The sequence below is a fragment of the Euleptes europaea genome, chromosome 1, assembly GCF_029931775.1.
Source record: "Euleptes europaea isolate rEulEur1 chromosome 1, rEulEur1.hap1, whole genome shotgun sequence".
NCBI lineage: Eukaryota > Metazoa > Chordata > Lepidosauria > Squamata > Sphaerodactylidae > Euleptes > Euleptes europaea.
The window spans coordinates 162,889,052-162,960,126 of record NC_079312.1 but is presented as its reverse complement, the minus strand read 5'-3'; the positions used below and the strand labels follow the sequence as shown (position 1 = coordinate 162,960,126).

The following is a 71,075-nucleotide window of genomic DNA, read 5'->3' as shown; positions in this document are numbered from 1 at the left end:
AATAACACACACACAATCCTAACCTGGGAGGGGGGAGAGGATAGGAGCCGGTGTGACCCCTGCAGCAGCGTTAGTGCCACTTGTGCATGCTAAACTGGAACTAATGCTGATGCAGGGCCAGTAACGCCAGCTCTGGAGAGCAGCACGAGCCGCGGGAGCTGGCACAGCCTCGCTGGCACTGTTTTCCGGCACAAGGGCTCGTGCTGGCATCAAAAGGGGTGTTCCCAGGGGCAGAGCCGACTTTAGTCAGCCCCCACAGTTCTTTCGGCTCGACAATCGCTGTCCTTAGTTTTTGGGATTCTTTCTTGGCAAGCGTAGTTTCCCTGTTTTTCTATGGGCAAGCGTGGTCTCCCTTATTCTCAATGGGCAAGCGTGTTTTGCCTGATTCTATACCAGTGGTTCCCAACCTTTTTTTGACCAGGGACCACAAGGACTTTTTTGTTCAGTGCAGGGACCCCAAGGTTCAAAATAAAAATTCTGAGAATTTGAAAATAAACTTTAATCATAACTGTTAGTTAAACATTAAGCTTAGAATAATATTTGAATATATATTTTTATAATAGAGAACTTTAAATTGAAAATATTAATTTATTATGGGTTTATAACTTTGTTTCGCGGACCTTAATTTAGTTCTCACGGACCCCTGGTTGGGAACCAGTGTTCTATACTGACAAGCATGGTTTGCCTTATTCCCAACGGGCAAGAGTGTTTCGCCTGATTCTCTATTGGCAAGTGTAGTTTCCCTGTCTGTCTATTGGCAATCATGCATTCCCTATGGGCAATCATGTATTGTCAATGGGCAATCACTGTCAGTTGAGATTCTCTATTGGCAAGTTTAGTTTCCCTATTTCTCTATTGGCAATCATGCATCCCCTATGGGCAATCGCTGTCCTTTGTTTTAGTATGTCCCAGCTTTGACTCTAGAAAGCCTATACCTCAAAAATCCTGTCTGTCTCTAAGGTGCTGTGTGTGTGTGTAAAGTGCCGTCAAGTCGCAGCCGACTTACGGCGACCCCTTTTTGGGGTTTTCATGACAAGAGACTAACAGAGGTGGTTTGCCAGTGCCTTCCTCTGCACAGCAACCCTGGCCTTCCTTGGTGGTCTCCCATCCAAACACTAACCAGGGCTGACCCTGCTTAGCTTCTGAGATCTGACGAGATCAGGCTAGCCTGGGCCATCCAGGACTCAAATCTAGCTATTTTATATACGGTGCCAAGACCACGACAGCCCCCCTGTGGTATAGTCCACTGACTGTACCACCTCCTCCTGCTGACTCCTGTCCTCAGTAAGGGATACAAGGCGAAGCAGGGGTTAAAGGCAGAGCCTTTCATCGGAGCGGACGAATCCAACCCCATTAGCAAGTGAAAGTACCGGAGCTGACAACGGACCCATTAATCAACCCGGCCGAAACCAGCAAGAATGCCCGTATAGGCTGTTTTTGCAATTATAGGACACAATGCTTGACTCTGGCGCAACGTGCGCACCATCATTAGCAAAGCATGCCTCTCTCTTCCGGAGAGAGAGAGCACCCCAATGAGCGCACACGCGGACGCACTAACCCAGAGCAAAACCGGTTTGAATTCAGCGGTCCCTCGTCGTTTTCAGTCTTTTTAAGCCCGCCTTTCCCCAGTGATTCAAGGCAGCTTATCAATTTTATGAGCATGCCTGCTGTAACAGCACAGGTTTTACTTCGGATTAATTAACCCGCTATTTAAGGCATGTTTTGGTAAAGGTCCCCTGTGCAAGCACCGGGTCATTCCTGACCCATGGGGTGACATCACATCCCGACGTTTCCTAGGCAGACTTTGTTTGCGGGGTGGTTTGCCAGCGCCTTCCCCAGTCGTCTTCCCTGTACCCCCAGCAAGCTGGGTACTCATTTGACCGACCTCGGAAGGATGGAAGGCTGAGTCAACCTGGAGCCGGCTACCTGAAACTGACTCCCATCAGGATCGAACTCAGGTCGTGAGCAGAGCTTGGACTGCAGTACTGCAGCTTACCCCTCTGCGCCACGGGGCTCCTGAAGGCATGTTTAGCCTGGGCCATTTACGCATAGGAGGTTTGGCCTTGGATTTGTCGCTCGAGAGATGCACGTTTTCCCCATCCAAATGTTCAAAACTCAACAATAACCCCCCCATGCAGTGTTTTGAGAACCCGGATGGGGGAAATGTCCATCTAAAGAGCGGCAAATCCAAGGCAGAACCTCCCCGGCACAAACGGATGGCTTTCTGCGACGAACCCCAAATCGGCTTTGCAACGATTGTTGACCTTTCTCTGCAATAAGGGCACAGCCGCACCGGATTATTGAACCGCTCCCACGTGCTTTTCAGAAAAGATGCAAAAGACAAACAAGCTGACTGCAGGGGGCAAGCTTGGGTTTTTTTTTTTTTTAATTGTACTTTATTTGTAAGCGTGGCTGCGAGAACTCGCGTGATATACGCGGATAGCCCCGCCGGGCGCAAGCCACCGCTGGGAACCGCTGGAGGCACACATCAGGCGCGAAAACACTTACTACGCATGCGCGATAGGGAACTCCAGCCCGGCAGGTGAAGGTGGGGCGTGCATCCGAAGGGGGCGTGGCTGAGTCTGGGCCACGCCCCCTCCCGTGGTCGACCCACGCGGTTATAGCGACGCCGAACCGCCTGCGGGAGAACTGGGGCGATAAATTAGGGGGTCGGTGTCGCTTTGGTTGTTGCAGGTGAGTTTAATCCGGTTTAATGGGGAGAGGGGCCCTTTGAAGCCTAGGGGTGAGTGTTTTGCTGGAAAAGTGGGGTGACCTCAACAGAAGAGTCAGACCATTGGTCTGTATTGTCCACTCTATACGGTCAGTTCTTAACTGGCAGTGTGGTCTTCCAGGATCTCAGGCAGAGGGCTTTTGCATCACCTGCTACTTGATCCTTTCTACTTGAGGACTAAGCTGGGATCTTCTGTGTCAAAGAAGGTGCTCTAGTCTTAAGTAGGGTTGCCAGGGCCCTCTTTGTAATGGGGGGGGGAGGTTTTGGGGCGGAGCCTGAGGAGGGTAGGGTTTGGGGAGAGGAGGGACTTCAATGCCATAGAGTCCAATTGCCAAAGTGGCTATTTTCTCCAGGTGAATTGATCTCTGTCGGCTGGAGATCAGTTGAAAGATATCCAACTAGTACCTGGTGGTTGGCAACTGTAACTATTGAGCCATGGCCTTGCCCTTCACAACAGCACTGTGAGGTTGGCTAGGCTGAAAGACTGGCTCAGAGTCAGGCAGCAAGCTTTGTAACTAGGTGGGGATTTGAGCCTGGGTATACCTGATCCAATACCTTAACTGTTATACCACCTGTGCTGTTTAATAAACACATGCTTTGTTGCCATGAATTAAATTGAAGCAGCTGTCCACAGAAGAATCTGTTATGTCTCTGCATGATTCCTTGCTCTGATCCACCTGTGCTGCTCAGGTGTGTGTATTGTTTTGATTTGATTTATTTGGGTTACTAGCAATTTTTCCCCACCCCCAGGACTATCAGAACCAAAATAAATTAAAAGAAATGGTACAGATTTGTACATAAGAGCCCTGTGGTGCAGAGTGGTAAGTTGCAGTACTGCAGTCCAAGCTCTGCTCACGACCTGAGTTTGATCCCGACGGAAGTCGGTTTCAGGTAGCTGGGCTCAAGGTTGACTCAGCCTTCCATCCTTCCGAGGTTGGTAAAATGAGTACCCAGCTTGCTGGGGGTCAAGGGAAGATGACTGGGGAAGGCACTGGCAAACCACCCCGTAAAACAAAGTCTGCCTAGGAAACGTTGGGATGTGATGTCACCCCATGGGTCAGGAATTACCCGGTGCTTGCACAGGGGACCTTTACCTTTACCTTTTACAGATTTGTACAAGCCTCAGAATTCTTTCTCTTGGAGGAGTACTCTTAAGTTTTTTTTAGCTTGATCTTCTGAAGTGGAGCTGGAACTAACTGGGGAGACGTTCTTACTTTTGGGTTTAATCTTGTTTTGCTTCCTCTGCAGTTGCAGATACGTGAGATCCTCTTTTTTCCTTGCTGTTTTCATGGGGTCTTGGCAGTCTCTGAGGTCTAGTTCCCCCTCCCCTAAGAGGCCGGCAGAAAATGGGGATGATTTTCTGGACAGCAAGGATCGGGAAGAAGACATTGCCAAATTCCCTTATGTGGAATTCACTGGGCGGGACGGCATCACCTGCCCCACCTGCCAGGGCATTGGCTACATCCCCCCAGGTAAAGCAGTCTCTGTAGCCTTTGTCTGTTCTCTTCATCTTGGTGGAGGTTTTTTTTTTTTTGGGGGGGGGGAGGAGGGAGTTAAGAGCCAGGCTACACATGATGCTTGAAGTCAATAATAGGAATTGGGGGTATAGAAAGTAGATTCCTTTGAAATGTGGTATTGGAGGAGAGTGTTATGGATACCCTGGACTGCCAAAAAAACAAATCAGTGGGTTACAGATCAAATCAAGCCTGAACTGACCCTAGAAGCTAAAATGACTAAACTAAGGCTAACGTACTTTGGTCACACTATGAGAAGACAAGAGTCACTGGAAAAGACAATCATGCTAGGAAAAGTTGAAGGCAGCAGGAAAAGAGAAAGACCCAACAAGAGATGGATTGACTCTATTAAGGAAGCCACGGCCCTCAATTTGCAAGACCTGAGCAAGGCTATGAAAGATAGGACATTGATTCATAGGGTCGCCATGAGTCGGAAGCGACTTGATGGCACTTAACACACAACACACATGTGTGTTGGAGAAGAGAGAGGGACAATATATGGATCAGGGCCTGGTGCTGGGTTTTTTAAACTCCCCCAACAATCACTACTTTAAATCCTAATGGGGTGGCGCTATCAATCAGGAAGAGTTAATCTCCACTTCTACTGTACAATAGCTGTACATCTTCCATCCCCCTCTACAGTTATGCATTCATTGCCACTGTAAATGTAGTGACATTTGCAATCGCACCAGCAGCGCCACACTGGGCAGGTGGAGGGAATTCTCCATGTTACGCCCTCAGGTCCAACATTTCCCTCTTCCACCACTAGAAAGCTTTCCTTTAAAAAAATATAGCGCTATAGCAATATACCGTCTGTGGATTTTTTGAAGCACGGGGGACGAGGGGAAATTGTGGCAGATGTGGGGTGGGCAGGTGCAGAGATTGGCACTTTCCCATCCCCACAGGTCCCAGACCCGTGCTTCAAGTGCCGTTTTCCTGGACGTTAGTATTAAAGCAAGTTCAGGAAAAATGCAATGAAGGAGGGGATTCCTGGAATGTGGGCATGGAGAAGACAAAAGAAAGGATAATCCCCATAATGCCACTGCAGTTTCGGGGTGGGGAACAGAGAGCAAAATCTTCACCATGGGAGCAACCAAAGTCTCATGCAATAGGAAGAAATGCCTGGTTGGCCTCTTGACAGGCCCTGGGTGGCTCTTTCTCACCGCCAGCAACTATCTTTAGGGAGCAATCCATAACAATCCGAGGGCAGAAAAAGGCTCTCTTGTTAATACTCTCTGCTGACTTTGAGAGCTTCCTGACTCCTTTGTATTTTTTTCTGGGTTTGTTCAGATTGAGTCTGTCTCTTGCCCTGCAGGAATCCCAGGGAAGGAATACACCATTTCCTTTTGCTTGTTGCATCCCCAAACCTGGTTGTTGATGAATCGGTTGGGGTTGTTGGACTCTAGAGAACTAGACCATGGAATTCTGGGACATGTGCCTCCTACTGGCTTCAGCCATTCTGGTTTCTTTCCTCAGTTTGCCCACATTAATCTTTCTCCATCCCTCCCTGGAGCTAGGAGCTATTCACTTTAAGATTTCTATAAACTTAGGTGAGAACTTAGCTACAGCCTGGTTATTCCACAGGTAGGGTCCTCAATGTACTGGATTCAACCCGGCAAACCTTATATTTTCTGTTTAGGTGTGGGGAAACAAACAGATCACCAAACTAGCGTCCATCACTCATGTGGAGGAGTGGGGAATCAAACCTCAGAGTCTATCACTCCAAACCACCGCTCTTAACCACTACACCAGGGTACTATGCTGGACTCTGATCCATGCTTATTGTTTCCCCGTACCAGTAGCTATACCTTTCTTTCATTTGGGTTGATGTCACCTAAGGTTAACAAGTTGGACAAGGAAAAACTATAACCATTCATTTGTTCAGTCCTCTGTCACTGTGATATCTTACTGGAAATTGCTGTAAATTATTGAGGAATCGTATGAAGATGTGAATTTCTCTGGTCTCAAGTTATTCTAGAAAAAAATCACTGCATTTCTACAGGTTAACTTGCAACATTGAGAGCATCTTGTTCTATATGACTTCATTTATACCCTGCCTTTCTCTCCAGGGAAAATACAAAGCTGTTTATATTATTCTCTCCTCAATTTTAGCCTCACAACAACCCTGTGAGGTTAGGCTGAAAGTGTGTGACTGGCCCAGGGTCACCAGTAAGCTTCTATGGCAGAGAAAGGATTCAAACTTGGGGTCTCTCAGATCTTATTTTGACACTCTAACCGCTATACTGCACTGGCTCTTAAAATAAGAAATAAAATTGATCTGCAACATTGAGAACATCAGATATTGGCAAACTTCTGATTTCCCCCCCCTCTCCCTAGAACAAGTTAATGAACTGGTGGCTCTAATACCCTATCATGACCAAAGGTTAAAACCTCGGAGGACGTAAGTACTGTTACTGAATGTGTCTACAGGTTTTACAGACACGTGAGCACTATTGGGGAGAAGCGGGGTAGAAGTGAAGTAAATAAAAAATAAATGAAGTAAATGAAGACCTTGCTGAAAAGAGACTTCCAGTCACCATCGTCTGTAGTCAACAGCAGGCATAAGTAATCTGAAATCCTTCCTAATTCTCTGAAGAAGCCTACCAAACCAATAAAAACACATGTTGGTTTGTTTCATAATACTTACTGCGGCCTTGCAACATTAGCAATTCTAGTGTAGAGTCTTAATCTTGCCCCTAGGTATATTCAGATATGTGTTACTGTGGGATGGATCCAGGTGGCTAGATCAGCTGGGTCAAGGTAAAGGGGCATCTTCCAGGCTTGACAAAGTGGGAAGAAAGCAGTTTTTTGCAGTTGCATTTACTTGCTTCTCTAGTAGGGTTGCCAGGTCCCTTTTCGCCACCAGCGGGAGGTTTTTGGGGCGTTTGTGTAACTAAAGGTCGGTAGACCTTGAGCCGTAGTTTAGGGTTTGCTGAGATAAGAAAATACCTTGATCATTACTACTGGACAACTCGGCAACTTTGCCATTTGGTCTATTGCTAAGAATCCATTAGCCAAATCCTATGTGTATATTTTTTCCACCTTGACAACATTTTCTTTGGGTAAACTAATCTTTGCTACTTTGTAAATAAAACACTACGTGCTGAGCACAGCTTCAGTTCCATATTATTCTGAGCCCTCGTGCTGTAGATTATCTGTTTCCACTGGTTTCAGCACAGGTATTTGCAGCACTACCTGGAGGTTGGCAACACTATTCTCTAGCAGTAATGCTGGATCCAGTATAAGGCCTAGATTCTTAACTGAGACAGCAAGGATCAGCTGGACTTAGGGTTGCCATCTTCAGGCTGGGAAATACCTGGAGATTTTGGGAGTGGAGCCTGATGAGGGCAGGGTTTGGGGAGGGGCGAGACTTGAATGGGTTATAATGGCATAGAGTTTAACTTTCAAAGCAGCCATTTTCTCCAGGTGAACTGATCTCTGTCGCCTGGAGTTCAGTTGTAATAGTAGGAGATCTCCAGCCACCACCTGGCAGTTGGCAACCCTAGCTGGACTCCATAAAAGTGGGAAGTACACTATGTCCTTCAAGGTTTCAGCCTTCCCCGCAAGCTTTACTTCCACCGTATCAAGATTCAGTTTGTTTTAGCTATTTAACCATAGCCATCGGGCCGTGGTTCAAGACCTCTATTGTGTTCCAGGATGTATGGAGAGGGAGCACTGGGTGTCATTGGTAATTGACGACCGGTTAGAATCATAGAGTTGGAAGGGACCACCAGGGTCATCAAGTCCAACCCCCTGCACAATGCAGGAAATTTACAACTACCTCCCCCCCAGACCTAGTGACCAGAAGATGGCCAAGATGCCCTCCCTCTCATCATCTGCCTAAAGTCACAGAATCAGCATTGCTGACAGATGGCCATCTAACCTCTTCTTAAAAACCTCCAGGGAAGGAGAGCTTACCACCTCCCGAGGAAGCCTCTTCCACTGAGGAACCGCTCTAACTGCTAGAAAATTCTTCCTAATGTCTAGACGGAAACTCTTTTGATTTAATTTCAACCCGTTGGTTCTGGTCTGACCTTCTTGGGCAACAGAAAAACAACTCGGCACCCTCCTCTATATGACAGCCCCTCAAGTACTTGAACATGGTGATCATATCCCCTCTGTCTTCTCCTCTTCAGGCTAAACATACCCAGCTCCTTCAACCTTTCCTCATAGGACTTGGTCTCCAGACCCCTCACCATCTTCGTTGCCCTCCTCTGGACATGTTCCAGCTTGTCTACTCTTTTTTAAATTGTGGTGCCCACAACTGAACACAGTACTGTAGTTGAGGTCTAACCAGAGCGGAGTAAAGCGATACCATCACTTCGCGTGATCTGGACACTATACTTCTGTTGATGCAGCCCAAGACTGCATTTGCCTTTTTAGCTACCGCATCACACTGCTGACTCATGTTCAGTGTTTGGTCTACTAAGACCCCAAGATCCTTTTCACACACACTACTGCTCAGACAAAGTTCCAAAGCTACAAGTAATTTCTCCTAAGGTCTTTACATAGAGCGTGAACAGTAAAGGGGGAGGGTACGACTGTGCCTGTGGAACCCCACAGGACAAGCCCCACTAGGGTTGCCAGGTCCCTCTTCACCACCGGTGGGAGGTTTTTGGGGCCGAGCCTGAGGAGGGCAGGGTTTGGGAAGGCGAGGGACTTCAATGCCATAGAGTCCAATTGCCAAAGCGGCCATTTTCTCCAGGTGAATTGATCTCTATCGTCTGGAGATCAGTTGTTATAGTGGGAGATCTCCAGCTAGTACCTGGAGGTTGGCAACCCTGAGTCCCACACTGGTGACAACTGGTCTCCCATAGCAACTCTTTGAGTCCCGTCTGTAAGGAATTATGTAAATAATTTCAAAGCACATCCCCTGATGCCTGCTTCAACCTCCAAATATCTCAATGAGATGGCATGATCTACTGTATTGGAGGCTACAGATAAATCTGGTAGCAGCAACAGAGACCCATGACCTTCATCTACATTCAGATGATGGTTATTAACTAAGCCTGAGTCTCTGTCCCTTAACCTGGCCTAAAACCAGGCTGAAAAGGACTGAGGTCCCTGTCCTCCCCAGGCTCCACCCCCAAATCTCCAGGGGTTTCCCAACCTGGAGCTGACGATCCTACCCCCCCATCCCGCACATGTGGCCAGGGGGGACCTGGCAACCCTACCCCAGCCAGAGTGCTGGCCGGCAATCAGGTTTGATGGCGGAAGGCCTTCCACTGTAGCAGGGGGCTTGGCAGCCCTAGGGTGGGGTGGGAAAAGCTTTCTTAGCATATCATCTGACTAGACCCTGAATATCAGTGGGAGGTCCTCACACAACAGCAAGTGTCTGAACTACTAATCTGTTCCCTTTTAGGAAATTCTACGTCTTGGTGTCGGTGCTGCTTTGCCTCCTGGCTTCTGGGCTGGTCGTCTTCTTTCTCTTTCCGCATTCGGTCCACGTGGAGGACAACGGTATCCAAGCGGTGAGGGTGTGGTTTGACCAAAAGAATTCCCTGGTTATCCTCTCCCTCACGGTAACTCGTGAATCTATGTATACTCAAATTCTGCCTTCTTGGTTAGTTGTAGAAGCCTCTCATTTCCTGTGGCGGTTTTTCTTTTGAAACAGGCCAACCTCCGAATTAGGAACTCCAATTTCTACTCAGTGGCAGTAACTAGCTTGACGACGCAGGTGCAATACATGAATTCTGTGGTTGGAACACACCAGATGAACAATGTCACCAGGATCCAACCACTGAGCAACAAGCTGGTACAGCCGTCTCTTACTTCATATGGATTGTCAGGTCCCTCTTCGCCATTGCTGGGAGGTTTTTGGGGCGGAGCCTGAGGAGGGCAGGGTCTTAAATGCCATAGAGTCCAATTGCCAAAGCGGCCATTTTCTCCAATACTGATCTCTGTCGACTGGAAATCAGTTGTAATAGCGGGAGATCTCCAGTCACCACCTGGAGGTTGGCAACCCTACCCCCTGCCACTGGGGGGGGATGGGGGGTAGGGGTGCCAGATCCAGGTTGGGAAACTCCTGGAGATTTGGGGATGGAGCCTAGGGAGGACAGGGATCTCAGGTGGGGTACGATGCCACAGAGTCCACCCTCCAAAGTTTCCATTTTCTCCATGGGAACTTCTTCAGATACAGCTAGAATGTGAATCCATCGGTCTTTAAGTAGAGGAACAGTATGTAAATGTGAATAGCAGGCTTGATTGGTTTAGGTGTGATATGCAAAAGAGTCTGTGATGTCCAGGGGAGAGATGGGTGTGGAGAAATCAGCATTGGTAATGGGCCATGAATGCAAGGTCTTTATTCAGCCCAGGTAAATGCATTGACTTTAGTTTGAATATCAACTGTAATTCAGCAGTTTCTCTTTCCAATCTCCCTTTAAAATTCCTTTGTAAGAGAACTTTTAAGAGTAGCAGTTCTCTTACAAAGGAATTTTAAAGGGAGATTGGAAAGAGAAACTGCTGAATTACAGTTGATATTCAAACTAAAGTCAATGCATTTACCTGGGCTGAATAAAGACCTTGCATTCATGGCCCATTAACAATGCTGATTTCTCCACACCCATCTCTCCCCTGGACATCACAGACTCTTTTGCATATCACACCTAAACCAATCAAGCCTGCTATTCACATTTACATACTGTTCCTCTACTTAAAGACCGATGGATTCCATTCTAGCTGTATCTGAAGAAGTGAGCTGTGGCTCACGAAAGCTCATACCCTACCAGAAAATATTTTTGTTAGTCTTTAAGGTGCTACTGGACTCTTGCCCTTTTTGACTACTGCAAACAGACTAACACGGCTACCCACTGTGAATTATCTCCATGGGAACGGAGCTCTGTAGTCTAGAGACGAGCTGTAATTCCGGGGGGTCCCTAGCTCCCACCTGGAGGCTGACATCCCTATATGGAGCTGGGGAGGGGCCATGGCTCAGTGGTAGAGCATCTGCTTGGCATGCAGACATTCCCAGGTTCAATCCCTGGCATCTCCAGTTAAGGCACTAGGCAAGTAGGTGATGTGAAAGACCTCTGCCTGAGACCCTGGAGAGCTGCTGCTGGTCTGAGTAGACAATACTGACTTTGATGGACCAAAAATCCATTCAGTAGAAGGCAGCTTCATGTGTGTTCATGTGATCTTGCTAGGGGAAGGGTATCATATGGTTTGCTAGAAGTCTGCTTACACCTTGTCCTCCATTTTTATTTCCTCCCTAGGTGAATTTCACAGTGAAGTCCAAAATGGGCGTACCTTCTTATTATGCATAGTAAGCAATCATTGATGCTTAAGTTTGCATGCATTGTAGCTGAGCTCTGCAATCTTTACCCAGGAAAGCTGCCGTCTCCCCCTCTGCTAAACAGACATCAGTTAAAAATATTGTCGAAGGCTTTCACGGTCAGAGTTCATTGGTTCTTGTAGGTTATTCGGGCTGTGTAACCGTGGTCTTGGAATTTTCTTTCCTGACGTTTCGCCAGCAACTGTGGCAGGCATCTTCAGAGTAGTAACACTGAAGGACAGTGTCTCTCAGTGTCAAGGGTGTAGAAAGAGTAATATATAGTCAGAAAGGGGTTGGGTTTGAGCTGAGTATTGTCCTGCAAAAGTATTGTCCTGTAAGTATCAAGATAATGTGCTAATGAGGGTATGGTATGTTAATATGGAACCATTGTATCCTGAAGTGATCTGTTAATGTGTGTAATCCAAAACTAATCTGTATGGCTATTGTTGAATGTTGTCTTTGTCTGGAGGCCATTGAACCAAACAAAAATCAGAAAACTCAAGAAAAACAGTCTCCCATAGGAAAGGTATTCTTGCCATTTATTAAAGGAGTCACTGATAGGATGGAGAAACTTTTGAAAAAAACATAACCTACAAACAGTGTTTAAACCCACCAAGAAAATACAACAAATGCTACGATCAGCAAAAGACAAAAGAGACCCCCTCACCTCTGCAGGAGTATATCGTATACCTTGCAGCTGTGGAGAAGTTTACATCGGGACCACAAAACGCAGCATACAAACAAGGATAAAAGAACATGAAAGATACTGCAGACTTGGCCAACCTGAGAAATCAGCAGTGGCTGAACATGGACTGACACAAACAGGACACAGGGTCTTATTCCAAGACACTGAAAGACTGGACAATTCTACCAACTATTTTGTCAGATTGCACAGAGAAGCCATTGAAATTCACAAACATCAGCACAACTTTAACAGAAAAGAGGAGAGTTTAAGAATGAATAAGGCTTGGCTTCCTGCCCTGAAACACCTCCAGACAAAGACAACATTCAACAATAGCCATACAGATTAGTTTTGGATTACACACATTAACAGATCACTTCAGGATACAATGGTTCCATATTAACATACCATACCCTCATTAGCACATTATCTTGATACTTACAGGACAATACTTTTGCAGGACAATACTCAGCTCAAACCCAACCCCTTTCTGACTATATATTACTCTTTCTACACCCTTGACACTGAGAGACACTGTCCTTCAGTGTTACTACTCTGAAGATGCCTGCCACAGTTGCTGGCGAAACGTCAGGAAAGAAAATTCCAAGACCACGGTTACACAGCCCGAATAACCTACAAGAACCAAAGACATCAGTTACCTTAGGTAGATTTTCACCTTTAAGTCAGCTGGAGAACTGCAGCCGGGGCCTCTTGATGTAAGATAGCAAACATACGGCAAGTCGCAACCAACTTATGGCGACCCCAGCAAGGGGCTCCCAAGGCAAGTGAGGAGCCGAGTTGTGGTGTGCCGTCGCCTTCCTCTACAGGGCCTGTGTGGTCTTTAGGGTTGCCAGGTCCCTCTTCGCCACCAGCGGGAGGTTTTTGGGGCAGAGCCTGAAGAGGGCGGGGTTTGGGGAGGGAAGGAACTTCAATGCCATAGAGTTCAATCACCAAAGCTGCCATTTTCTCTAGGCGAACTGATCTCTATTGGCTGGAGATCAGTTGTCATTGCAGGAGATCTCCACCTGCTACCAGGAGGTTGGCAACCCTAGTTGTCTCTCATCCAAGTGCTGGCCCTGCTTAGCTTCTGAGGAGATTGGGCTAGACTGTGCCACCTTCCTTCCCAAGACTCCAAAAGGGAGACGCAGAACGAGTAAGTCCGCTCTGAAAAATTCTCACTGAGAGCCTGGCCTCCAACACACAAAGCCAATATATATATATAATTATATATAAATAATTATATATAAATAATTGATTGCAGTACCAAAGCCTGATTTTTCTGGCCCTGGCACAAGTTTGTAACACATATATCATGTCATTAAAAAAACATGGTTCCTTAAATGGACCAGTTTTACTCCCTGCCCTTCTTCATCATCATCATCAAGTCTTTATTGAATTAACACAAAAAAAGGCATAGCAATAATACAGAATAAGGTGGAAATTCCGCCAAAATAAAATCAATAACGGTAAAAATAGTAACATAAGTTAAAGAATCAAGCATTTCCCATAAATTATTAAAATGAAATACAAATTCATCATTAAATATATGTAATAATAGGAAGGAAAGATCGTACAATCCAGAGAAAAATAAAAGATGACAAGTGACCCAGAGTAGAGCAATTATGGGTCAGAGATATTATGGTCACCATGCCCCATCGTCTTTTTATGCTTCATGATGGAGGCAGCCAGTCTTGCCATTTGGAAAGTAATGAATTTGTCTCTGTCTTTCAATAATATGACTAATAATATGGTCCGCAAAAATCAGTTACGCTCATCCTCATATCTGGCACATTGGAATGTGATGTGGGATAGATCCTCAATAGACGTTTGATCACAGGAGCAGACTCTTTTCCTACATGGGATCCCATTGAAACAGCCTTCCAAGACTGCGAGCACCAAAATGTCCTTCACGCCAACCAATATTTGGACCCTGATTGTCCCTCCTCAGCCCTTCTGATTTAATTCATGTCATTTCTCTCCTCTGCTTTTCTTCCCTCCACCTGCCCCATGGTATTCTCAAAACTTGGGCCTACATGGTATTTGGGCCTGGGTATTTTCTGGGATGTCTGTTGGTTTTGAGAGACATTGACCTTTTCTGTGACGAGGGCTGGTCCATAGGGTTGCCAGGTCCTCCCTCACCATCCGCGGGAGCTTCTTGGAGGCAAGGCTGGCGATCGAACAGGACGCTCTAGCACTGTCCTCAAAAAAAAAATCTATGGAAACCATAGAGTTTTGGGGGAGAATGCTAGAACATCTCCATTGTGGTGCCGGCATTTCTGGGGTAAACCCGGAAGTGACATTATCATGCACACTGATCGCTTCCCCCCTTCAGCTGTCTTGCTTCTGCCCATTGACCAGCTGAGGATCAGCGGGTAGCCCGATTAATTGGTGGGCAGTTGCCCACAATAACCGGGCAATTGGGAAGCCTGCTGATCCAGGACCTAAAACTTCTTGCAGTATTTTATTCTTTGTTCAGTGTAGAGCAGCAGCTTTGCAGAGCTACTAACCCACCGCGCCAAAAACAATCCACCATCCATCTACAGAGGTCCATCAGGGGTACCATATCTCCTTGTCTTTTGACTGCCAGCCTGTGACCCCAAAAATGGGGGCTTCTGAGCATCTGGGAGGCCACAATATATAGATGAATTCACTGCAGTAGTGCCCAGTTGGACAGGTCTTTAGTGACTTGGATGATTTCTGTGTGTGGTGTAGCTACTACAGCCAGCCCACATTCTGGGACTAATTGTCTAAAAAGGGCTGGTCCCACCTGTGAATGGGGGGGTGGGCAGTTTGACTTTGATGGTTTAGCACTCAGCAACAAAGTTTTGTGGCCACATTTCCTTATTGAGAAGCGTGGGGCACACTGTGCTTTAGCAAAAACTCTATATGGGGTAGGGTTGCCAACCTCCAGGTGGTGGCTGGAGATCTCATGGGATTACAACAGATCTCCAGGTGACAGAGATCAGTTCACTTGGAGAAAATAGTTGCTTTGGAAGATGGACTCTGTGGCATTATACCCCGTTGAAGTCCCTCCCCTCACAAACCCCACCCTCCTCATGCTCCACCCCCAAAATCTCCAGGTATTTTCCAGCCTGGAGCTGGCAACCCTATTATGGGGCCATAGTTTACAAGATGGCTACTTATCTGGATTCCATTGAAAAAGAAGAAGAGTTGGTTTTTATACTTCGCTTTTCTCTGCCCTAAGGAGTCTCAAAGTGGCTTACAATCAGAGAGTTCTGTGAGAACTGTGACTAGCCCAAGGTCACCCAGCAGGCTTCATGCAGAGGAGTAGGGAATCAAACCTGGTTCTTCAGATTAGAGTCCACTGCTTTTAACCACTACACCACACTGAACGTCTAACCTTAACGTTGACTTCCAGAATTGATTTTTCATTTCTTTCTTTTGCTGTCTTCTAGCTTCTTTTGCACATTATCCAGAATCAGAGTGCACAACGTTGTGATTTTCATGAGGTAGGTATCTGGTATGTACAGCTGTGCCTTAAAGAGACACGAGAACAATGAATGTCAATACTAGTTTCAATCCCCAACTGGACATTGAATGGGGGTCTAGTGTAAGAGGGTGAGGATGAGAAAGCATTGAGGAAGCTGGTTCTGTACTTTCATGGAATTAGGGCTCATGTTGAGCTGAGCCCTGTCTTATTCCTTTGTAGAATAAAGGTTTCTGGTTTTTTATGCATGGCCGCTTAACCCTCCTTTATTCCCTGTTTAAGCCAGGATCAAATTTTTGGGAATGCACCTCATTCCTTGGAAGCTCAACGCTGCTTCAATGCAAAACGATCCTGCTTTTCCCATTCCTCTTCTGGCCCGAATTAAACCACGGATCCTGGCTCATTCGAGAATCACTAAGCAAGCGTACAACTTTCTTGGGTTGAGCTTCACCCGACCCTTTTCCAAACCCCTCTTCAAGGCAGCATGCATCTAGCCAAACGGGAAGGACAGAAGATTGGCTTCTCTCACAGCCAATCACGAAGCAGTGTGTAAAGAGGCAGGGATTCAAGTGCTTCCTGCTCTTTCTGAGCAAAAGAAAGGCTTTTTAAAAATGAGACTTGGATTTCTCCCCCCCCCCTTCTTTCAGGTTGCTCCGTTTTTTGTTTTTTGTTCTTAAAATGCTTTTTTATGCAGCAGTTGGGTTTGGGGGGAAGGAAATTTCTCTCACGAGGTAAGCCAATTACAAAGCAGCATTTAAAGGGGTGGGACTTGATTTGAACTTGGGAGACTGCTTTTCTGCATTCATGCCTCCATTAGCACACAGTTTCGTCCCTGATCATTCCAGCCAATGCATACAGTTTCCCCCAACCAGGGTTACTTTGATCCTGGCTGAAACGGGGAATAAAGGAGGTTAAAGCGACCATGCATAAATGACCTCTGTTTTGCCAGGCTCTGCAAACTAGGGGCTGGGGAGGCCAGAATGCCGGTTTTGCTAGATGATGCAATGCTCTTCTTCCCTGTCTCTGGGTGTATATCAAACCGCCAAGTTTTTGTACATGGGTAGATCTATAGTAGCAATAGGTAGATCTATAGTAGCCAAAGCATAATTCTGTGGCCTTTTATGCAGGGACGTTTCCCCGCAGTTGCCCTCGCTGACTGCTTTGGGGCTTCCTTTGATTATGCATGCCTTTCCCACCCATCAGAGGTTGCCTCGCTCTCTCCGCAGGCTTGCCTGTATTTTCCTGATGCTGTTTTAGCCAGAATCTGAAAAATGTGGGCAACGCGCGTGGGGAAAGCGACCTCTGATGGGCGGAAAAATGCATGCGTAATCGAAAGCCCCAAAGCAGTCGGTGGGGGTGACCGCGGGGAAACGTCCCTGCATAAAAGGCCTGTGACTCTTGGTACCCCCTTTCCACGGGTCTCATGATGGCATGAGAGTTAGCATTCTCTCACAGGGTGGGGGGATCCTGCTGCCTGTATTCACTGGAGTACTGTCTCCAGATGGTGGGCCTCCTCTCCAGCAAGCAGTTGCTACTTGAGGTGTTTCCAAGCGTCTTGTGTTTGGATCTCATCTTGTGGAAGGCTCTTTGGGCCTCAGGAGGCTGCGTAATTTTCATTGCCGCTGCTGCAAAGCTCCACGTTAAAGTGTGGGTAAGGATCTGGCTGCGTCCGCTGCTCAGATCAACCTCCTGTGCTGTTAAGTTCAAGTCAGCTATCACTTAAATTGTTGTCAGGTTAGTCTTGCACAAAAGCTAATTCTGGGCGATGCCACACCTCCTTCCATTGTAAGTCTGTTTTAATAACACCTTTATTCTTCAGCTGAGCCATTAGTTGAAGCAGGACATATGTCTTTTACCATTTCAAAGCTTTCCTAAAAGGAATTTTCTTTTGTTTCCAAAGTGATCATCCCATCTCTTAAAGGGTGAAGTTTTTCTAGAAAAACACGATGGACTGCCTAATATGCTAACCTATGGGGTTGCTAGCCTCCTGGCACTAGCTGGAGATCTCCCGCTATTCCAACTGATCTCCAGCCGATAGAGATTTCACCTGGAGAAAATGGCCACCTTGGCAATTGGACCCTATGGCATTGAAGTCCCTCCCCAAACCCCACCCTCCTCAGGCTCCACCCTGCTGGTGGCAAAGAGGGACCTAGCAATCCTAATAACCTGACAATCTCTCTAGCATGGGGCAATGGGTATGACATGGAAGAGGTTTGCATTTGGCTTAAGGGATGAGAGTTCGGCCACCCCCACCCTTTCCTTTCTCTTGACCCTTTCCTTCCTTCCACCCTTCAGGACTTCAGTGAAGATCTCCTACCTCGGCTACGTAACTCAGAGTTCTTTGGAGACGCACCATTACGTAGACTGTGGTGCCAATTCCACGATTGCTTCTGGGCCTGAGCCCACACCGCCAACTCCAGAAGATGTTGTCCAAAGTTTGAGGAAGCTGGCAGTCCTTCAGTGACCCTAGCAAGCCAGTTCCTTCCATTGAATGGCCGTAGGGCTGCTCACGATGGTGCCATAGTTTCATAGAAGGAAAAAGACTGCAGTAGCCCTTGGCCAAATGGGAGGTGGTGCCACGGAGCGTATAGCGTTTCTTCTGCTTGGTTGTGTGGGACCATGTCTCTTCCACGTTGGACCGGGTTCTTCTTGGCTTTTCTCCTGATCACCTCAACACAAAATTTTCAAGATTGTTCTGGGGTTGCTGTTGCTCCTGAAGGATGACCCCGTTGAGCGTTTTAACTTTGAGAAACCAAGAAAAGTGCACCTGTATCTGTCTTATCTTTTGTCTCTGGAATAAAATGACTCCAGAGATGACTGTTCTCAACTTCTCTCTAGCCACAGAAGGAACGGATATCCGTATCTGCAAGGGGAAGTAATCTCGTGCTTACTTCCTGAGTGTTGGTTTTGTGATCTTTGACAGTAAAGCATAACAAAGAGCAGCTAACTGGGAATATCTTTAGAATGAGCCAGTAGAAACAAATGAGTTTTGCAATGGGACAACTCTTTCTTATCATGCTGGGGCGGCGGGAGAGGGATGGGAATTCTTGTCCACAGAATGGGGATCATCATAGGCAGGCTGTCCAAGGTAGCTTTAACCCCTTTCTGTGGTGTGTTGGTAAAAAGTTCCTTCTAAATACATGGTTATCTGCTTTTGGGTTTTCAGGAACAAGCTCCAGAGAAGGAAAGTTGTGTTGGTAGTGGGGAAACTTATGAACAACTATGGTCCCATTGGTCCCATTGCAAATGACCACTAATGAAAAGGCTTCCATCAGCAGATCATGATTCTGCCTCTTCTTTCTCCCGCACCCTGAAATATCCTGTGGAAATGCTGCTCCTGGGATAAGAGGGACCCCCAAGCATGACATGAGGGGGGATTGGAGGTCTGCAGAAGTGAGAATCGGTGAAATTTGCCTCCTTTCAATCAGTGGAAATGTTAGGCCGTGAGTCTTAAGCTGAGAAACCTTGTGGCTGGTTCAGCTGGTTAGCATTTATTTTAGAAGGATGGGTGGGGGGGAGAGACTTTGTATTTTCAGTAAAAAAATAAATGCTATGTATCTTCTATGAGGAGCTGCACAAATTAATTTCCTTTCTCTCCAGACTGCAGCTAGGCTAACTTCATGTACAGCTCTAGCAGAATCCTTAAGGAGGTTGTAGTTGGCACTGCATTTTGTACACGCATGTTCTGAATTGACAGTTCAATTCCTAAAATAAAGGGCTGGCTCCTGACCACTGTGAGTGGTGCTGCACTCCTAGAATGGACCGTTCCTGCCTTGCTCCCTGAAATACGTCTCCTGGGGGTTGTTGGATCCTTGGGAATGGTGTTGACTTGAGTGCAATATGGGGAAGGGCCATAGCTCAGCGCTAGAGCATCTGCTTGGCATGCAGAAGGTCCCAGGTTCAATCCCCGGCATCTCCAGTTAAAGGGACTAGGCAAGTAGGTGATGCGAAAGACCTCTCTGCCTGAGAGCTGCTGCCGGTCTGAGTAGACAATACTGACTTTGATGGACCGAGGGTCTGATTCAGTATAAGGCAGCTTCATGGGGTCAACATGGTGACTCTGCAGCGGGAAGTGGAAATCTTGCCCTGGCAGAAGTGACCTTTGTGAAGATAAAGAAAGGCTTACCCGTTACAACCCTATGCGGAATTGCTGCAGTCTCTGCCCAATGCTTTTAGCCTTAGAATGGAGTAAGCCTGCATCTTGCTGTGAATAACACTGGGTAGATTTAACAGTCCAATCCATTTTTTAAGTGCTTTGAAGGGCCATTGATTCCAACAAGAGGAGGAGGTAATGCAGATGCTTAATGTCCCCGCTCGGAATCAACGAGATAGATATGTTTCGGTTTTTGGTGTGTGGCCTTAATTGGGAGTTCAACCACCTACAAGCTTTCATCCTAGAGATACCTGTTGTCTTTGAAGAGGAAATGTTGGGTGCTTCTCAACCTTCTTCCCCAGGAGTGCAGGGCAGTGTAGGCACAGCCCTCCCTGCTCCGTTTTTGTCTTCCCAACAACCCTGTGAGGTTATGTTAAGCCAAGAGAAAGTCGCTGGCGTGAGTTTCAAGGTGCTGTGGGCATTTGACCCAGAGGCTCTCTAGTCTTAATTGGATGTTCTGCCCACTGCAGCAGCTGGACTCTACCATCAAGAACCAGAAGCGATTGAACCTGGGGGGGGGGTTCTAACAACTCAGATTTGATGGAGCAGGATCTCCCATGCACACTGCAGCCCCATAGGCCTTGTGAGGTTTGGTTTTAAGCTAGCTCCACAACAGCTGTCTTAGCAAGACCAGCTACCATTATTTTTCACCCTGTATAGGAAAAGATTAAGGTTGACAATGAGGAAATTGAAATTGTTCAAGACTTTCTGTTCCTTGGCTCCATCATCGACCAAAAGGGAGACTGCAGCCAAGTAATCAGGAGATTGAGACTGGGAAGGACAGCCATGAAGGAGCTAGAAAAGGTTTTGAAGTGTAAGGATGTGTCACTGGCCACCAAGATCAAGTTAATTCATGCCATCGTATTCCCTGTTATTATATATGGGTGTGAAAGCTGGACAATGAAGAAAGCTGATAGGAAGAAAGTAGATTCCCTTGAAATGTGGTGTTGGAGGAGAGTGTTATGGATACCCTGGACTGCCAAAAAAACAAATCAGTGGGTTATAGATCAAATCAAGCCTGTACTGATCCTAGAAGCTAAATTGACTAAACTGAGGCTATCATACTTTGGTCACATTATGAGAAGGCAAGAGTCACTGGAAAAGACAATCATGCTAGGAAAAGTTGAGGGCAGCAGGAAAAGAGGAAGGCCCAAGAAGAGATGGATTGACTCTATAAAGGAAGCTACAGCCCTCAATTTGCAAGACCTGAACAAGGCAGTTAAAGACAGGATATTTTGGAGGACGCATGATTCATAGGGTCACCATGAATCAGAAGAGACTTGACGGCACTTAACACACACATAGGTAAGATTGCCAACCGAGCAGCAGAAAAAGTATGTGCATTCCTCCCCACACACTAAGATGCCTTAAACTATGGTAGGAAGCTTCCCATAAAGGGTTACTTCTGCAAAAAAACCGTACAAACAAAAAACATACACACCACCTCACCTGCTGGCATACTTTGCTCCTTGCTGTGCAATTTGAATGATTTTTAGTGTAGGGCATGCACAGTAGCTGTGATTGCAGAAAGTGTTTCACCCCCCCTTGTTTTGTATCGAATGCTAAAGTGAGCTTTCTGCAGTCAACCCCTGCTGTGAAAGGCACTTGTGGTTATGGGGTACTCGCAGCTGGTGGTGCCTTCCCTCCTGGCACAGCTGTTTGTGTTGGTTGGTTTAAAGTGCTTTTATGAGCCACTGATTTCAGAGGGAGAGCCTGAAGTGCATTCTTAGCTCTCTCCGTTTTTCGCTCTCTCTGATTGAAGTAAGCGGGACTGAAAAGTACACAGTGCTCCATGTTTGCTGACAGGCGCTGAGGAAGATAACACCAATTCTTGCAGAACAATTGTTCCCATTTCTTCTATTTCACTCATTATTAATCCACACACACATAAATTAAGAATCATTTTCTCCCTCTTGGCTTGTGTCAGTTGTGGTTGGCCCTCAATCACTAACCACCACCCCCAATTTCGTGGGTTTGAGGGGCCCTTAGAAGATCTGCTTGTGGTCCCTCTTTATACAAGAAACCTGAACCAAAGGAGGAGTGCTTTAATTCCCTATCCCCAGCGTGGTGTATTGGTTAACAGCAGTGGTTTGGAGCAATGGACTCTAATCTGGAGAACCGGGTTTGATTCCCCACTCCCTCCACATGAGAGGAGGATGCTAATGTGGTGAACTGGGTTGGTTTCCCTACTCCTACTCATGAAGTCATCTGGTTGACCTTGGGTTATTCTCTTAGAGCTCTCTCAGCCCCACCTACCTCACAGGGTTTGTGATGTGGAGAGGGGAAGCGAAGGTGATTGCAAGCGGGTTTGATTCTTCCTTAAGTGGTAGAGAAAGTCGGCATATAAAAACCAACTCTTCTCCTGGATGTTCTGTTCTCTGTTCCATTAGGTCCTAGTTCATCACCATGAGAACACCCCCCCACACCTTTCCCATGGTGATGAGGAATTTGTGCACAGAACTTCCCCAAGAAAATATATCCAAAATGTACTTATTATGGAATGTTCTGGAATTATGGGGGGGAAAACAAATAAATAAGGGGAGGGGCCGTGGCTCAGTGGTAGACCATCTGCTTGGCATGCAGAAGGTCCCAGGTTCAATCCCTGGCATCTCCAGTTAAATGACTGGGCAAGTAGGTGATGTGAAAGACCTCTGCCTGAGACCCTGGAGAGCCAAGGGTCTGATTCAGTATAAGGCAGCTTCATGTGTGTTTTTTAAAGAACAAATGGCACTACATTTTCAGGGAACCAAGACTGCTCTCTGCTAAAGACCCCCATGGTTGAATGAGATTGGAAAAAGGGACTTTATAAACCCTTGAAGCAAGCTACCCCCAGCCATCCTGGTCTCTGCTCTTTTTTTTTTTTTTTAAAGGGATCTTTCTGGGGGTCTGGAGTGAACAGGGTGATGGAGGACGCCTTGTTCTGGGTCTATAAAATTGGACCCTTTTGTCCAATCCCATTTAAACCTTGGAGGGAGGGGTCTTTTCGAGAGAAGACTTGGTACCCTGCAATTTGGTGCTGTTTCTCTACAAATACCTGCTCTAGATCCCTGGAAAGACCCCCCTCCCTATGAAACAACAGACTAGGATGGCTGGGGGGGGGGTACCTTGCTTCAAGGGTTTGTAAAGTCAGACCCCTTTGTCCTATTCCCCCTTGAAGTTTGGGAAAGGCCATTAAGGGAGGAGGGGGTTGTGGTTCCCTGCAAATTTGGTGCCCATTTGGTCTAAAACACACCTTCTCCAGAAAGATTCCTCATTACCCCATAGGAAACAACATGCATCTGAAAATTAACCCAAACCAGTCTAGGGATACCTGAAAATTCAGGCACCCCATTTCCAAATCCCATTTTTTTTTCTAAATGCACCTGGCCATGATCTATTTTTCCACACACACTATATAAGCTCTCTCCTCACCAGGAACACACAAGAAGCTGCCTTATACTGAATCAGACTATCGGGCCACTCAGATCAATAGTTGCATTGTCTGCTCAGATTGGCAGCAGCTTTCCAGGGTCTCCGGGAGAGGTCTTTCACATCACCTCCTGCCTGACCCTTTTAACTGGAGATCCCAGTGATTGAACCTGAGACCTTCTGCATGCCAAGCAGGTGCTCTACCACTGAGCCACGGCCTCTCCCCAAAGGGATCAGTGCTGTGAAACCAAATGTACAGGCATTCCTGACAGATGGAGGTCCGGTCTCTGGGTGAAGGCCTCCAGCATGGGAAAGCTCACCATCACCTAGCTGCTTCCACAGGGAGACAATTCTCCACAGGGCTGCTGCAAAATACAGAGGCGGTCAGTCGCGATGGAGCATTCACGATTCCCTTCATTTTCCTAACCTCACCTTTGGTGGCTGCCACTTTCTCCTGTGCCAGGTTTTTTTTTTTTTAAAAGCAGTAACCACTGTAATATTATAATAGGCTGTTGTAACAATGTACTAGTTCTCTCATTTTTTAAAAGACTATTCTGTTGTGGAGTTATAAGGGGAAATGTTTCCCTTCTAGAGGACAATGGCATATTAGGTGCTCACAAAAAGAGCACTGCTGAAAACAAGCTAAGGCAGAGCCAAACCTCATTGTGAAAACAGTCCCTTTCTTGTAATGTCCAGCCCAAAATGACTCTTTTGTAACTTAAGCCTACTGTATCTTGTGTTGCCGTCTGCGGTAGCAGAGGCCTAGCCTGTGCCCTCTTTCATAGGAAAGCCCTTCAGCTATCTGAAATGTGCGAACTGGGCTGCATACGCATATCGCTGGATATTTCAGAAGAGGCAGATCCAGGTTAAACAACTGCTATGTGGATAAGCCTGCTGTACCTGATTAGTATCGCATAACAATAGCACAGGATTCAGCAACGTGTGGTCTCCCGTCTTCTCCAGGCGAGATGCACCCACCTCCTTTAACCTTTCCTCGTAGGGACTTGTTTTCCAGATAACTTGACCATCTTCATTGTCCTCCCTGGAACCCATTGCAATGTCTGTGCCTTTCTTCCCGTGTTGTTCATGGATAAAGACAACTGAGTCGCTCCAGTCCCTCCCTGGGAGCTGCCCGACGGGAAAGCACAACCAGACAACAGTCACAAGAAGGAATAACCAGTCATTGTTATTACATCTTCTTACATTGTCACATACTTACAAATTACAATCCAAGAGATTACAACGGCTGCACAGGGCCGGTGAGGTCAGCTCTGGCACACCTCCGCATCCCCCCCCCACGCACCCCGCCGTTCTTGGGAGGTGTGACATCCCGTTTCCACTCCACTTCTGGGGCTCGCGCAAGAGGTTCTCCCAAGCCCCCCCCCCAGAAACTTGTGCCAAACTGCCGGTCCCAAACAGTGTAAATTACATTCAGTCTTCGAGACCCGACACCCCCTTTCCGTCCCGCAAGCCCCAGGCACTAGTCTTCAAGGCAGTGCGGCCCAAAGGCGGGGAGAAGAGCTCTGAGGTCAGGGTGCGGGGCAGCCCCCCTCTCTGCTCCCTGCCGTACCCCGTCATCGGGCCCTACTCCACCTGGAGGCTAGAATGGGGGGGTAGGTCTCGTGCAACACCATTGCCAATACATTCATGAGCTTGTTCAGGTTCCGAAGGGCGGAGGGGAAGGGGACGGGGGTGGGGGGTGACATGGCCTGGGTGGGCTTGTGCCTCTGGACCACAAGTTAAGCTCCAGTGGGTATAAACACCAGAGCCCCGAGGAGGGAGGGAAATAAAAGGCAGGCTGGATTAGACGTGAGAACTACGGGCCGGCCCAGCCATTCCGGTGGCTGCTTGGGGCCGCCTGCTCATACCCCACTCATACCCCAGGGAGGGGAGGGGGAGTTCATTGCATTTACCCTGATCGCAGATTGGAAATAAAGCCTGAGACCACATCACTCACAACCACGGGACAGCCTCTGTCACAGCAAGGGACAGGAGGCCTGTAAACACTTGCGCCAGGAGAGCTGCCAAGCCGGAAAGGGGGGGAGAAAGGAGGTTTTCCCTTTGTCCAGCTTTCAAAATGAAGCGGTAAATTAAAAACAAAGGAAGAAACAGTAGTCAGAAAGGGGCAGGTTTTTTTGTTTTTTTTTTACACAAAGGAACCCTAGAAAAAGGAGTCTTGTTTTCAAAGCCAGGGCCTTTGGTGTTGTGTAAGGACTCCTCAACGGCTCCGCTCCTAGCTTCGGCTGGGTGTGCCCTATTAATGTATCAGAGTCGCTCGGGGTTTCCCTCGCTATGTGGGGTGTGTGTGTGCGTAGGGGGATACCCCCCTCATGGGCCAGCAGAGGAACATGTTCCTTCAGCTTTTAGCTGCCTCTTTAAACTGCTAGAGAAGGGAGTGGCGTTCTGAAGAACAAGGAGGCGGGAAGAGGCACCCTGGAACCTTTGGGAATCACGTATACATATATATATATATATATATATATTTCAGTGCAAGAATCAGGTCCAGGAGCCTGAGAAGAGCTGGAGGAAGGAACGGGCTTCAGTGCAGTTTGAATCGGGAGCAGGTGTGGTGGTCAAGATGGTTGTTCTTAGTATGCCTGAAGGATAAGTAAGAGAATGAATCTGGAACAACCCACGTTTGGTCTTGGCTTAGAACACCCAAAGCCCCAGTTGTCCCCGGGTAACCGCGGAGTGTCTTTTCTTGACCTGTGCTACAGCCGCGCAAAATTTTGGTCAAATAAAAACGCCTCACGAAACAGGGAATTAGGAGCACCGTCCCCCAACAGGAACCCCTTGTGATTTAAAAATAATAATAATAATCACAACAACCCTCCAGGAGCAGATGTGAAGGCTTGTTCTACTTCCCTAGAAGAGCAGGAGGCCAGTGCTGGGGAAAAAAGGATTCTCCAAACGTTCCTCCCTCACCCTGCAAAGCCCGCTGATAAGGTCACAATAGCTTCTCCTCCTTGCATTGTAGAAAAGCTAACTCAACTGCGGATGCGGGATGGGAAGCAAGAGCTTCAAGGGCAGGGGGCTTGGCTCAGAATTTTAACTGGTCCCCCTCCTGGCCACTGCCTCATTTCCCCTCCCCGGGGAGCGACGGAATGCAGCGGGGATCTCCCCCTCCAAGCCTTTGCGCCAGGAAGATGGGAGACCTTGAGAGAGAAAGCCGATCACGTCCAGCGTTCCCGCAGCTTTATCGTGTTCGGTAAACCCGGCGCGCTGAGATACTGAGAAAGGCTGATTGAGAAGGGGGCAGCAGGTGGGAGAATGTTCGCTTGAACCAAATCGATGGCGAGAACATTCCCCCTCTCACGTTTGGCCCCTGGTCCTTGGTCCCTTTTTGCAATCCCCCCCCCCAATTGTCATTTTCAGGCCCACTGGTTAGTTGAGGTGGGTCACTTAACCACTCCAATAACACTGATTACATTCCACCTTCAAAGCTTGTTACAAACACAGAAAGAAAGGGAGAAAAAAAAAAGTCCCCACATCACCGCCTGCCCCTTTTGTCCCCAAAGGTCCCCGTTAAGTGGGAAGAGGGCGGAAACAGTCCTAGGCCCTGATCCTTTGCTTCAAGCGCTGGGGTAATGTTGCTGTTGCGGTTCCCTGTGAGTTTCAACTGCCTGCCTGTAGAGATGGCCATTGCCCTGAAGACCAGCAGAGGAGGCCCGGCCTGAAGGAGAGTCACGAGCCACAGAGGCGGTCCTAGCGCGGCAGCCCATGCCACCGGGCACAGCTGCAGTAGAAGGGAGAGGGGACGGCAGCCATAATGTCTCGCGTGTGACAGGAAGTCATGAGTCAAGGCTCCTCGGCAGGGAGCCTAAACGCCAGAAGGGAGTGTGGGTCTCCGCAGGGAGAGGGGGCACTGGTTGCTGCCCCCCTTTCGGCACCACTGGGATGGGGAAGACGCTCCTCCCAGCACGTTACACCAGGGCAGTCCGGGCCTCGGTCCTTCCCACGCTGGCGCTGCTGCTTTTCCGGCGCAGGCTGGGGGTGGGGATAGTGCTGTAGCCTTCGTTCGGGCAGCCATGCTGCAAGAGGATGTCGATGCACTCCTGGCTCCCCGATCGGCGAGCGTAGAAGAGCGCTGTGTGCCCCACGGCGTCGCGGGCCTTCACGTCGGAACCGTACTGTGGAGGAACGAATAAGCGTTAGGAAGACTTGAGAAATGGCTTCTGTGAGTTCCTACACAGGTCTATCTGGGTGGCTGGAAAACCAGGCCTTGGGAATGTGTCGTCAGACATCCCTCATTCCTGACAAGCCAAGAAAGGGGGCTTCTCTCATCCCAAGCCCGTGCTTCCCTGGGCAGGATTTTCCCAGCCCATTTTTATATTTCCCCCCAATTTGCAACAACTGGTTAGAAGATGCTTTCAGTCCTCTGGTCTTCCCACAGACTTATTTATTTATTTAGACATCAAATTTGATGCTGCCTCTCCAGGAACCTTCCCAAGGCGGCGTACAAAATAAAAATAATTAAAAACCAAGAGTTAAAAGGAATTAGTTAAAACCCAGCATTAAAAAGCCTCAGCCAGGCATAAAAACATTAAGCATAAAAACAGGCAGCTTACAATAACAGTTTCCAGGCTAAAAGAGCATTACAAGAATTAAAAGCCGGGATGAACAGAAACGTTTCAGCCTCGTGCCTAAAAGAAAGCAATGTAGGTGTCAGGTGGGACTCAAGGGGGAGGGCATTTCACAAGCGAGGTGCCACTACTGAAAAAGCCCTGTCTCTGGTTGCCAGAGAGAGCAGGGGCATATGGGCTGGACAATATGAGAGGAAGGGGTCCTTCAAGTAACCTGGCCTATAAGCCACCAAGAGCTTGCCATACTTTGATATACCTTTTCGTAGCCACATAAATCCCAGGCTTCCAAGTAAAGCTGGAAAGCACAGATTAATTCTCTCCTCAAAACTTGTATCCCTGCCAATCCATTACCAAAACCCACTCAATCAGTGCTATTCGCTCGTTACTGGTGCACACACAGCAGCCACTGACAACAAGCCAAGTTATCCTGTGCCCCCAATGGCAATCTAGCCACTTAACCACTGCAGCAAAATGGCGGCAATTCCTTGTTCAACTAGTCTGTGGACAAAAGTAGAGCATCTGCTTGTGCACAGAATGTCCCAATATTCAATCCCTGGAATCTCTAGGTTAAAGGATCAGGTAATAAAGGTAAAGGTGGTCCCCTGTGTGAGCACCGAGTCATTACTGACCCATGTGGTGACGTCACATCCTGACATTTACTAGGCAGACTTTGTTTACGGGGTGGTTTGCCAGTGCCTTCCCCAGTCGTTTACACTTTACCCCTAGCAAGCTGAGTCCTAATTTTACTGACCTGAGTCAACCTTGAGCCGGCTACCTGAAACCGACTTCCGTCGGGATTGAACTCAGGTCGTGAGCAGAGTTTTTGACTGCAATACTGCAGCTTACCACTCTGTGCCATGGGGCAGAGTGATTACCTGATCAGGTAATAGGGGATGTGAAAGACCTCTGCTTGAGACCCTGGAAAGCCACTGCCTGCCGAAACAGACAAAATGGATCTCGACAGACCAAGACTTTGACTCAGGAAAAGGCAGCTCCATGTGTTTTCACTTTGCAGTCGCCTATTAGCATTTTTACATGGCCTGCATTAAAGGCACATCTACGCACGCCTGTCTGGCTCTGCCTTTAAACATTCGGAACTGTAGCCTGGGGAAAATATGCTCAGCTAAGCAGGAATGGCTTGGCATTAGACAGTCCACTGCTATGCATTGTAGATGAAGATGCAAAAGCTTAGATGTACTGATGGGCTGCATGTAAGTTTATCCAATGAGGCAAATGCAACAAGCCATTCTGCCAGGCTATTTCAAGCTGGGAAGGCAGCAACAGGTAGGAATGCACAAGTTCCATCTCCCTGCGTGCCACAGCCCTGATCCAAACTGGACTCCACGCTGTTGGGAATCTTTACTTCAGCCAAACCCCCCAGTGCATATCAGGTTGATAGAAGAAAAAGAGTTGGTTTTTATATGCCAACTTACTCTACCTTTTAAGGAGAATCAAACCGGCTTACAATCCTCTTCCCCTCCCCACAAAAGACACCTTGTGAAACAGGTGAAGCTAAGAGTGTTCAAAGAACTGTGACTAGCCCAAGGTCACCCAGCTGGCTTCATGTGTAGGAGTGGGGAAACCTACCCAGTTCATCAGATTAGCATCCACCACTCATGCAGAAGAGTGAGGAATCAAACCCAGTTCTCCAGATTAGAGTGCACCGCTCTTAACCACTACACCACGCTGGACTCAGGGACAGGCCAAGGAACACTATATTGTGTATGTAAACCCTGAGGTTGCATGCGATTACAGGCACAGGAATTCACCCTGTGTCCATCATGCACATGTGATTTGGATTTCCTCTAGTGCAGTTCATGTGATATTCCGCATGTGTAAAACCAGCCCTCGTTCTTGCTTTTGTTCTATGAGATGTCTCTTTTGGGATGGGGAACTGTTGGGCAGCGATGGTACCTGCCCTCGGAGTGCCTCATATCTTCTGCCAAGCGCTTACCCAGACCAGAAGTTGAGTGATGACCACGTTCGACAGGTCACACGCCACGTGTAAGGCCGAGCGCCGGTCCTTGTCCCCAGTGGGGGCGTTGATCTGTTCCTTGGAACTGTGAGCCAGCAACAGCAGTACGGAGCTCAGGTCCTGGTCCAGCACGGCCTGGAAGAGCTGGCACCCCAGGGGCAGTTCAGAGGCGGGCAGTGGTGCCAGGAACAGACGCTGCTCATATTTGGCTCGGATCCACGACTCCCGCTCCTCCCTGAGAACAGAGAGAGAGAGAGAAAGAGAGAGAGTTCCGGCATCGGAGTACCAGTGAGTATCTTCCTACCGGGTAAAGGAAGTAGGAATGGGCAGCAAAGATCAGCGCCCCCCTCCACTCAAAAGACACCTGAAGTCCATGTGTGTATGACATCAAGTCACAACAGGTTTATGGCAACCCCAGCAAGAGTCTTTTTAAGCAACTAAAAAACAGAAGGGGGTTGCCATTGCCTTCCTGGGCGGCCTCCCCTCCAAGTATCAACCCTGCTTAGCTTCCTGGATATAACAAGATCAGGCTATGCCATGCTGTCCTCCCAACCTGCAGCCTATACCCTGCTAAAAGCCCTGTGTGTGTGTTAAAGCATCTGAAAAACAAGGGCAATAAGCTGGAGAGAGCGTGGCGACCTCTGATGGGCGGAAAAGGCATGCATAATAAAAAGGAAGCACTGAAGCAGTTGGCAGGGTGACCACAGGGAAACCTTCCCGGATAAAAGGCCAGTATGAGAATCTGGCTGGGGGACCCCAAGTCCGGCTTGTGGAAAGATGCCAGCCCTAAAATTTCTGCCGGACTAAGTGCTCCTTGCTCTTTCATATGATTAAAAAAGCCAAACAAATTATGTAAAAATGAGCGAATATAAACAAAAAAGATCTAATTTTGGCTTAATTTATACGCTGAACTCTTTTCTTGGCCCTGATCTTGGGTTACTTTGGCATGCAGGACCGATGACCGCAACCTCAGACTCTCGAGGCGGGGGATGAACTCTGCGCCTCAGCAAGTTCCACTCACCGGGATGATTCGCAGGTGGGTTTCCTGCGTCCCTGTGTGCACTTCTCCCAAACGCCGTTGGCCGTCTCGTTGCCGATGGAGGTGAGCACCAAGGTGAGCTCCAGGGGCCAGTCGTCCAAGTCGAGGGAGCGTACCCGCGACAGGTGGGTGCCCAGGTTCCGGTGGATGCCGGAGCACTCGATACAGATCAGCGCTCCCAGGTTCAGGCTGGCCCAGGTTGGGTCTGGGGTAAGGAAACTGGCCTATCAGAAACCGGGGGAGGATCCTCCCTCTCACTTTTGAAAGGGAAGAGGGCCACTTTCATGTCTGCTCCCGTCATCCCTGCCTGTTCCTCTTGCCCCGAAATTCAGGCGCGCCTTCCGTTCAGTGAACATCCCCCCCTCTCATGATCTGCTTTTGTCCCCTTCCTTCACACTTGCTCCTGGGCCCTCTTACAAATCCCATTCTCAACGCCTGAAATCACAACGCCTGAAATCACGTTAAATAGCTTCCAGAAAAATCTGTACAGGCAACTCGCTCATCTGGGTTTTATCAAACCAAACCTCTGAGATAAAAGCTCAACCGGGGGGTGGGGGGGCAGTCGGCTCACACCCTCAAGAACAGCTTTCCCACAACCACACTAAAGAAGTGGCGGGGGGGGGGGGAAAGAGATGCAATTTACAGCGCCGAAGAGGCAAGCACACAGGCGGGATATGCTGAACCCACCACGAGCACACTGTTATCCCCACTGTTCACACTTATCCCTTGTCCTGATCCCATATGGGAAACAAGTGCTTGGGATGGGGGAGGGAAAGATGGGAACACCTCAGGGCAGGTCTGAATATGCAGACACCAGTCTTCCACCAGCTACCTAGGGAGGTGGTGAGCTCCCCCTCACTGGCAGTCTTAAAGCAGAGGCTAGACAAGCACTTGTCAGGGATGCTCTAGGCTGATCCTGCATTAAGTAGGGGGTTGGACTAGATGGCCTGTATGGCCCCTTCCAACTCTATGATTCCCCTCCCCTGCCTTACTATGTTATTTACAATGGAAAGTGCCCTGTTTAATGTGACATGCCCAATGCATTGCTTCCTAGTGCATAGACGAGAGAAACGCTTACTCAAGGCCCCGCAGTCCACACACAAGGAGTTGCCTTTGGCATTCCGGATGGCCTGGATGGCCACCGCTTCACTCTGGCTGTCCATCCGAGCCTACAGGGATGACAAGGGAAAGACATGAGGCAATCGGAAGAAACAGCTTTCTTGCTAGCTTCACTCAGGGCTTGTGGCTAAGTACCATGGACATCCACCACCACCCAGTCCTCAAGTAAGATTTGCACAGCACTTGGATCTCGTGGAGTCAAGTGATTTCAGTAACCTCTTCCTTTAAATCCACTAAACGGTGTAGTGGTTAAGAGCAGTGGACTCTGATGTGGAGAACCGGGTTGGTTTCCCCATTCCTTCACATGAAGCCTGCTGGATGACCTTGGGCCAGTCACAGTTCTCTTAGAGCTCTCTCAGGTCGTTTATGCATGGGTGCTTTCACTATGTTTGGGGGGGGAACCAAAATATGATTCTGAAATCGAAGCAGAAGCTACTTGTTTATCTATTCAATCAGTCTTCACGTATATTACATCTGTCTTCACAGTGAACTCTCTTCTACTGAGTTCCAAGTCTCATCCTCACAACTGGTTGACTCCTATTGATCCACAGGTCCTCCCGCACCCAAACTTTTGCCTGCTGTGCTAGCCACTTGTGGCTCCTGCACCATCTCCCTCGCAAGGACAGACCACGCAGATGTACCACTAGGGTTGCCAACGTCCAGGTGGTGGCTGAAGATCTCCCACTGTTACCACAGATCTCCAGGTGACGGAGATCAGTTCACCTGGAGAAAATGGCCACTGTGGAAGGTGGACTCTATGGCATTATACATCACTGAAGTCCCTCCCCACCCAAACCCTGCCCTCCTCAGGCTCCACCCCCAAAATCTCCAACTCAGAGCTGCCAATCCTATGTATCACGCCAAGATACACGGACACCCTCTGGGAGACCAATGTTGAAGGCAAGTCTAGATTACCACAGGGAGAAAGGGGAAGCCAATACCTTGTTCTTGCTGCTTTCGCAGCATTGCAGGCTAGCCAAGATCTGGCTTTCAATGGCCTGGACCCAGGAGTCTCTTTCCTCGAAGCTGCTGGCCTCAAAGTGCCACGTCTGTCCCGTGCTGGACACGATGATGAACTCAAAGTTCTCCTCCTCTGTGGGTGCGAAAGAGCAGGCTAAGGAAGGGCTGCAGCTGAGATCGGAAACATCATGCACGTTTTGACAAGCGCTGGCCGCTTTATCCCCTACACTCATGAGGGTGGGGACCTTCCAAGCAGGGTGGGGGGTAGGATATGCCCATTTGGCCAACAACGTTCCCGCAGGGGTAGCAGGGAAGGGAGGTGCAGTTTCTCTGATGATGCTGTAGCCCTATAAACAGAGGTCTTTTATGCCTGGCTGTTTCACTTGTCGTCACCCCTCTGATGACTTCGGGTCTTTGTTTGGATTACGCATGCCATTTCTGACTGTCAGAGGTCGCCTTGCTCTCCCCCTGCGTTTCCCTGAGTTTTGAGGGACCTGTTTTATCTCAAATTTGAAAATGTGGGCAAAATGCGCTTTAATTGCACTTTGAAGGTGGATTTTACTGTGTGAACTGGCAAAATCCACTTGCAAACGATTGTTAAGGTGCAGTGAAAGTGGATTGAAAGTGTGATATTTGGGCTGTGTGAAAGTGCCCAGCAACTCTCAAACCTGTTTGACCAGGGTCTACAGTGGGGCATGATGGGACGCTGACTTATTTTAAAGAAAGACGGGACACCTTTATGCCACAACGGGGCATTCAGGGCAGCTTACGGTAACATAAAAGTATACATAAGGAAACAAGTTTTTCTCCCTCTCCCATAATACTAGAACATGGGGTCATCTGCTAAAGCTGGAGGGCGAGAGATTCAAAACAGATAAAAGGAAGTATTTTTTCACACAACGCATAGTTAAATTGTGGAACTCCCTGCCCCAGGATGTGGTGATGGTTGCCAGCTTGGAGGGCTTTAAGAGGGGAGTGGACATATTCATGGAGGAGAGGGGTATTCATGGCTATTAGTTAGAATGGATACCAGTCATGCTGCATGCCTATTCTCTCTAGTATCAGAGGAACATGCCTATTATTTTGGGTGCGGTGGAACACAGGCAGGATGGTGCTGCTGCAGTTGTCTTGTTTGTGGCTTCCTAGAGGCACCTGGCTGGCCACTGTGTGAACAGACTGCTGGACTTGATGGGCCTTGGTCTGATCCAGCAGGGCCTTTCTTATGTTCTTAAGTCAGAGATCTGTGATGCATCAATGCAGGAGTGCAGGTCCCATTTCCTCCTTTAGTCCCCCTTCCCCGCTGACCTCCTCTTCTCCTCTTCTTGTCCAGTGTTGCTGCCTCCTCCTCCCTGTCCTGGCCACCACATCCAAAGCCCCACATCAGATCTTGACGCGGGCACCTCAGAACGCGTTGCAGTGACCGTTGAAACCCCAATGCCACTGGATTTGTATTTTGCTCTCAATGTCCGGTCACTTGTACATGTCGATGGTAAGTTTGCTTGAGGGTTTTTACTCCCCAAGTATTGTGGGTGTTTTTTTAAAAAACAAAGTTAGGTTGTTATGGAAACCCAGGTTTTCCTCTGAACACATGAAGCTGCCTTATACTGAATAAGACCCTTGGTCCATCAAAGTCAGTATTGTCTACTCAGGCCGGTAGCGGCTCTCCAGGGTCTCAGGCAGGGGTCTTTCACATCACCTACTTGCCTAGTCCCTTTAACTGGAGATGCCGGAGATTGAACCTAGGACCTTCTGCATGCCAAGCAGATGCTCTACCACTGAGCCACAGCCCCTCCCCTGGGTTTGCAGAGGCCTTGATCATGGCCGTGCTTGGCACACCGTTGGGTGGATTTTGCTATATGTCCACAGGCTGGCACTTTACAGGTAGACCAGAATATAAAAACATGTCAGACAATGATAATTATGAGAAAAAGCAGCAGCAAGAAAGCGTTGGCAATGAAATAATGCCTCTATTATACTGCCAGCTCTCACACACTTGCCGTTTTACTCTCTTGAAGGACCTTTAAGGGAGGGCCGTGTGTGGGCTGAGTCATGACCTCCTATTCTTCCCACGCCTGGGCTTCCGCACTTTCAAGCACCAAGTAAAAGGCAGAAGTTCCTCGGGTTCAACTTTCCCCATTTTAAGTGCTACAGACTGGCCTGGGGTTGCCACCTTTTCAATGGACAGACGTTCTGGGACTTTAACAAGTTGCACGAGACGCAAAAAGCCAACAGGTAAAGCTTTTTCCAGCATGGCGAGGCAATGATGGCAGAAGCTTCACTGGTTGGGTTTCTGCCTCACATACAGTCCAACAGTCCTGCACAAACTTAGAATACACCCCAGAACACACCCAGCATTCCCCAGTGCCGGCTCATTGGAGGATGGTAATGGTAGTCCAGATTTCTGCTGTTACTGACTTCACAAAGGATCTCCAAAGTTCGCTGGTATGCAGTTTGAAAGCAACTTCATCGGGGAATATTTCAGTGCATGCCCCTTTGTTAGGGTTCCCAGGTCTCCCTAGGGCTGCTAAGATTCCCCTGCCCACCCCGCACGATGCCGGCTGTGGGGTCATGCCACTTCTGGTAAAAAAACTGGAAGTAATATAGGGTAGCTCTAGGAATCACTGGAAACTCTATGGTAAAACCACAGAGTTTCCAGCAATTCTAAAAGTACTACTGGAAACTATGGTTTCACCATAGATTTTCTGATGGTTCCTAGAGCTACCTATGTCACTTCCTTTTTTTCCAGGGGGAAACTTGAAAGTGATGTCATGCCACTCTAGGAATTGCCAGAAACGCTACAATTTTGCCGTAAAGTCTTTAGTGGCTCCTAGACTGACATCATGGCATACATGACACCAGCCCCCAGGTGCCCACTCTTCAAGTTTCCTGCAGGTGCCAGACATGGCTTGGCAACCCTACCCATAGAGCGGACAGAGGGACCTTTACCACCCCACATTGGCCGGAGGACCGTTCTGCAATGGCCAGGCAACAGTGGACATTATGTTGCTCACCGGGGGGAGGAGCGTTTTGGGGACAGACATCTACGAAGGCCACACGTCACAATGTAAGCACGACTGCATGCAACGGGTGCCACGGCACAAAGGAGCTCGCGCCTGCCACCGCCGGACATTACCTGTTTTATAAATATTTCTTAAACTACCAAAGGTTTTTAATTTCCACATTTTACGCTTAGCTGCAGAGGGTCCGGAGGGGAAGCAGGAAGCGAGAGGCAGAGAAAGAGAAGGGGGGGAAGAAGAAGGGGAGAGAATTCAGAGGAGGAAAAAAAATAATAAAAAAGCAGAGGCTATCAGAACCCACAGACCCAGGGAACGGGGGGGGGGCAGTGGTGGTGGGTGAGTGAAGCACTGCAGGAGACCGTGAGGGAGAAAGCTGTGCACGCTGTGGCCACCCCTGACTGGGTGAAGGAACTGCAGGAGAGCATTTAGGACAACTGTGTGCGGAGTAGAGGCAAAGGGCTTTGGGCTGGATACAATAGCTGCCTAGTGAAGACATGACAGGCAGGAAGGGGTGGGAGAAGGCAACTCATCTGGACTTCACATGGTCCTGGGGGCACACCCCTCCCCCATGTATCAGCTTCCCTATTTTGCCTACAGCCATCATGGTATCTCTCACAGCATTCCCCCCCAATAATAATTAGCACTTGTAAAGTACTTTCAAGTGTTCAGAGAACTTTACATACATTAATCCAGGGGTGTCAAACTCATTTGTTACGAGGGCTGTGTCCCGCGACGGGCCATTCCCTGGCCCAGCGGGGACGATTCCCGACCCCCCCGAGTCCTCCCGGGGGGGTTCGCCACATCGGGGGGGCGGGAAAAGGCAGAGACAGGGGAGACGGCTCCCCAGCAGGGAGCCCACCCCCAGCCAAGGACTCACCTCCGTCTTCCCCTCTAGAGCCCCGACGGAGCAGCACGGAGGCGGGACCGCCCAGGAGCAGCGGGGACGACCGCCCGGGAGCAGCCGCGGTCGCAGCCGGCCTGACGCGCGCCGCCGGCCCCCGGCCCGCATATCAGCTGGGCTTCGGCCGAGCTCGGGCGGGGCCGGGGAAAGCGCGGGGGCGGCGGGTTCAGCCTTCTCCCGCGGGCGGGGCTCGCGGGCCCCATTTGGAGCTTCCGGGGGCGGGGCTAGGGGCGGGCAGGGGGAGGGGCCTCTCTGGCCTGGAGAGGATATAAGGCCAGAGAGGCACCTTGGCCGGGGAGGAGTTACAGCCAGAGGTGAGCTGACTCTAGACACCCTGGCTGCGTCCGAGGGGGAAAGCGGTTCTGATTCTCCCTCGGACTGGTCTGAGGCCGAGGAGGTTCCTCAAGGCCCCCTCTCCTCCAGGGCAGAGACTCCCAGGGTAGCAGCTGAGCAGGGGAGGCGCGACAGGCCGAATATGACATAAATATAATTTGGTCGGGCTGGGCCATGCCAGCCCAGATCGAGAGTGGGTGGTGGTGGTGGCTGCCTTGATTGGCTTGCGGGCTGGATAAGAGCTCTCAAGGGGTTGAATCCGGCCCCCAGGCCTTATGTCTGACACCCCTGCATTAATCCTTCCAACAACCCTGTAAGGGAGGCAACTATTATTTCCCCTTTGTTGCAATCAGGGGGGTTTGAGCTGAAAGAGAGAGTTCAGACAGATAAGACAAATACTGCTCATCTTGTTCTGAGCACATCTCTTGTTCTCGCCGCAGGCTGTGCACGGAAGGGAGAGGGGGATTTAACCTTTCCACTTGCTTTCACTATTCCAAACCAGTTCCCATCATTCTGCTAATAGCAGTTTAAACAAAAAAAGATGTGCCCCTTAAACCCCTCCTTAAATACTAATAACTAAACAGGGAGCCCAAATTCAAATACCAAAACTGAGCTGAGACTGACCTCCTCTTGCTTCTCTGCATGGTCCTGAGGCTAACTGAGGCTGCACATTGTATTTTATGGACAGTGCTGTGATTTTTGCCCTGTTTGACCCTAAGGCCACCCAACTGAATTCATGGCAGAGGTATGATTCAAACCAAGGGACTTTCTGGTTTGATAGTCAGCCATTTGGTTTAGGTTTGCCAACAACCTGGAGGGAAAAAAATGTCCAGTCTCTTTAATAGTGGGTTAATATGTGGAAATGGACAGGTGAAGCTTTTCATGGCATGAAACTAAATAACATTACCTGGTAAATAACATATTCTGAAGCCTCTATTAAAGAGCCAGGACACTTTTTCTCCAGGCCTGTTGGCAGCCCTAACTAAGCTATGCGTTTTCCTTTGGTCTCACTTTGCATCCCTGAGGCCAGACAAGCTGAAAACAATATGGGTCTCCTGCTAGATCAAGAACATCTCCTGGAGCCCAGCTCCCTCGGTTTTTTTTTGGGGGGGGGCTGTCTTTTGAGCAGTATGATTTTGGACTTATGCTTATTGTAAAAAATATAACATGGGGGCAACTGCCAGGGGCATTCCTACTGCGAGTCAATTCAGTATCTGTTGAATAGCAATAATGGTGACAACCAAAAATAATGACTCTAAACAATCACTGTGTAGTGAAGCGCATGGACCAATTCCCAATTCTTGCAGGGAATCAAACAAAAACATACATACCACTTGATAAAGCTTGAGCGAAACGAGTACCAAAGCTGGGCGGCTCGCCACAGCTGTATCTTTTAAGACAAGATTAAGTCAAGACTGTGTTTATTTACAACATGTATTAAGTCATTTGTTTTGTTAAGATTCGTACGGCACCATTTGCTATGGTTATTTTGAAATTTGACACACAACGCTATTGTTATTTGGAAACGTGGTATAAACTCGATTATACGTGATATTCTCACAGCAATAAGTTTGTTTAATTGGTAAGGCCAATTGGTCCATGCGCTTCACTACACGTTGATTGTTTACAGTTATTATTTTGGTTTTCGCTTACTGTGTACTCCCTTTCCTTGTTAAAAAAAATAATGGTGACAAGTCAAGAGAAACAAATCTGACCCAAAAGGTGGAATCCACTGAGTTCTCAGGGGCAAGTCCCACTGAAAATAATGGCAGCTACGTAAGGGCTATTGCACATTTCCCGTTCATTTCAATGGGGTTTCAGTGCTCCCATGTTAAATAGTGTGTATGTGTGTGTGCTTGTGGGCAATATATGGATTTTTCAGCTCAGACACCACCACTATGGCTTTGAACATACCTCAGAACACCCCTTTCCCCCCGTTAAATAGTACTGATTCACACACCCCATGCAGATAATGTATATTGTAATACAGGCATTTGCACAAATTCTCTATTGCAAGGATGCCTGGCTCATCTCACCCCCCACAAAGCACCCAATTCAGACTAGATAAAATCTGCATGGTAGAAGGAAAGACTGTGCCCCCAGGAGATGTTTACCACTTCAGCAAGAAATATAAATTGGAATTTTGTCCTGAGGGATGTGACTGTTTACTTCAAATGATGCGATGGAACCACTTTCCCCCTGTTTTCACAAATAGGTGTGGCCCCAACGTTTCACCCTGTCAGTTGCAAACTGCCACTGATTCCCATATGGAACCACAGCCTCCCTTGCACAAGAAAATGATGGGAATGTTCTTTCTAGGGTAAAGGTAACAGTAATCCCCTGTGCAAGCACTGGGTCATTACTGACCCATTGGATGACGTCACATCCCGACGTTTCCTAGACAGACTTTGCGGGGTGGTTTGCCAGTGCCTTCCCCAGTCATCTTCCCTTTACCCCCAGCAAGCTGGGTACTCATGTAACCGACCTCGGAAAGATGGAAGGCTGAGTCAACCCTGAGCTGTCTACCTGAAACCGACTTCCATCGGGGTCGGACTCAGGTTGTGAGCAGAGCTTTGACTGCAATACCGCCACTTATCACTCTGCGCCATGAGGCTCTTGTAATTCTTTGTAAACACACACTTAATTTGGGCTCAGTGCAAGAGGGGTGGTGTCTTTTTTTTACAGCAACTGAAGTTTCTCTAGATAAGGCATTCCGGACACCTACAATAATGTTGGAGGGACGAACAGTAGTGTTCTATGCCCCAGGAAGCCAGTATTCAGTCTCTTTTATGGGCTAAAAAGGGATGCTACCTCAGTTTTAAGGGTCACTATATGTCGACAACCTGCTCTTACCTTCCGCCTGCCCCACAGAACCCTCGGTTTTGGAAGGTGTGGCAAGCTTCTTCCGTCTGTGTTTCTTTCTGTCCACCATGGGGGATGGAGGAGGGTCTTTGCCACTGCTGCCAGGACTGGATAGCCCTTCTGCAGCCAGGACCGCCTCTGCGGACACATAGGGGGAGAAACAGATCACATGGCAGGCAGCTAACGCTTCCTTCTTGGGCCACGGGTGACTAAGCCCATTTGGGCAGACTTTCTTCTCCCCAGGGGAACCAAGACCCAATTCTGAACTTACCAGCCTTGGAGGAGGAGACAGAGCGCTGCAGGCTCCGGTCCGGTTTGCCTAAGAGCTTGATCGCTTGGTCCGTTGGAGGATTCAGCAGACCTGGGCTGGGGCTGGCTGTGGAGAGAAACACATGAACACATGAAGCTGCCTCATACTGAATCAGGCCCTTGGTCCATCAAAGTCAATATTGTCTCCTCAAACTGGCAGTGGCTCTCCAGGGTCTCAGGCAGGGGTCTTTCACATCACCTACTTGCCTACTCCCTTTAACTGGAGGTGCCAGGGATTGAACCTGGGACCTTCCGCATGCCAAGCAGGTGCTCTACTACTGAGCTACAGCCCCTCCCCAAACATATGCCTCCGTGAACATATCTAGACAAAACAGTAGCTATGCCACACCAACATTGTAATCAAACCTCAAAATACAAAAGCATGTGGCTGAGGGACATATAAAGGTAAAGGTCCCCTGTGCAAGCACTGGGTCATTACTGACCCATGGGGTGGCGTCACATCCCGACGTTGACTAGGCAGGCTTTGTTTGCGGGGTGGTTTGCCATTGCCTTCCCCAGTCATCTATGCTTCACCCCCAGACAAGCTGGGTACTCATTTTACCGACATCGGAAGGATGGAAGGCTGAGTTAACCTTGATCCGGCTACCTGAAATTGACTTCCGTTGGGATTGAACTCAGGCCGTGAGCAGAGCTTGGACTGCAGTACTGCAGCTTACCACTCAGCGTCACGGGGCTCTGAGGGACATATACTCATGAATATAATTTATCATGTACAAACATTGTGACTATCTATATATACTGACTAAAATACATCCAAGGTTACAATCCACAATAATTCTACTGGCATAGGATCAAGAGTCCTGTTGCAATCCTTTGAGTTTGTTCTTCCATATATCGTAGATGTTTCTTCAATGATGCAACACCAGTAGATCAGTTATTAAATAAAGCTGTAAATCATCTCTTCAGTATTGGTAGAAAAACAGCAATAAATCTTCTTCAGTACTATTAGATAAATATGAAGGGTCGCTGGCTCCTAATCCCGTTTTGTAAAGATCTTCATCAGAACTTCACATTTGTCTTATTTGTCCGGAATAATATACGATCTGACAAACTCCTTGTTCCATAAATGGAATGGTGTTGCATTGTTGAAGAAATATCTACAACATATGGAAGAACAAACTTAAAGGATTGCAACAGGGTTCTTGATTCTGTGAACATATGCCATTGTCAGATCAATGTTCTGTCTAGTCCTGCATGGTCTATGCTGATTGACACTCTCTCTCGCTCACACACAGGAGTTTTGGACTTTCTAGAAATGGTCGTGGGCACAACCATAAAATGGCTGCCGTGGAAGGAAGGCCTAGTCACAGGGTGCCTGCCATTCAAGCAGGGGCCATAACAAAATGGCTGCCATGGGAGGAAGGCCCAGTCACAAGATGCCTGCTATTCAAGCAGGGGCCATCACAAAATGGCTGCTGTTGAGGGTGGGGCTAGCTCTCCGCTTTGGTGTTTGGCTTCAGATTCCCAAAAAAACCAAAAAGGGGAGCATTTGCTCTACTGATGTCCAAACAGAGACAGGCTGCCAAGTCTGAAGACTTCAGGAAGTCTGTGCCTATGACATGCCCCCCTGGGATGAACAGCTACTTAGCCAGATGGCAGGGAGAGACCTGAGTCTTCTTGTTCTCTCTGTTAACTTCAAGGTCCTTTGAATTTTATCCCCAAGATTCAAGAAGCAAGTGAGGTTTCAAGAAACACATCAATGGGTGCCATGCTGGATCCTGATGCTTTAAGATCACAAGCAGGGAAAGGACTTTCCCAGAACCGAGTGCTCAAGACCCTTTAACTGGAGATGCCAGGGGTCGCATGTGAGGCCTTCAGCAGCCCAAGCATGTGTGTGAGGGACATGACGTGATACAAGCATCCTACTAATTTCTCGCACTCAAAGTATGGCTGAGGAAACCCGAAGTCACCCTCTTTATTCTTCCCCAAGTGGGAATCAGAGCATCTCCACAGACAAGAGGAATTCTAGGAAATACAAGGAATCCTCTAGAGGTCACTGTTGAATCGTTTTACACAAAAGGTGTCCCACCAACACACAGCTCTCTGGGTTTGTGAATCCAAGGCCTGCTTGCTTTCGTGAATGCGCCAATTCCGCTCGGCACCGCAGGGAATTTCTGTACAAGATTTCATTTTGTTTAACAAGGTAAGCGAAATTGCCCAAAGCCAACATCCATCCGATTAATTCCGTTTCTTTTCCTGTAGTACCAGCTTGCTCATGCGGTAGGGCGAGGGGTGTGGCTGTATTTGCAGGTACGGGAACTCGCAAAGTGTTGTGCATTTAACTGGCTGTAATTATGAGAGCAAATACAGTTGCCTGCCTTCACAGCATGACTGGTGGAGTGGTTGGCATGCTGGACTCAAGTCTGGGGAGAACTAGGTTTAAATGCCTACTTCTCATGAAAAACTTACTGGGTGATGTTGGGGCAGTTATGCTCCCTCAGCCTGTCCTCCCTCGTTTGTGTAGGGGCCATCAAGTCACAGCTGACTTATGGCAACCCCGTAGCATTTTCAAGGTAAGAGACGTTGGGAGGTGATTTCCCATTGCCTGCCTCCACCTTGGACTGAAAGAGTTTGAAGAGAACTGTGACTAGCCCAAGGCCACCCAGGAGGCTTCATGTGAAGAAGTGAGGAATCAAACCCGGTTCTCCAAATTTGAGTCTGCCACTCTTAACCATTATGCCATGCTGGCTCCTAACCTCCCTCATAGGGTTGTTTTATGAGGATACAATGGAGGAGGGGGGCAACCATATACGCCAACATGAGCTCCTCATAGGGAAAGAGGGATAACGATTTAGTATATACACATTTCTTACGAATAAGAATAATCCCAAACAGACCAATGTTTGGGGTTTTTTTCGACGGTTTTTCTATTTGACATTTGCACACCAGTCATTTGACTTTTGCAACAATGATCTGTTAGTATATGCATTTCATATGTTTGATTGTATTTACCCAGAGTTCTTTGGAAATTACATGCTTTCTATTTAAGACTGATTATTTCATGTTCATATATTTCACTGTCAATTAATTGTATGGTTTCTACTTTTCTGTCCCTCTTTCCCCCTCCCACCCCGCCCCCGGATGGTGGAACCCTGTTTGGGTTTTGTGCTTACATTACCGACAAACTAGGATGGCTTCAGATTTCCTCTTTGAAAACATTTCAAGAAAGCAAAAAGTGATATGTGCACATAGATTGCTATGCATGGTGATCACACACATATCTACTGCACATGTATACTGTATGTGTTACATGTGGTATGCACAGTTTGGCCAAAAATGACTTTCTGGCATGTGTGCCTGCAGCGGAACAGTTGTAATGCGACACCGTCACACGCAGCCTTTTACACTTTGGTTGCGATTTCCCCCCTACATGGAAATCCTTTCCATATAGGAAACATGTCAAGTTTGATGCAGCCCGTAGTTTACGCTGTCTGCTGGTTTTTCGTAATTCTGTTACGCTCAGCGTGGCTCTCACTAATTGAGGTTAAACATAAAGCGAGACCACAGCAGCATTGTGGTGCGAGGAGTGAAGGTGGGAACACTCTCCCTCCCTCCTTCGAGTGACTATAATTTCACAGAGAATTATAAATGAAGGGAACACAACCTATCAGAGTGTGAACTAACAAACGGTAATTATACACACGTCCTATACACATACACAAACACAGTGCAGTATTCCTTGGAGATCGGTAAGGAACACTTGCAGATTCTTTAGACTGTGTCTCGGTGTGGCTGCTGCAACCCCATCCACCCACCCTACTTTAGTACAGGAGGTCCCAAAAGCTGCCATGACATCTTGGTCTTTTATGCATGGCTGTTTCACTTCCGGTCACCCTTCTGATGATTTTGGGTCTTTGCGTTGATTATGCATGCCGTTTCCGATCATCAGAGGTCGCATTGCTCTCCCCTTGCGTTTCCCCACATTTTCAAATTTGAGATAAAACAGGTCTCTGAAAATGCAGGCAAAATGCAGGGAAACACAGGGGGAGAGTGAGGCGACCTCTTACCGACAGATACGGCATGCATAATCAACATAAAGACCCGAAGTCATCAGAGGGGTGACCGCGAGTGAACTAGCCTTGCCTAAACGACCCTTCTGTATTCTTCTGGTCACTAGGCAGATCCTGTGGAAGATGGGTCACTCACTGGCAGGAGGACTTCCCATGTCTACGAAGTGGGTTTTTATTTGTTCTCCTAGTTGCTGTCTTAAAGATAAAGGTCCCCTGTGCAAGCACCGGGTAATTCCTGACCCATGGGGTGATGTCATATCCCAAAGTTTACTAGGCAGACTATGTTTACGGGGTGGTTTGCCAGTGCCTTCCCCAGTCATCTCCCCTTTACCCCCAGCAAGCTGGGTACTCATTTTACCGACCTCGGAAGGATGGAAGGCTGAGTCAACCTTGAGCCGGCTACCTGAAACCGACTCCCGTCGGGATCGCACTCAGGTCGTGAGCAGAGTTTGGACTGCAGCACTGCAACTTACCACTCTGAGCTCATTCAGTTGCCGTCTTACTATACCTTTAATGTTTGCTAACTAGTATCCGTTTTTGTAATTAATTGCTAATATCTGCGGCGGTTTCACTGTTCTAAATCATGTCGTAAATTTTCTCAAAGCGGAAAGCGTGACACAGATATGTACTGTAACGCATAAATAAATGTTCTCACACAGAGAGATGACAGGATCCACAGATGCTGTTGCTGTGGAGCCCTCGTTGTTGTTTTGTGTGGGAAAAGCACCACAGTGATAACGTGAGGATTGTGGCTTACACATTTCCAATTAGCAACCGCATAAAAAGTAATCGCGGCTCTGTTCTCCCTTAAGTACTCCCATAAGTGTCATTCAAGAGTAAAAGCACAGGGAAGAGAGTGAGTATTCACCTCATATTTAAAGAAGGCTGTGTGGACCTTCCCTTTGCACTGCGTTTGGTCTCCATTGATAATAGCCTTGTATTGATGACCTGTCCAAACGCTGAATGCCCAAGTGGGGAGGGACGGTGAACATGAGGGGGCTGTCCCTGTCACCCGCCTCCACTAAGTCATCTGCACAGTACAAATGGGCCGAGTAAGCGTCCACACACATGCTCCATCCCTGTGATCAACAAGGGGACCAGCAATGTTGCTGATCACAGGGAAGGAACGCATGCACAGACAATTCCTCTGCATGTTAAGAACACAAGAACAGCCATGCTGGATCAGACCAAGGCCCATCAAGGTCCAGCAGCCTGTTCACACAGTGGCCAACCAGCTGCCTCTAGGAAGCCCCCAAACAAGACGACTGCAGCAGCACCGTCCTGCCTGTGTTCCACAGCACCTAAGATAACAGGCATGCTCCTCTGATCCTGGAGAGAATAGGTATGCATCATGACTAGTATCCATTTTAACTAGTTGCCATGAACATGTCCACTCCCCTCTTAAAGCCTTTCAAGTTGTCAGCCATCACCACATCCTGGGGCAGGGAGTTCCACAATTTAACTATGCGTCGCGTTCACTCTGTGCAGATGACTTGGCGATTGTGTGGAGATGGGGGGGGGGGGGAGAAGCCCGCGTGCTCGTATCCTCTTCCTCCCCACGCAAGCAGTCAAAGCAAGGATGGGTTGTCTGCACAGGGCTTATGTAAATAGCAGTCGAGGTTGTTTTTTATAGGAAAAATGAGATGGGCCAATTCTGATAAAAAATAATGCACAGCTGCTTCTACACAGTGGGGATTCTCTGTTTCTTTCACTGCAGCTGTGAATGCAGAGGTATGCACATTTAAAACACAGATTCCACATGGGAGTTTTCTGCAAATTTTGCTCCATTGTTTTCTTACTGCCCCTCTTTCTCTTGTATTTCCCCCTGCTGCACCACCAGGGGGCTTTTTGAGGGCTTTAAAAGAATTGATAAATGCTATAGCACTGTAGTGTTATAGCACTATAACAACCACCTTTTAAAAAAAAAGACACCCCCCCCCCCAAAGCTCTCTGGTGGTGCAGCAGAGAACACCGTGGCCACAAGGAGCTGATGAGAGGAAAATGGCACCAATGGGTGGAACTTTTGAAAAGGTACACTTTCTCATCTAAATGGCATGATAATGGTCTTAGACTGCAGTCTTTTCAAAAAGAATGGAATAAAGCAAATTTGGGGAAGAACTTACTTGAGGATGGAAAGGGACGACTGGAGCACATCTAGAGCATGACGTCATATTGATCCACCCACTAAGTGCTCTGTTTTATAAGCCAAAGCAGAGGAAAAACTGGAACATATGAAGCTGCCTTATACTGAATCAGACCCTTGGTTCATCAGTCAGTATTGTCTACTCAGACAAGCAGTGGCTTTCCAAGATCTCAGGCAGAGGTGTTTCACATCACGTACTTGCCTAGTCTTTTTAACAGGAGATGTTGGGGATTGAACCTGGGACCTCCTGCACGCCAAGCAGATGCTTTACAACTGAGCCACGCCCCCTCCCTATGAAGCTGCCTTATACTGAATCAGACCCTTGGTCCATCAAAGTCAGTATTGTCTACTCAGACCAGCAGCAGCTCTCCAAGTCTCAGGCAGAGGTCCTTCACATCACCTACTTGCCTGAACTGACCCTAGAAGCTAAAATGACTAAATTGCTGCTATCGTATTTTGGTCACATTATGAGAAGGCAAGAGTCACTGGAAAAGACAGTCATGTTAGGAAAAGTTGAAGGCAGCAGGAAAAGAAGAAGACCCAACAAGAGATGGATTGATTCAATAAAGGAAGCCACAGCCCTCAATTTGCAAGATATGAGCAAGGCTGTCCAGGATAGGACTTTGGAGGACCCTGTCCATTCACAGGGTCCCCATGAGTTGGAAGCGACTTGACGGCACTTAACACACAACACACTTGCCTGGTCCCTTTAGCTGGAGATGCCAGGGAAAGCAGCTCACATCAGTTGTCAGACGTCTGAGGTCTAGAGTGAACCTGGGACCTCCTGCATGCCAAGCAGATGCTCTACCACTGAGCCATGGCCCCTCCCCATGAGTGAAAATACAGAGGGGACCCAATGAGTGGAAATACAAGGGCACTAGTCCACATAAAACATTTTTTTGCCTTCTTTTACATGATGTTTAGCCCCAAACCTTGTGATTTGTGTGATACGACTAAGGAAAAACAAGAGGGGCCTGTTACAGAGGAAGCCGAGGCTTCTGGCTCACCCGCTTCAGCCACACGCCACTTACTGCTGTCCCCCACGCCAACGCTGCTCACGTCCTTCACCAAGCCGTTGATGCTCGAGGAGGCGCCGCAGGCCGAGATGGCTCGCGGCGGGCGCTTGCCTGGCACCTTGACGGTGGTACGGAGCAGGTCCATTTCTTTGCCGTGGGTGCTGTGGATATAATCCTGGAAAGGCACAAAGAATGGGTTAGAGGGGTGGGCAACACAAACGCAAGATCGGCGCTTCTTTTAACTCTGCATTTTAAAAGTGACAGCGCTTCGGGTTCCATCTACCCCGGCGCAAAGGCCCAGCTTACACCTGCAGGAGAACAAAGCAGGGAAAGAAGTTGCAGACCTCTGAAGTGGTAGAACAGACTGCTGAGGATCCAGGGGAGCTGCTATTTGCCCCTTTGGGGGAATAGAATCATAGAGTTGGAAGGGGCCATACAGGCCATCTAGTCCAATCCCCTGCTCAATGCAGAATCAGCCTAGAGCATCCCTGACAAGTGCTTGTCCAGCCTCTGCTTAAAGACTGCCAGTGAGGGGGAGCTCGCCACCTCCCTAGGCCATAGAATAGAATCATAGAGTTGGAAGGGATCACCAGGGTCATCTAGTCCAACCCCCTGCACAATGCACGAAATTCCAAACTATCTCCTGAAACTGAACATATAACTCGTCGGTGCACACCCAGTTCCCGCACAGAGCAAAGGGTGGCTCCCTGGGGCCATTTCATGTCAAGAAAATGGCACAAGGGGGAAGGAAGGTGTGACTCACTCTTTTTCTCAGAGTGCCAACAACCTTCCACCTCCTCTGTGTCACAGGTTCAGGGTTACAGGTAGGTCAGGCAGTCACTGTTTGCCACCTGTCTTGCCTCTTTTAAAACATACAGCTCAACCCCTTCACCTACCAGGTCCTCTCTCTTACTCGCAGAGCACCGCCAGACATGGTAGCCCAGAGCTATTTGAGCTGGGTTCTCCAACACGGCTTCCTTCACATGCTGCCACCTTTCATTCATCTCAAAATGTATTTATAAATAGGCCGAGAGCTTAGCTTCTGTCTGCTTCTTCCCCCGATGCCATTGGCATCCGTTCCACAGGGTTTAAACTGAGAAAACCAGAGTTAATTTCTATTGACAACTTCGACAGCATGGGGGGGCAGGCGGGGCTCAAACACAGCAATACAGTGTTCCTAATATTTCAACCTATAGCTCCAGATCACTCCAGCAGTCACCATTTACAAAACAACAATTCTCAGAAGTCAGCTGTACCAAAGGCTGTTTCCTTCAGAGACTCAAAATCCTTCTTTTTCCAAAATGAGAGCCAGCGTGGTGTGGTGGTTAAGAGCGGTGGTTTGGAGTGGTGGACTCTGATCTGGAGAACTGGGTTTGATTTCCCACTTGTCCCCATGAGTGGCCACTTGTCCCCATGAGTGGCGGAGGCTAATCTGGTGAACTGGATTTGTTTCCCCACTCCTACACACGAAGCCAGCTGGGTGACCTTGGGCTAGTCTCAGCTCTCTCAGCCTCACAAGGTGTCTGTTGTGGGGACGGGAAGCTGGTTTGAGTCTCCCTTAAGTGGTAGAGAAAGTCAGCATATAAAAACCAACTCCTCTTCTTCTTCTCCCTTCGCTCAAAAAAACTCTCTCACTGTCTTCAAATGCCAGCCTCCCCCAGTATTCTGCCAGCTCCCATTGGCTGCCTTTGGGAAAGGCGGAACTGGACTTGTCCATCACAGAAGGCTTAATCTCCTTCCCCCTGCAGCCCTGACCCAAACTGGGCACAAAGGGGACTAAAAATTAAGGTTCAAAGCACCAATTTCATTTGCTTTGTGCTCAAATGCTGTATTATTTTACAGTTCAACTGCATGCTTCATTGTATCAACTGTGTGCACTATTCTTTAAGATAAAAAATTTCTTTTCCTGAAATTGGTGTCTTTGCAACCACAAAAAACCCTCTTTTCAATAGGATTGCCAATCTCCAGGTGGTTAACAAAAAACTAGCCCAACAATGCTACAGCAACGTAACCACTATCAGTCTCATGCAATGTGTTTTTACTACCTTTACAATCCTGTACAGTTTCATGCAATGTGTTTTTACTACCTTTACAATCCTATACAAGAATACTAAAACACACACACATATACAAGCAATGCTACAATTAACTACTTACATACAACACCCAAAGCTTATACCGGGCTCCTGCCCTCTTAAAGAAATAGTGTCCAATTCTTCCAGATGCAAGACAGGGGAGGCACTTGCAAGCCGTAAGGCTCTTTTCACTGACGTTCATTCCTTTGGCAATTGGACTCTATGGCATTGAAGTCCTTCCCCTCTCCAAACCCCACCCTCTTCAGGCTCCACCCTCAAAATCTCCAGGTATTTCCCAACCCAGAGCTGGCAACCCTACTCATCAAGGAACAAGGAAGGGCCTGCATAGTTCAGAGTACCTCTAACAAGTCAGATTTCATATTCCCCCCCTACCTCCATGTTGGCTGAACTGAGGGGATTCTGATTTTTTCTAAATGGCCTGATGGAGGGTGTTATGCTGCAATTCTATTAACGGCCTGCTGCTGCCAGCAGAGCCTATTTGTGAAAGGATGTGAGGGAGATGAGCCGGGAGACAGGAACTCCTCATTGTGGTCTAGCTGCTTGTGGCCTGGACTGCCTGAGTCAATGCCTGATTCTCCATACTACAAGCAACGGCCTGAGGGGTCGTCATTTCACCTCACCCTCCAGCTCTCCCAGGGCTCAGGTTATGGTGCACTTACGTTAATGCTGGGGTGGTAGAAGAGAAGTCCGTTGCTGGACAGGGTCACATATTTTTTCTTCCATTCCTTGTTCAGAGAGTTGCCGCTTCGTTTCAGCAGGAAACTCTGAGGGGAGAGCCAAGGGGTATGAGTGAGGGTGTCGGGGCTTGGTTTCTTTTTGCCGTTAAGAGGCAAAACCGACAAAAACGGCTTCAAGTTTAAGAGGTCACCTGTTTGATGGGTATGGCTCGGCCGCTCCCCGTGGTTTCGCCCCTGCTGTCCAGGCTCCGTTTCTCTGTGTCGCTTCCCCGGCGATTCTACAAAGAGACACGGGAGAGATAAGCGGAAGTGGGCAATGCCTCCAAATCCAGAGGTTTTCAAACTTCCCAATTTCGGGAAATTCTTTCCACCTCAGTTGGTGTGCCGAGGAAGCCCAGTCTGTGCTGCAGAGGATTCTAGGAGGAATTTTAGAGCACGATCTAAAACCCTGTTGGGGCTTTTGCTATAGCCCCACATGAACTGAAACTGAACCCTCTAGAGCGGTCTTCAATCCTTCCCAGCCTGTGGTTTTAGCAACGGTATAGAAACAAGAAAATGTTCCAGAAACAGAGAAATGGCAACAGAAAATGGCAGAATGTGTAGTGATGGCCAAATTAACTAGTACGCTGAAAGGGAAAACGATAGAAGAATTTCAAAAGAAATGGGAATGTTATCTTGATTACGCTAACTTGAAAGTATAGAATAAGAGATTTTTATCTGAGGATCGAGAGGGGTAAAAAGTAAATACAAGATTAAACTAGAAGCGGTAGACAAGGTTTATAATGTTAGAAATCAGAGCTTTGGAAACTGAAGTAATTAGAAGACTAGTCGTGTAAAGAATTAAAAGTTTATACATATCAAATAAAGTAATGTATGATGTATGCAGCATATATGTTAGGTATAAAGGTAATACTATTACTTAAAACTGTTAATTGATTTCCCTGGAAGAAGCTCAATCTGTCTGTGAATGGGTATGTGTATGTCTATGTTAATTTCTAAAATGTTAATAAAAAGTATTTAAACTAAAAAAAAAAAAACCTTCCCAGCCCCAAGGCCCACTTTTAAACTCCAGGCGGCAGCATGGGATCCCATGAGTTACAAGCATTTGACAAGTGGTAACATGACATCAGAGTCACATGACAGGAAGAGGAGCCCTGCCCTGAGTGAAAAGGAAGCCTTTCTGCCACTTAGTGACCCCACCTCACCATGTTGCTGTCCATGCATGCAAAGAGGGCAGGAAGTGTGGCACCCTGGCTCTCTATGCATGTGAACTAGCAGCATAAATCAGCACAATAATGGGTAGCTTCATAAAGGGTCTGTGACCCAGCAGATGGGGATCTATGACTCCCCTGACAGAGCTGCCCATGGGTTGAAACCCATTGCCTGGCAGCTCCACATTGCAGGAGAAAATCAGTGGTGGAAAACACCATTGTTTAGAGATGTTTGTCCAGTCAGAGCCAGTGTGGTGTAGTGGTTAAGAGTGGCAAACTCTCGGAAGTTCATTGGTGAAGGGCACAGTGGTGGTGGGGTTTTTGGATTTAGGGCACTATAAGGTTTATAAAGAAAAAAAAAGAATAATGTATTAGTAGTGAACTAGTGCTCTGTACATTTGTTTTTTTGTATATTTTATGTTTATTGTTGTTATTGTTGTATTATGTATTATGATTTTATTGTTATAATTTTTTTGTTTTATTATAAAAAAAGCAATAAAAAATAAAAAAAGAGTGGCAAACTCTAATCTGGAGAACCAGGTTTGATTCCCTACTCCTCCACATGAGCGGCGGGCTCTAATCTGGTGAACCAAGTTGGTTTCCCCACTCCTCCACATGAAGCCTGCTGGGTGACCTTGGGCCAGTCACAGTTCTCTCAGAACTCTCTCAGCCCGCCTACCTCACAAGGTGCCTGTTGGGGGGCGGAAGGGAAAGCAATTCTAAGCCACATTGAAATGCCTTATGGTAGAGAAAAGCGGGGTATAAAAACTCAACTTTTCTTCTTCTGATAACATTGTGGAGCCCCCTGATAAACTTCCAGTCGACTGAGTCTCACCATTCCGCAGAACACAGCGTGAAAATCACTGCCTTGATCCAACATGGCTGTCACAGTATTGGATGATACATTTTGCTTCTAGAAGACACCAAGCTGGGAACTCTCAAAGATACACTTTTGGCCTTGTCATTAGATCCTATGGCACGGCTATTTTTTTGGGTGGAGGGGGGGAAGAAGGCAGAGGAAGGTTCTCAATGCTTCCTTGTGATATGTCTTCTAGCTCTTCGATTGCTGATCAGAGGAATCAGAGTTGGAAGGGATCACCAGGGTCATCTAGTCCAACCCCCTGCACAATGCAGGAAATTCACAAATACTCCCCCACACACCCCCAGTGACCCCTACTCCATGCCCAGAAGATAGCCAAGATGCCCTCCCTCTCATCATCTGCCAAAGGTAATAGAATCAGCATTGCTGACAGATGGCCATCTAGCCTCTGCTTAAAAACCTCCAGGGAAGGAGAGCTTACCACCTCCCGAGGAAGCCTGTTCTACTGAGGAACCGCTCTAACTGTTAGAAAGTTCTTCCTAATGACCAGATGGAAACTCTTGATTTAATTTCAACCCGTTGGTTCTGGTCTGACCTTCTGGGGCAACAGAAAACAACTTGGCACCATCCTCCATATGACAGCCCTTTAAGTACTTGAAGAGGATTCAAGAGGGCTTTCTTTCTGGAGTGCGCTGACCCTCCTGGCTTCCCCTCCCCTGCTCACCGATCCTGTCACACTCCTGTGGAACTCACCGTGAAAAGGCTGGTCCTGCGTTTGGTCCCGCGATGCAGGGAGCTCGGTGTACCAATAATGGCCGCGGCTTCGCCGCGCAGCTCCCGATGGCTGATGTTGGGTGTGGAAGGCAGGGATGAGGAGTAGTCACTCGTGTGGCCGCCATTACTTGCCTAGGAGAAGGTCGAGGAAGACTCATACCAGCCCCCTTACCCAATGAAAGGACAGAGGCTTGGCTTACAACAACAGCACACAAAGTGTTCCTGGACTATACTGGTTCAGGCTGCAGCTGAAAGTGGTGAGTGTGTTATGCTTGAAAATGGGTGTGTGTGTGTGGGGGGGGGAGAGGAATCCCTGCATATAGAAAACTAGCATAAAACTGGTGCTAGTTTTCTATGTGTGGGGATTTTTGAAGCACATAGGAGCATGGTGTACTGGTTAAGAGTGGCGGACTCTAATCTGGAGAACCGGGTTCGATTCCTCACTCCTCCACGTGAAGCTTGCTGGGTGACCTTGGGCACAGTCAGTTCTCTCAGATCTCTCTCAGCCCACACAGAGGCAGGCAATGGCAAAACACCTCCCAATGTCTCTTGCCTTCAAAACCTTATGGGGTCGCCGTGACTTGATGGCCCTTGACACAGACACAGGAAAACATTCAATCATGCGGTCCCTCGCCTGCAGCCTGATCTAACATAGGCCGGGAACAGTTTTCACCACCTCATCTGCTGCAGGGGAAACCGAGCCCCAGTTGCTGACTAACGGGCAGTGTGGTGGCGGGATCTCAGGGGTGCAGAAGAGCCTGGGCCACAGGAGGAATTGTTGGCTGCATTTGCCAGATTTCACAGAGACGGGACAAGAGCTCAGTTAAGGGTAGTCATTGTCAGCGGGCAACTGAGGAACTTGATGAGGCCTGACATGCAAAGCAGGTGCAGCCGTGCTGGGCCTGCACAAAAGCCCTGCACTGGTCCAAGCCAACAATGTTGTGCACGATTACTGAACAAAATCAGTCCCTCTCCACAGGTGCAGCAGGGGTGAAGTGCACAGCCCTTCTCCCCTCTCTTCTGTTGGTGGCCCAAGGTTGCACGGACCACTGCTCTGAGACCTCCTCCTATTTCCCTGCCTGGCTCAAGACAATATCTGCCAATGGTTATAAACCCCTGGGGCAACCTTTCACCTGCTTGTGCCGCACCCTTCCAGGATAGAAAAGCACAAGCAGAAGTGCTGGATGAAGGACTCGCAGGCTGGTAGACGACCGAGACTAAAATTATTCGTTTATTCCAACACACACCCCACACATGGATTGTTTGGGACTTCAAGATATACCATGCTTGATATTTTAGTGCAATGTTTTGGAAACTTCCTCCCTGCAGTCAGGTAAATATGGTAACCAAGTTCTAGTACATGGCCCAGGACATTTTTGCCAATTTTCCTATGGAGCTGCACTGAATTATCTGACTGGAGCACACACACAAACGCCGATCCTTTTGCAATGTCACACAGGATGCTGAGATGCACCTCTAAGCTTCCTCTGGCAGAGGCTATACAAATATTGATGTCAGTGGCCACAGGAGCAGCCTGTGCAATTGGGCTGGCTCAGATATTGAGCTTCGGAAAGGAAAGGGTGACCTTGGGCTATTTGGCCAAAATGCCAATCAACCAATCCCTTACTGCCTCTTTTCCATTTCTGCCCCAAGAAGTTAAACGTGAGCCAAGTAGATTTCACCTACTGGGGTGGAGACAGCCGAGTGGCTGGGTGTGCTTGGCAGAGATTTGCAGGACGCTAAGAGCTGTTGCTGTTTCTTCATATTCACAATCTTCTGGGCAACTGAAGAAGGAAGCAGGGGTCGGGGGGAAAGAAAGTCACAGATAAATCATGGGGCTGCCCAGATCCTCCAGTCCCTGAGCCTGTCTCAATTTGTATACAACCATATGTCACTAACCACACAAAACGAACTCTGGGGTTTGGCTGAATCCCTGCCAAATCCATACAGGGTCGTGGATACACACTTAGCACAGGCGCTGAGCCTTCATACCCTCTTCCTTGAGATGAACACTGTTAAGTGTCCAGGTCACACCCTGAGAGAACCGGTTTTGGACCCTTTCATTCACAAGGTTGGGAGCCTCTTCCGTGAGGCGTGATTCTATACTATGGGGAGCGTGTGACAGAAATATCCGCCCGGTACATTTCCACCTGCAATTTAAACCCATTATTGTGAGTCCTATCCTCTGCTACCAACAGGAACAGCTCCCTTCCCTCCTTTAAGTGACAGCCCTTCAAATACTTAAATAGGGCAATCATGTCCCCCCTCAACCTCCTCTTCTCCAGACAAAACATTCCCAGCTCCCTCAGCCTTTCCTCACAGGGCTTGGTCTCCAGGCCCCTGATCATCCTCACCCTGTTAGAGGAAATGATCAGCGGGATCCAATCCATTCTCCTTACAAGCATGACCTGCCTGAACCACGTTTTGCAGCAGATTGTGCATGCAATGTATACACACTTAAAGATGCGTGTGAGCATGAGGTAATAATGCACGATTATCTGCACCACCAGGGTAACAAGGTGATTTTTAATTGATATAATTTTATCTGTATTTTGTATATAGAGATTTTTATTATGTAATTGGTTTTACTGACAAGGTCTGCAGCTTATCTGGCTATTGCTGTAATAATAAAATCATTCATGCACCACCAGGGAGAGTGCACAAACCCTTCTTCCGTTGTCTACACTAGAAAAAAAACTTGAAATATACCCTCTTTTCATTCCTTGGCACTGTTGTTGCCAAGAAGTCCAACTTGTTCCCCCCCCCCCAACAATGACTCAAGGATACACCCCAGGGAGACATTCACCTTCACTGAAGACGCGGTCGACATTGAGCCCGTAAGTAGCGCATGTCTCATAATAGAGGCAACGGCGCATTTCAGTGCAGAGAGTTCGAGCTCGGGAATCCTCAATCACGCGCGGGTTGCTGGCGCTGATCTTATCTGTAAGGAGACAGAACAGAGCCTTTGCATTTTGAGCTGGGCAGAAGTTCCCAAGCCTTACAGTTTTATTGAATCTCTGTGTTTTTTTAAACAAAATGATAAAAACCAACAGCAGTCCAGCTGTGTGATGGAATCTGTTACAGAGAAAAGGAACATTGTCCCATTTCCAACAGGAGCAATTTACTCACTCCTACAAGGATTGCCTCCTATGTGCTAAAAATATTGGTATCTTGTGTGTGTGTGAAGTGCCGTCAAGTCGCAGCTGACTTATGGCGACCCCTTTTGGGGTTTTCATGGCAAGAGACTAACAGAGGTGGTTTGCCAGTGCCTTCCTCTGCACAGCAACCCTGGTATTCCTTGGTGGTCTCCCATCCAAATACTAACCAGGGCTGACCCTGCTTAGCTTCTGAGATCTGACGAGATCAGGCTAGCCTGGGCCATCTTGGTTCATAGTAAAATCAACAACCAAAATCCATATAAATACCTTTTATTAAGCAAATAAAGGTAAATGTCTTTAAGACCAACCAAAATAACATGTATTGTGCAAGCTTGCTTCAGATTTTCCTAAGTACCAGTTATAAACATTCTTTATTCCCATTACAGGGAACCTTGCACCAAGAGCCATCAGAGGTGTGATGGGTTGGGTGTGGATTCCCTAATGTATTTGTTCACTTCTATTTATTTAGAAAGCGTAGATGTCACCTCTCCAGAGATCTTCTCCAGGGGGCTCACAAGTAAAAACAATATGACAAAATCATAAAACATCCATTCAAAATGATCAATACTCATGCAAGCAGTAAAGCAGCATTCAGTGGCCTAAAATGAGGTCCACAAATCCTTGAGCTAGAAGCAGACCATAAAAACGACTTAAAAAGATGGCATCCATTTGGGGGGGGGGATTTTCTCTCCCAGTAAACTCTACAAAGTAAGCCAATTATAAAGTAGCATTTAAAGGGGCGGAGACTTGATTTGAGCATGGAGACTGCTGGTGTATAGATTCCCAACAGGAAAGTGTGGGTCCAGCGAGCATCGAACCTCAGGTAAAACTCAGATGCATAAACAATCTATGTGTGGTTTGTCCCAAAGCAGCCCCAAGGGGGTGTTTTTTGCCCCAGAGTTGCACATGCACTAAATATGTGACCCCCCCCCCCAAGAGGCAGGTAACACCCTCCAGAGCCAATTAGGGTTGGGAAAACAGAACGGGGGGAGGGGGCAAGTTGAAGTGAATCTGATTTGGGCCCCTGTGGCATGTCAGGACTGTTTCCCGGGGGAACTCGTAGCTGCAAGTCCGCATGGGGACCATGAGTTAGATGTGATGTCTAGCTTGGGCCTGAGCCAGACAGCAAGAAATAGGCCTCAAACGACAAAGCACAGAGAGGTGAGGCAAGAGATGGAGAAAGCGTTATTCTCACCCTTAAATTAAAAAGCAGACACTCCCCCAACCAGATTTAAGTCAAAGCAGGGGAATACAATGGTATAGGAATTAATTACATATGGGTTGTCCCCTTACATCCGATTGGGCCCTTTGTCCCCCAGGGAACTGAAGGTAAAGAACAGAGGAAGACTTTAGCCATCATTCTTCCCTCTCTGAACCATTTCCATGCCAAGTTCATTCACAGAAAAACAGTTTCGTACGCTATTCAGTTATCGTGTTTACTGTCCTTTCTGAACTTGGCACTGAATCAGAGAACCAGAGATCGGCCTGAGTTTGTTTGGTTTTTTTAGTTTTTTAACGGCTTTGCGCTGTCCAAATTTGGCACATTAGTTTCCTCCATCGGGGCTATGAATACAAACTGCCTGAGTTATTACAGGACTGTGTCTCGGCCTTTGCTCTTCTCCGCTCCCTTTGGCTGCTTTTCCTAATTCCTGGCCTCAGCTGGTCTGATTCTGCACTGATTCTTCCCATCAGCACCTTGACCTAGACTTTACTTCCCCGCAACCTGCCCTGTTGGTTCGGCTGGGCAGTGCCCTGAGTATTGGACAGTATCCAACACAGGCTGACTGGAGTTATCCCCTGGCCAGGGCACTGGGTCCTTGCTCAGAAAGGGCCTTCTCAAAAGGACTGCCGAGATCACTGAATTCCTTTCCCCGTGGGAGATTCATCTTACCCTCCCCCCAATAATGTTCCAGAGCCAGACTAAAGCAATGCATTTTAAGAGCCCCTTAGGGACCCTTAGCTGACTTTATTGGTTATCTAATATCTGTGTCTGATACTCTGTTCAGCTGGGTTGACAGTTCTGATTGATTTTGACTGTCTTCACTGGATCCCTGATGCTAATTTTATATTGTTGTATTTTGATGTTTAAGCTTTTTAACGGGTATAAATTTCTCCCCACCCCCCTTAGCTGTCGCATGGACTGTCTGGTGAGAATGATATAAAAATTTTAAACAAGAGGCCAAAGATATCCTGAACACCAGTGGAATTCCCAGCTTCAAAAGGAGGTCCGGTCCTGCTACGTAACAACCTGGTGGACGTGTATTCTATGAATGCAATGTGAAAGTGGTGCAAATGGCATATAGAGGCTACACCTTGGCTGATATAAGGATTACCAGAGGCGGGCAAGATTGTTATTAGTTTTATTTGTAAGTTGCCTTAAGGGCATTTGCCCAAGAAATGGAGGGTGTATGTTTCCCCCCCCCCATAAATAAAACTGAACAACAGATATGCCATGAAAAGGTGCAAAAACAAAACCATCCTTTTTCACTCTGAGTACAAAACACCAACGTTTACTAGGCCGACTTTGTTTATGGGGGAGTTTGCCAGTGCCTTCCCCAGTCATCTTCCCTTTACCCCCAGCAAGCTGGGTACTCATTTTACCGACCTCGGAAGGATGGAAGGCTGAGTCAACCTTGAGCCGGCTACCTGAAACCAACTTCCGTTGGGATCGAACTCAGGTCGTGAGCAGAGCTTGGACTGCAGTACTGCAGCTTACCACTCTGTATAGTTGTTTTAACATGATCCCTTAAGGAAAAAGCCTTTGCTTTAGTTTCACTTGTTATGTTGATTGCAGGCCACAGCTGGTTATGGCCTAGGAGGGCCCAGACTAGCCCTTGCCTATGTTCTAATAAAGTTCTGTCCTGTTTTGGGACCAGGAGCTGTGGAATTATTATACCCTTTGGGTTCAGGGTCCTGGTCTCTGCCGGCCCTCTCCTCAGAGGACTGTCCCCTCCGCGGCTTCTCCCACTCACCCTGCGTGCCCACAAGCGCAAGAGCCATGTCGGAGACTGCCCGGTAGGTAGTGAGGAGCCCATAATACTGTGACAGCTCCTGGAAACTGGCCTCGTTCTCCAGGCTGAAGACGAAGATGACGGCATCTGCCCAATTGGCAAACTGCAAGGGGAGGAAAAGCAGAAAGAAGTCCCCATCAACAAGAGAGACTCTCTCTGGTAAGGTGTTCATACAAATTGAGAGTGGAAGCAGGGACATGAGAGGATGTTGCTCTTCCTCCATGATAGGACAATCTCCATCCACATCAGAATTTTCTAAAATCATACTATTATGATACCATGCCATAACAATACAGTAGTATTTAGGACAGGGAGAGATTATTTTAAATGTGATTAGGCCAGCAAAAAAAGGGGGCTACAACCCTGTTTCCATCAGCACTGCAGTTCCCAGAGTTCCCTGGGAAGAGGGACTATCTCTCTATAGTGTAAATATGCTCCAGATACAGTGTAGATATAGATAGTGTAGTGTAATATAGATAGATATGGTGTAGGTGAAGAAGAAGAAGGGTTGGTTTTTATATGCCAACTTTCTCTACCACTTAAGGAAGAATCAAACCAGCTTATAATCACTTTCCCTTCCCCTCCCCACAACAGACACCCTGTGAGGTAGGTGGGAATGAGAGAGCTCTAAGAGAGCTGTGACTAGCCCACGGTCATTCAGCTGGCTTCATGTGTAGGAGGGGGAAACCAACCCGGCTCACCAGATTAGCATCTGCCGCTCATGTGGGGGAGTGGGGAATCAAACCCGGTTCTCCAGATTAGAGTCCACCACTCCAAACCACCACTCTTAACCATGACACTACGATGGCTCAATAGACAGATATGCTGTCTACAGTGTAGATATGCGCTGTGACTCTAAAGGTAGCACGAACTGTACAACAGTGATTATCCAAAATGTGAATGGCCTGCTGCGCACTCCTGGCAAATGAGAGAACGTCACCTTGGCATCGGGAGGCCCGGCTTCCTCACAGATCAGCAGGAGATGGCTCTGCCCATCCACCACCACTTCCTTCTTGAACTGGCCCCCTGGGGGGGGGGGGAAACAGGAGAGGAAAAAGCAGTGAGCAGGGTCTTGACAGTCAAAGGAAGCTGCCCCACCCAAGAAGAGATCTGTAGAGCTCAGCCTGCAGCCAGATTCTGGCTGTGATGGGGTGGGGGGAGAAGGCTGGGACAGCAGTGGTGCAGAAGGGCAATCTGAGACATAGGAGGTGAGGCGGGGTTTTCATACCAAGAGGAAACCTTTCCCATTCGTCTGTCTGTCCTCCTTTGCCACTTCTCCTTTCCCAAACATTGTGGGTGCTTTCACACACCCCAAATAATGCACTTTCAATCAATTTTAGCGATCATTTACAAGTGGATTTTGCTGTTTCACAGGCCATTTATGCAGGGTTGATTCTACTCCTTGCTCAATGCTGATTTTTTAAATCCGATCTTTAAAATGAGTATGCAAGAGGAGAGTCAAACAAATTCCACCCCCACTCGCCTGCTCCTTTGTCTTTCGTTTGCATAGACATTAGCAATAGTCGTTTGCATAGCTAACCTGCAACTGGGATTCTGCATGCTTCCTTCAGTGAATGCTTTGATGTGGGGGCGAAGCAAACACAATAGGTCGCACTAAAGGGGCTCTTAAGAAATGCAAAGCAGGTATGCGCCGGCTTCGCAGTGACGTCTGGAATGAAGGTTCAGCGTGAAGAAATAAAAAAAATATGCGAAGCACTTCAGCCTGGAACGCGCTGCTAATTACCAACCATAAACGGCCACAGTAAAATCCAGCTGCAAAGTGCATTGAAAGTGGATTGAAAGTGCATTATTCAGCAGGCCTGAAAGTGCCGTAAGAGAAATGGAGAAAAGCTGAATTTCCTGGAAAGATGTGCACAGACATGGGGGCGTGAGCAGAAAGGGAGGTCCGTTTTGGGGGACAGGAAAGGGAAGACTGCTCACCCTCAGCCGGTTCCAGCCCCAAGTAGGAGCCAGTCAGGTAGCGATGAACCAGTGCTGATTTCCCACTCTTGATAGTCCCAAGAACACCCTGTGGAAGGAGAAGATAGATCACTGTGGGGCGATTGCTAGACGTGGCGTGGCTGGTGGCTCTCTGGACACTTCGGGTGTCCTCAGAGTTCTAGCACCCAGCCTATCTCCATAAGAACATAAGAAAGGCTATGCTGGCTCAGACCAAGGCCCTCAAGTCCAGCAGTTCGTTCACACTGTGGCCAACCAGGTGCCTCTAGGAAGCCCACAAACAAGATGACTGAAGCAGCATTGTCCTGCCTGTGTTCCCCAGCACCTAATATAACAGGCACATTCATCTGATCCTGGGGAGAATAGGTATGCATCATGACTAGTATCCATTTTTACTAGAAGCCATGAATACCCCTCTCCTCCATGAACATGTCCACTCCCCTCTTAAAGCCTTCCAAGTTGGCAGCCATCACCACATCCTGGGGCAGGGAGTTCCACAATTTAACTACGTGTCATGTGAAGAAATACTTCCTTTTATCTGTTTTGAATCTCTCACCCTCCAGCTTCAGCAGATGACCCCACGTTCTGGTATGAGAGAGGGAGAAAAGCTTCCATGTTCAATACAAGGCAGTCATGGTGTGAAAGAAACTCCTGAGAAAGCCCAGTTAACAGGGTGGTAACGGGGAGGACAGGAAGGACTAAGGGAAGGAGACAGAACTGTTAAGCAACCACAGTTCAGAGGCTCAGGCCTGCTCTGAACCCACAGTACTAGCAAGGCTGTTTTTTACTCAAGCTGGCAATATCTAACATAAAGCCACCCATGTGAATTAATTTCATGAAACTGCCTTGGTGATACAGCATGCAAATGTGTGATGTTGTAAGGAGAAGTATTTTCTCTACAGAACAGCAGTTGGTACACTTGTAAGCTACAGATACCTACCAATCGGAGCTCGGGGACGGAGCGGCCAAGGGTCCATTCCTGGCTGTTTGCAACGGCTTCTGAGGAAAGAAAACAAGTCAGATGAACAATAATAGTAAAACAACAACAGTTAGAAGAAGAGTTGTTTTTTATATGCCGACGTTCTCTACCTTTTAAGCAGAATCAAACCGGCTTACAGTCTCCTTCCCTTCCTCTCCCCACAACAGACACCTTGTGAGGTAGGTGGGGCGAAAGCGTTCAGAGAGAACTGTGACTAGCCCAAGCCCACCCAGTTGGCTTCATGTGGTGGAGTGGGGAAATAAATCCAGTTCTCCAGATCAGAGATCAGATCCAGTCCACTGCTCATGTGCACGAGTGGGGAATTGAACTTGGTTCTCCAGATCAAAGTCCATTGCTCTTAATCACTACACCATGCTGGTTCTCTAGTTAGCTTTAATATAGGACATTTCAAGTGTTCACAGTGCTTCAGAACAGCCCTGTACGATTATCCTTTATATGGTTGATTGAGTATTGTGTGCAGTTCTGTAGGCGTCAACTCAAAAAAGGATGTGGACAGAATCAAACAGGTGCAGAGGAGAGCGACGAGAATGATCAGGGGCCTGGAGACCAAGTCCTACGAGGAAAGGCTGAGGGAGTTGGGAATGTTTAGTCTGGAGAAGAGGAGGCTGAGGGGGGACATTATTGTTCTATTTAAGTATTTGAAGGGCATTCACTTAGAGGAGGGCAGGGAGCTGTTCCTGTTGGCAGCAGAGGACAGGACTCACAATAATGGGTGTAAATTGAGGGCAGAAAGGTACCGGCTGGATATTAGGAAAAAAACCTTTTACAGTAAGTTTTTCGACAGTGAAATCAGCTACCTAGGGAGGTGGTGAACTCCCCCTCACTGGCAGTCTTTAAGCAGAGGCTGGACAAATACTTGTCAGGGATGCTCTAGGCTGATCCTACATTGAGCAGGGGGTTGGACTAGATGGCCTGTAAGACCCCTTCCAACTCTATAATTCTATGAATTAGTGGTGATATCCAGACACAGGCTCCAGGGCAAACTAGATTTTGTTTCCTTCCCACAAGCTGGGATTTAATCCCAGTTGGTCACGAGGAAAGAAACGCCAGTTTGCCCAGGAACTTCCCATTCTGCCATCATGGCAAACAGAAGTTTCAACTGAAAGTGACCCAAAAGCAGAAAGGGTTTAATCACACTGCACACATGGGGGGGGGGGGGAGGCAGAAGACAGTGTGTGAGAATGAGAACCAAGTTGTGTTCGTGTCTGCGTGAACCAACAGAATTCTACTGCGACATCTGAACATGGCCTGCACTTCCTGTTGTTCTCATCAGATTAGATTGGAAGAAAGCTCCCCCTCCTAGCTCGGCACGCACAGCTGGACACCGGGCCAACCGTTCTGGCAGGCCACTGTCTCAGGAAGACAGGAAGCTGCGGTGCGGCCACAGCTTAAAAAACCAAACCAAACAAAGCCAGAGGAGGCAGGCAGTGAAGCGGTTCTTTCCCCCCATCATGTCTCTTCAGCTGCTCTCCGGAGACGACTCCCGAAAGCCCTTCAACTTTCCCACGCACAACAGTCCGTGCTTTGTGCCCCTGCCGGGGAAGGGGGATACGCAGAGGAGGCAGCTGCAACTCATGCGCGCGCACCACAATGCGCTTCCCGGGTCCCGAGGCAAGAGCCAGAGCGGTAGTGAAGGCATTGATCATGGCATAAAGAGCCAGTTCAGGGCAGACAGGAGCTAGGATGGAGGAAGTGAGGTTAGGAAGCAGGTGTTCGCGCCGACTCCCTGGGAAAGTTGCTGAGGGCTGGACTGGAATATTTCAAATGCCTAGGCGTGCCAGCAAACAAGGCTTTAGGTGCCAGTCCTGCACCAGACGGAAAGGAATACTCCCAAGTTCTAAAGCACCCAAGAGCTTACCTGATCATGCCATAGCAAGAGGGGGTGCAGTAGGGAAATGGAGAAGCAATGGGTTGGATCCAGACTGACATTCCGCTCATGCAAGGCATGTCTAGTAGTGGAAAAGAACTTTCCTACTTTTCCTCTCTCACCGCTGCCTGGTGATCTCCCCAAAATGATACTTCTCGGGGAAGGGGGACCCCCAGGAACAGAATGAGCGGCAAATCAGGGGTCTGCAGCAGGAAGAGGGAATCGGTCGAAGTCTTGGATGGCCCAGGCTAGCCTGATCTTGTCAGATCTCAGAAGCTAAGCAGAGTCAGTTAGTACTGGGGTTAGTATTGGGGTGGGAGACCACCAAGGAACACCAGGGTTGCTATACGGAGAAAGACAATGGCAAACCACCTCTGTTAGTCTCTTGCCTAGAAAACCCTACTGGGTTGCCACAAATCAGCTGCGACTTGACAGTACTTTACACACACACTTCTCCCCTTCTGTGTGCGAAAAATTCAGTCTATATCCAACCCATAGGCTGTGGGGTGAAATGGGAGGGAATGGAAGGGACATTGCACATAGAGAAGGAAACGGGTTGATGGATAACTTAACCTGGACAAAGGAAAGCTCTTTGAAATGTTTTCAATGCGTTTGAATATTTAATACAGAGAATGCCTCTGAACATGTAGAGAATATCTTTCCTCACCTCTTCCTCACTTTTGGGTCTGTGGGGAGCCCCTTTCAGAAATAACTGGCCCCATCATAGGAGGATGCTTGGCTTGGGACCTCCCAATGTTTTCCATTGCCTCCATGGCTGCCATGTTGAGAATGGCCCCATTTTGCAGCCATTTTGTGGTGGTACCCGCTACTGTCAAAAGAAGTGCTCCCAGGCTGTGGAAGGTTGGGGACTCCTGGGGCAGGAAGGCAGGGAAGCACGAGAAACTGGATGAGAGGAATACTCACTTGAGATTTCTCAGGATTTGCATTTTTGGCATTCACGTTTTGAACGGGACATTTTAAATTCAAAACTCGATTTTACAAGTGAAGGTTTATTTGCAAGTCAAATAATACCACTGAATGTCAGCTATCAAATACTAAATATTATTGCATGCCAATCTATCATGCAATCCATTAAATGCCATCAGATACTAAACGCTATGGCATTTAGCATACTATTAAATACTATTCAATAGTATTAATTTCATTTATAGGCTACCTTTTTCCGTCATGGAACTCAAAGGGGTTTGTACATGGGATTCCCAGGAGGATTACCATCTAGGCATTGACCAGACCAAGACCTGATTAGTTTCAACAAGGCAACTGCGTCAGATGAATATTCTGGCTCCAAAATGTCTTTATTTGCCATCTAGAATCGTAGAATCATAGAGGTGGAAGGGACCACCAGGGTCATCTAGTCCAACCCCCTGCACACAGGAAATTCACAACTATCTCCCCCACACACACCCCAGTGACCTCTACTCCATGCCCAGAAGATGGCCAAGATTCCCTCCCTCTCATGAACTGCCTAAGGTCATAGAATCAGCATTGCTGATAGATGGTCTCTGCTTAAAAACCTCTAGGGAAGGAGAGCTCATCACCTCCCAAGGAAGCCTGTTCCACTGAGGAACCGCACCTATACAATGCTGTTAAAAATAACAGGATGTCTAATACAGAATATCAAATATGTGGTAAACATCCAGCAAAGATGCAAGTGGTCAGTGAATAGCTAAAACATATGTGATAGCAAGCTTTTGCCAGATGAGGATTTTGGGGAGCGAATTCATTTCAGTGTTAGCGATAATGCAGCACATAATTTCCACTTTGTAATCCAGCCCTTTCTTAACATCTTGCCCTAGTGCAGGGGTCCCCACATGGTTCCTATGAGCACCCTGGCGCTCACTCACACCTTTTCTGGTGCCCGCCAAATGTTTTCAGGAAGTGGGTGGGGACATGTAGGGCTTTTGCCCAGCAAGGCTTCTGAGTCACTACTGGGAGATTTGATTGGCTTTGCAGGTTTTTAAAATGTTGTGGCAGCAGCTGCCACCACAGCACAAGGATCTACACCAAGGATGTCAGATGTGGCCCCTTGAGAGCTCTTATCCGGCCCGCAAGGCAGCCACCCCCCCTGGTCCCGATCCAGCCTGGCGAGCCCGCTGTGGGCTTGCCAGCCGAAGCAACCCCTTCCAGTCCTGAGGTGTCAATTATCAAAGACGGTTAAATAAAAGAAAATACTGTAAGAGTGTTAATTGTTTTAAGCATGTTTGTATTTTAAGTAAAAAAAAAAAAATTAAAAATACTATCATTAATTGGCTTTGCCCGTGTCTTCTATAACGCTTGTATCTCTGGCACCTGGCATTACATTTTATGGTACACACGTCCCAGCCCGACCAAGTGACATTTATGTCATTAGCAGCCCTCATAACACATGAATTTGACACTTAGGGTTGCCAGGTCCCTCTTTGCAACCGGCGGGAGATTTTTGGGGCGGAGGGTGGGGTTTGGGGAGGTGAGGGATTTCAATGTCATAGAGTCCAATTGCCAAAGTGGCCATTTTCTCCAGGGGAACTGTATCAGGTGGAGAGCAGTTGTAATAGCAGGAGATCTCCTGCTACTACCTGGAGGTTGGCAACCCTATCAACACCCCTGATCTACACTGTGCTAATGGAAGTTAAGCTGTGACAATAATTTTGTGTCTGGCTCCACCTCCTATGGCAGCCGTTTTGTGGCTGCACCCATCATGCCAAGTCAGCATTCCAAATGTGCTCACAGGCTCAAAAAGGTTGGGAACCCCTGCCCTAGTGGTTAGGAGAGTTTACAATACACTTCCACGCCTGGGACTGGACCCAGACTAAATTGGCAACTGCCCCCAATTCCCCCTTCCCACTGCGGACCCCCCCTCACGTCATTCCTTGGGGTCCCCTATCCTGCAGGTTCAGCATCTTGAGGAGATCAGCAGGCTGCAGTTAGAGAGGGGAGGCAGGAAGATCCCATTCTGCCATCATTGGAAAACGTAGCTTGGGTCCAACCCCTCAACTAAACTCCAGGGGAGCAAAAGCGTTGTAAAACTGTTCCCTTGGCAGGACATTAAACAGGTGATTGGCTTACAAGTGATAGTTGCGTGCACAACAGTGTAAAAGGGCAACTTTGCAAATGGACATCCATCCACCCCCTCGGCATTCAATGCCACACTGGAAGGCCTTGTGTTCTAAACAGTGACACGCCCAGTATTCTTTTGATTCTGAATACCCTGTGACTTGATAGCCTTTCTCCTTAGAGCCAAACTAAACTTTCTCTTTTTGGGGGACTGGGTCCCTGCAGCCATGCAGCAACTGTGGGGAACGGCTATTAAAAAAATGAAGCGGGGCCCATTCGGGCTCAGAATGCCACCATATGGAGAGGAAGGGCTTCTGCCCACCCCAGCAGCTTTCCACACCGAGCTGGAAGAGGAGTTATTTCCCTGTTTTTGCTGTTTCTCAAGTACAGGATACTCCACGCGGAAGAGCAAAAATAGAGAAATAACTCCCCTCCCCAGCACTGTTTTGGCACGGAAAACAGCTGGAGGGAGGCAGAGGCCATCCTGTCCTCTCTGGGGTGTTATGAGCCGAATCAGGCTCTGCTTTCCTTTAAAAGGCCATTCCACATTGCTTCTGAGTGACTGCAGGGTAACTGAGCTGGGTTTGGGAGACCCAGACTCAACTCTTTAAAAAGTAATTGTCTATTCTGGCCCTTAATCACAGTCCTGTACATGTTGGAGGAGGAGAGACACAAAGGTGCACTCAATACACGCTCAGATGCACTTGGTTAACTCTTAGTTAACGACACTGCATGGGTAAACTGTGGCATGGAAGGGTGATGGAAAGTTGGCACAAGTTTCCTCTCAGAGTCTGAATGGGCCCACAGAAAAACCACTGGCAGCTGTGCAGGCTGGGAGAGAATCAGCCTCCGTGAGAGACGGGGAGGGGGGAGCATTGATGAGCGCTCAAAGCAACCCTGAGAAGTAGGAAGCTGTGGGGAATTCATGCAACCTGGGAGAAATCCGCCCCCCCGCCGACAGTGATGTTCTGAACCCAACTCTGTAGAATACTACTCCACGACTTCCCACACGGCCTAGAAGAAGAAGAATAGTTGGTTTTTATATGCCAACTTTCTCTGCCACTTAAGGGAGAATCGAACCGGCTTACAATCCCCTTCCCCTCCCCACAACAGACACCCTGTGAGGTAGGTGGGGCTGAGAGAGCTCTAAGAGAACTGTGACTAGCCCAAGGTCACCCAGCAGGCTTCGTGTGTAGGAGTGGGGAAACCAACCCAGTTCACCAGATTAGCCTCTGCCGCTCATATGGAGGAGTGGGGAATCAAACCCGGTTCTCCAGATTAGAGTCCACTGCTTCAAACTACCACTCTTAAGCACTACACCACGCTGGCTCTAGCCATATACCTACCGAGGGGGCGGGGGCTGAAGTCAATTTAGATTTCCTAACACTCCCCAGCGTGTATATTATCAGGGTTCTAAGTACAGCCCAGGATTCGGGCTATCCTTTTCCAAGTCACTATGATCCCAGAAACAGTCCCCACGTAAGAAGCTGGCTCACATTTAGATTCCTCTGTTCAGCAGGTACCCCTGATCGTACGGAGCAAATCAGCACTGCTTGTCACCCAAGCCAGATGTTCCTCGTGTGCTGGGGAAGGGAGATGCTCGTTGCTTTCTTTTATTTTTCTGCCCCCCCCCAGCAACTCCTCCCATATCTGAACCCGAGTTCCCAGCTTCAAGTCTACCTGACAGAAGGGTCCTTGCCTTGCTCACCTGAGGATCAAAGACAAACACACAGAACCAGGCACAAAAGCACAGCGAACGCCCCCCTCCGTGTGTATGCGTGTTACTATGGATCTGTTGCTTAGCAACAGCGCCTTGCACGTCACCAAGGTAACCAGAGAAAAAGGGGACAAGGAGAGCGGCCCCCCTGCCGGTCCTCTAATATAGAGCCAAAAAGGGCATCCTTGCTACTGCCATTTTAAAGTCATGACGGCACTCTCCATTTGACTAGCCCAAACTAGCACCCAGGAGCTGGTCTATTTCCTCATATTGGCAGCCTAGATCTTTGTTTTCTGGAAGGGCTATTGTGCCTTGAGATTCAACAGGTACAGCAGTTTCCAGAAAGGATGTGCAGGGAAGGGGAAAGCTGTGCTAATTGAATTTTGACCTGACAGCAGGTGCAGACATACACCAGAAAAACTACAACCTGCTGAAATTTCCTCTCTTTGTCCTTAATACAATAGCATCTACACACATGAAGCTGCCTTATACCAAATCAGACTCTTGGTCCATCAAAATCAGTATTGTCTGCTCAAACCGGCAGCAGCTCTCCAGGCTCTCACATCACCTACTTGCCTAGTCCCTTTAACTGGAGATGCCGGGGATTGAACCTGGGACCTTCTGTGTGCCAAGCAAATGCTCTGCCGCTGAGCCACGGCCCTCTCAAGTCTTGGACTCTGACCTGCAAATGTATTGACTACCTCACATAGCAGCACTAATGGCTTATTGGTTGAAAAGAGAGTACTGCTCGGTATTTGGTGCGAAGGGACGCATGGTCTAAAAACCTCCTGCCCCCAAAGCCCAATTTCTAAGTAGATATTCACAATAAACTGCACCAAAATCCTGTATCCAGGAGGTCTCAAACACTGGCATGATTTGAGATGAATAACATTAGGTATACTTGTAAGGATGACCCAAGAGACCATGCCTTAACTTCTACAAATTTAGGACATTCTCTGTGAGCAGAGAATGCTCTACCATTGAGCCACAGCCCCTCCCCTATCTATTAACCTCACCCTCACATTCAGGGTAAAATATTTGTACCATTTGCCCCGTGTCAGGCCAGCAGTATCTAGTTTCTGCCACTTCTCTCTGGCACTTCCCTTCCTGGCAACTTCGGCTGTAGCTATTGAGATGAATGCAAGGGTGAAACAGATCTGTCATTCGCACACTGCAGTGCCGATGTTCTTCCCCAGTGCAGCTATTAACACTCGAGGCAAAGAAAATAACACGCTAAGTCAGCCTGGAGTCACATTCATACAAACAATACCATTCCAAGATACTTTAATTTCGACAACCGAGTAGGGCTTAAAAATGAAGAGGGAGAAGGAATACTGACTAGAACAAGGATGGGAGGGGCTGTGGCTCAGAGGAAGAGCATCTGCTTGGCATGCAGAAGGTCCCAGGTTCAATCCCCGGCATCTCCAGTTAAAGGGACTAGGCAAGTAGGTGATGTGAATAGACCTCTGCCTGAGACTCTGGAGAGCCATTGCCAGTCTGAGTAGACAGTACTGTCTTTGATGGACCAAGGGTCTGATTCAGTATAAGGCAGTTGCATGTTTAGGGGAGGGGCTGTGGCTCAGAGGAAGAGCCTCTGCTTGGCATGAAGAAGGTTCCAGGTTCAATCCCCGGCATCTCTAGTGAAAGGGACTAGGCAAGTAGGTGATGTGAAAGACCTCTGCCTCAGACCCTGGAGAGCCGCTGCTGGTCTGAGTAGACAGTACTGACTTTGATAGACAAAGGGTCTAATTCAGTATAAGGCAGCTTCATGTGTTCAAGGAGCAGAACTATGCAACCCGGATAACCTACTAGAACCAAAGAACTATGCTTGGTTTGTGTTAACCGGTTGGGACCCAAACGCTTCCTTCTGCCATGTGAGGAATCCTCCCAAGCAGCCCTTCCTCTAGCGCAGGGATGGGGAACGTCTGGCCCGGGGGCCGTATGCGGTCCCCGAGGACATTTTCAGTGGCCCTCGGGAGCTCCAGGGCCCAGCCATGGAGGAGCAGCACAGCGCGGCCCTCCCCGAGGGTGTTCCTGGGGCCGTGGTGCCCTTTGGACCTCCTCTCGTCGACTGTTGGTCGGCAAGAGAAGTGGGGAGGGGGAGGGGCGCTTCCCCCAAGGCTGCCCCCTACAGTTGCAGCATGCAGGAACACCGCGACACACTGTAAGCCCCTCTCGCCGCCTGTCAAGCGCCAGGGGGGGAAGAGGCCGGTGGCTCCCGGTGGTGGAACGTGCGC

General features: G+C 48.2%; 2 protein-coding genes across 2 annotated transcripts in view; one reads left to right on the top strand and one right to left on the bottom strand.

The window, feature by feature from the left end:
- TMEM106C (transmembrane protein 106C) overlaps positions 1 to 18,109 on the top strand; it is a 23,833-nt gene extending 5,724 nt beyond the window's left edge. The window contains exons 2-9 of the mRNA XM_056849259.1: positions 2,525 to 2,694; positions 3,980 to 4,203; positions 6,583 to 6,646; positions 9,608 to 9,767; positions 9,860 to 10,000; positions 11,457 to 11,506; positions 15,614 to 15,667; positions 17,941 to 18,109. Coding sequence (XP_056705237.1) covers positions 2,525 to 2,694; positions 3,980 to 4,203; positions 6,583 to 6,646; positions 9,608 to 9,767; positions 9,860 to 10,000; positions 11,457 to 11,506; positions 15,614 to 15,667; positions 17,941 to 18,109 — 1,032 coding nt within the window. The remainder of the gene's footprint in view (positions 1 to 2,524; positions 2,695 to 3,979; positions 4,204 to 6,582; positions 6,647 to 9,607; positions 9,768 to 9,859; positions 10,001 to 11,456; positions 11,507 to 15,613; positions 15,668 to 17,940) is intronic.
- Positions 18,110 to 27,102: 8,993 nt separating this feature from the next.
- AGAP2 (ArfGAP with GTPase domain, ankyrin repeat and PH domain 2) lies at positions 27,103 to 62,195 on the bottom strand. The gene is made up of 17 exons (XM_056861494.1): positions 62,141 to 62,195; positions 60,182 to 60,267; positions 59,203 to 59,344; positions 55,879 to 56,013; positions 54,759 to 54,856; positions 53,052 to 53,204; positions 50,459 to 50,545; positions 50,250 to 50,354; positions 47,510 to 47,669; positions 40,267 to 40,371; positions 39,987 to 40,133; positions 36,016 to 36,075; positions 32,864 to 33,015; positions 31,882 to 31,972; positions 30,786 to 31,008; positions 29,744 to 29,999; positions 27,103 to 27,336 (listed from the first exon to the last, which is right to left on the bottom strand). Exons 1-17 carry the CDS (start codon positions 62,175 to 62,177, stop codon positions 27,130 to 27,132), a joined length of 2,244 nt encoding a protein of 747 aa, XP_056717472.1. The 5' UTR covers positions 62,178 to 62,195; the 3' UTR covers positions 27,103 to 27,129.
- Positions 62,196 to 71,075: the final 8,880 nt, after the last annotated feature.

What these genes read in the sequence shown, in the direction of transcription:
- AGAP2 (XM_056861494.1), bottom strand. Translation starts at nt 62,177, where the DNA reads ATGGACCCTTGGCCGCTCCGTCCCCGAGCTCCGATTG. An exon ending in CCCACCTGCGAATCATCCCG is followed by an intron (nt 30,000 to 30,785) that starts GTGAGTGGAACT and finishes CTCTGTTCTCAG; the next exon opens with GGAGGAGCGGGAGTCGTGGA. An exon ending in TCACTCAACTTCTGGTCTGG is followed by an intron (nt 27,337 to 29,743) that starts GTAAGCGCTTGG and finishes GTTCCTCCACAG; the next exon opens with TACGGTTCCGACGTGAAGGC.